The sequence below is a fragment of the Abramis brama genome (assembly GCF_963993115.1).
Source record: "Abramis brama genome assembly, chromosome: 22".
NCBI lineage: Eukaryota > Metazoa > Chordata > Actinopteri > Cypriniformes > Leuciscidae > Abramis > Abramis brama.
Window position 1 is genome coordinate 16,632,568 of NC_139984.1, and position 50,969 is coordinate 16,683,536.

Here is a 50,969-nt window from a genome sequence, read left to right on the forward strand (position 1 = left end):
GAACATATAATCTTCTAGCACTGATGTCATTTCTACCACTTTTTTTTGTGCCATTTTTACATGCACTTTAAAGTCTGAAATTGTATCATTCTGGGCTGCATTTCTGAAAAGCATTGTAAGTCTATAAACCATTGGCACCAACAGTCTCAACTTATCTCAGGATGCTTTTGAGAAACGCATCCCTGTTTTTTTCATGAGAATACAAGAAGCTACAAGGCTTGTGATTTATATTGTCATGCTACCAAAACCTAATGACACCTGTTTTTTAATGAGGTGTGGCAGAATGAGACAGACACGATGGGTGTGGCATCAGTGAGTATTCTTATTTACTGGGTCAGTCACCTGTATCACAGTGCTCACTGGTCACACTTCTTTCCAGTGGATGGCAAAAGTCAGGGATATCAACAGTCTTTATGTTTACTTGCTCTTGCAATATAATGCTCTGTCATTTCTTTGTGTGTGTACTTGATCAACTTGTGGGATCAGAGTGACTGCCCTTGTACAGTCAGTCAACCAAAAGGCTGTTTTCTGTGATGTGCAATGGGAAGAATAAAGATGCAGTACAAAGCACTGGAGCTCATGACACCCATTACACACTTCTAGAGCTTTTGACTCTGACTCATTCTGCTGTAATATCCTCTCAAACAGTAACAGATGGTACCGACTCTTTCACTGCCTTCAGACATGTTTAGGTGGGTGCTGGTAGTGTGTGTGTGTGTGTGTGGGTGCTGGTAGTGTGTGTGTGTGTGAGTGTGAGTGTGAGTGTGAGTGTGACTGTGTGAGTGTGTGTGTGCGTGTGAGTGTGTGTCTTTAAATACATCAGTGTTGTACGTAATGACTTTTCCTAAGCACACTTATTAACCCCAGTTTGATGTAGATGTGTTTTTCTCTTGACTTTAGTGATATAAAGCTAATGAAGAATAACTACACAATGTCATCCAGTGATGCTGAAAACCTTGAGATGGAGGCATCCTCTAAACTTGTGAAGAAGACACAACATAAGATTAAACAGTAACATAACATTAAAAAAAATTAAGTAAAAGTAAATGAATATTGAATATAAATAAAATTAATATTAAGAAATGAATGTATAGAGATAAGTTCTTAAAGTTCACTCATTTCATTCTAAACAGATTTTGTCCTTACAATGAAGGTCAGTGGGCATGTGTATGTGCAACAATGTATGGTCATTTAAAAAAAAAAAAGTTTTTCTTTTGTGATAAGCAAATAGTCATACAGGTTTGGAATGACATGAGGGGAGTAAAAACCCATTCACACCAAGGATGATAACTATAACTTCTATGAGAACAGTTGCTAACAACACAAAGGAACAATATCATTAGAATCACTTTCATATTGATTTTCTCTAGCTGATGAAGAATAAAAATATTGGCAACCAATTAGAATCCACCCTTTAAAGAGCGTGAGCATTTAAAGAGGTAGACGATATAACTGCAGTGCACTCTTTAAATAAACAGAATGTTATGATGTGTTGGTGTGGACGCTAATATAGTTATTTTTATAGTAATCCTTGATAAATGGCCTTAAATAATGACAGAATTGTCAGTTTTTTGGTGGTCTATTCCAGCAAGCAATTTTGCATTTAAAAGACGTCTGATAGCCGTCCAAACACAGCCCTGATGTCTAGGCTAAAACAAGGCAAAATTTGGGCTGTCAATGAAAATTTAATAGACATCGAACCATAACCCAAGAATAGATGCACAGGCTACGCATAGAACATGTCAAAGAAAATTAAACCAAACACCTTGTAATCACTGTTGATTTTGCTTACATGATGGAATAGGGTACAGTTGTAATCAAAATTAATTAACCTCCAAAATCAGGTTTATTGGCAAAATTTACAGACTTTCAGCTGTTTGCAATGAACAAATCAAACAAAAGTAATTGAAATAGTGCAACACAACAAATATTTCAAGTGGTTTCCCAACTGAAAATGCAACTTTTATTGACTTCTGCAGTCTCAAAATTATTCAACCTCTTCATGGCAAGCATCTTTAGTACTAAGTAGAACACCCTTTTGCTGTTATGACCTGCTGCAAACGAGATGTATTACCAGACACCAGCTTCTGGCAGCATTTCTGAGGAATCTTTGCCCATTCCTCATGACCAATGGCCTCCAGTTCAGTAATATTCTTGGGTTTGCGTGCTATAGCCACCTTCTTCAAATGCCACCAGAGATTTTCAATGGGGTTCAAGTCAAGTGACTATGATGGCCACTGTAGAATCTTCCAGGACTACTTCTTCAGCAACCAAGCCTTGGTGGAATTTGAGGTATGCTTGGGATCATTGTCCTGTTGGAAAGTCCAATGACGCCCAATCTTCAGCTTCCTCACTGTCTGACGCATGAAGTTTTCTCCTATATATTTCCTGATACTTCAATGAATCCATCTTGTCTTCCACACGCTGCAGGTTTCCAGTGCCAGAGGATGCAAAGCAGCCGCAGAGCATCACCGAGCCCCACCATGCTTAACTGTAGGCAGAGTGTTCTTTTCAGCATATGATTTATTCTTCTTCAGACATACCGCTGATCCATAGGGCTGAAAAGTTCCAGTTTCATCGTGCCACAGAACAGAATCCCCAAACTTCTGTGGCTTATTTAAATGATTTTGAGCAAATTGGAGCCAACTTTTCTTGTGCTTTTTGGTCAGTGGTCAGAGGGGGACAGTAACAAAGTACATTTACTTGAGTACTGTACTTAAGTACACTTTTTGAGTATCTGTACTTTACTTGAGTATTATCTTTTCTGGAAACTTTTTACTTTAACTTCACTACATTTGAAAGACAAATATCATACTTTTTACTCCACTACATTTCTGTCAAGGTCCTTGAGTAGAAAGTAGTAACGTCAGTCAGGGGATGATTTTGGTTTGGAAATGAAAGTCGGGTTGACACCAGAACCCGACGTCAGATTTACGCCAGAACCCGACGTCGGACAGACGTTGGATTTTGGTTGGAAATGAAGGTCGGGTTGACGTCAAAGCCAAAAAACTAAGCCAAGGGCACTATTTGAGGGAACAGCCATTTGGGTGTCCGAAACCATTGTAGACGTTATTGAGTGCACTTATTCAATCTCATATTCAATCCCACCACTGGAACTGTGTTCTAGAAATAAATGTGATATTGAGGGTAGGCAGGCATAGATTCAGAGGCATAAGGTACTGTAAGTATTACATTAAACAATGCAACAATAATAAAACAATGCATTGACATTTACTTTTTACTTTTGATACTTAAGTACTTTTAAAAACGAGTACTTCTGTACTTTTACTAAGTAAGAATTGGTCTTTACAACTTTTACTTGTAACGGAGTAATATTTGACCAGTAGTATCTGTACTTTCACTCAAGTAAGGAAGTTGTGTACTTTGTCCACCTCTGGTAGTGGTGCACGTCTTGGAGTTCTGGCATGGAAACCGCAAGTGTTAAGTACACGCCTTACTGTGCAAGCTGAAACCTCAGTGCTTGTTGCCACCAAGTCTTGATGCAAGTCTTTTGTGGTCCCTCAAGGGTTTTTCTGAACCTACCTTCTCAGAAATTGACTTTGAACTTGCGAACTATGCTTCCAACAGTGTCTCTATAGGAACATTTAGTGCATTCACTATCTTTTTGTATCCTCTTCCTTGTTTGTGAAGGGCGATGATATCTTGTCTTAACTTTTTGGACATTTATTTTGACTTATTTCTAACATGCAGTCAAATGTGACACTCAATAAACCTAGCGAGTTCAGATATTTCATGTGTTCTAGCTCAAGCACACCTGGTGCAACTCATGAAGCCCTAGATTAGTTGCATCAGGTGTGCTTGGGACAACACCTGTTTTGCAGATTTGTGCTGTTGTGAGGGATTCTATTCAGGGGGTTGAATTTTTTTGAGAATGTAGAAGTCATTAAAAGTTGTACTTTCAGTTGAATTTGCAGAAACCACTTGAAACATTTGTTGTGTTGAGCTTTTCAATTACTTTTGTTTGATTTGTCCATTGCAAACAGCTGAAAGTCTGTGAATTTTGCCAATAAACCTGATTTGCGATAGGGGTTGAATAATTTCGATTACAACTGTACATCTCGCAAGTTATTTTGGCAAAAACGACATGTAACCAAATTTAAGGTTATTTGGCTAGAAGTGGGTTACTCATAGCCGGACTATATCAGGTCTATAGTTCACTGAGACGGTGAAATGACGGCTATTGCTTGCTGGGATCCCTTAAAGAACTCAAATTAGATCCTTCATTTTCCCTCTTATGACAACATTTCCATTGATTAAAAATTGTGAAATCGTATACAACTTCCACAATCAGTATCACAAACATGGCTTGCCCTTTAAATGGATGGATCTTCAGTGCCATGGTGAATGTGATTTCACCAAGTGCAACATGTTCCTGGATCAACATCTTTGTTGATACTGAAACAACATTCTATTCAACCAATCAGATTTGAGAGACACTTTATGTCAAGTTTAGGCTTACAACCAGGGTTAGGTGCTTATACATCAGAGTTATTCACCATAATTTCCCTCTGATTTTGGGGATAAGTTATGGATAGGCTTCGGGTTTAGAGGTAGGGATAGGGTTAAGACAACATTTTCAGACTAAAATGTTGATACAAAACAAACATTTTTTACAAACATTTTGTATTGATACATAGAAAATATGTAGATTCAGGTACTTGTCATACTTGGCGAAGTCACTGTGGCCCAGTGTCATACAGTACCAACATCAGTTAGGAAAGTGTGCAACCTTAATAGACTGTCAACTTATAAGAAATGTGTCTGACAAGTAAATTAACACTCTCATTGTAGACAAGAGTAAGATGATAAACACTTCTGAAATGGCAACACGTTTTTAGATGATTTCAGAATTATCCAAACCATGTGTCACATGAAGAGAAAAGACCATGATCATCAATGAACTACCTGTTCGTGCAGACCTTAAGCTGTTGACTAAATCAAATAGGGGATGACAATGGTGATTTACCTACAAGCAAGAGTGAGTGTACAGTGTAATCGTGCATAGTGAATCAAATCTGATCGGCAAATTAATGGCTTGCAATGCTTGTTACTCAGAATGTCTCAGTTAATGAAATGCAAAAGTCTTGATATTTTTTCTTTAGTTATTCTGTCTGTCGGCGGCTGACGATACAGAGTGTCCTCTGTATGGTACGGCTTGAACCTCTCAGCACAGTCCTTGAAGACCATCAAAATCAACCTATATGAAAACACAAAGACAAATAAGAGGAAAACAAAGAGAGTCTATTTTTGAAAAACACATTTGTTTTGTCTGGACGTCTGACTTCATGTACTGATTCGGATGGATCTCTGTAGTTTTTACAGGATTTGCTGAATGTATGAGATGTAATTCTAACATTATGAAAAAAATGCAGTTAATATGGACAGGATTACAGTCACAAAGCAAGTTTGTGAAACACAAATTTACTTGATCTCCTCAGGGAAAACTAGTCTCATTCTAAAAAGATTATTGGCTCATGTTTGTTTTGGCCTTTATTTTGCTTCTGCCTGTGTCAGAATGGTGGTGAATCACGGCTCAGCTATCATCCTTGTTTTTCAGCTAATACGATTAACAACAGGACTCTCTTCCCTCCACAGATTGTACCCATTTTTCCACAGAGCCACACGTTCCTGTGGAAAACATGCCCTATCTGTCACTACAGCTTCCTGTGTTAACGAATTACACCCAGAAACGGATGGGTCACAACAGGCCCATCTCTCTCAATCTTTCTGCCTCTCTTTTTCTCTCTCAGTAGTGTTTGATACCTTTGATCAAAGAACAAATAATTACTTTTTTAGCTTGGCTCATTCTTGATAAACATTATTGCCTTGTTAAACCCGCTGCTATTACATTGCTGTACTTCATAAAACAGTTAAACTGTTCAAAATGTTGCTCTGGCTTCTATCTAACAAGCAAAAGTGATGTCTTAGGGACTTTGGGATGTCTTAGGTTGCAAGTCTCGCTATATGAATAAAAAACCTGATTGCAAAATTTTTTCATGTCTTGTACCCATTATTAAACCAATAAAACAAAAAAGGAATGTAGACAGAATTCTTGGGATTACAATGGGAAAATGTAAGCGCTTCATATAATTGTCTCTCCCTACATGTAATTTCTCTTTTATTCCTTTTTCTTTGCTCCTCCTACTGCTATTGCTATTACTGTACTAATTCTGTATTTACTATCCATAAAACTGAGCATAATATTTTATTAGCCCATATTTAGACTCCATTTATAGCAATGACAGCATTTTTCCTGGTCTTCACAGTCTGTCAAACAAGATCACTACCACCTCGTGTGCATTGTGAACATATTTTGTAGTGCATTTGTGATATTTATATATTTGTGTGATTTGTTATATCTAATTGAATACAGATTTAGGAGAAACAATGCAAATAATATCTTCAAACTTTACAATGAAATCCTGCACAGTTCCTCCATTTCTCTGTGCCCATGTCCTCTCTAAGAAAGCACCAACATTGTGTGTACATTAGCAAATGAAACGTACAGAAACAGTCTTCACACATATCTTATGCCAGTTTTATCTGGGACGTTTTGTTAGGCTTAAGCACATATATACAAAATTTTGGACTGTTCCCTCTTAGATTCCTGGCCTTGTTGACACCTTGTCTTTTGCATATATAGCTATTTTAATTTACTCTCCACGGCACGGATATCATTCTTTCTGCTTTTCTTTCAAGAGCCAGATTGCTGCCAGAAGGTCTTTATCTTTATTAAGTCTTTATTGACTTGATCAAACTTTAGGAAATGTGGGCAAGAAAAAAACAGACAAAAGAGACCCAGCCCTAATAAGTAATGCCAGTGTCAAATCCCATATGGCGCAAATGATACCTGGTTTCAGACTGCTGGATATAGTTAAAGTTGTATTGGGGGCAATATGATGTCATCCCGCCCCAAGGTTCTCTGAGAAATTAGGCGGTTACAGCTGGTCCCCTCTCTTTCCCTCTAAGGAATGAAGTACTGGGATTGTTTGCAGTCAAAGACAGTTACCCAAGGGAGACAAGCTGTCTACACCAGGTTTTATTGGTACCAAGAGGATAATAGAGTCTCATAGACAAGCCCATACTGGGCCATTATAAGATCCAGCTGAAATAAATGTAATGTATTAAACAGCAAACTCTGTCTCTTTAATTATTACAAAGTGAAACACTTACACTGTAGTCTCGACTCACTGTATGAGCAATTGGTGACGTATGTGAAATAATATGAATACATTTTGAAATTAATCTTCTAGTCTCACACACAGTTGGTTTCATTAGTAAGCACATCTCATAGTTAGTCTAACCTGACTCCCAAACCTAAAATTACTATTTAAAAGAAAATAGGCTGATTTATAAGTCTCAAATAATGAGGACCACTTCAAATGTCCTCACAAGTTGGTTTTCGACATGCTCTTGGAGAGCTCATGGCTCTCCAAAGTGCGCGCACACACACACACACACACAAACAGTAGAGGATGAATGATCTCACCAGGAAACAGACCCTCATGACACATTTATGCTGTGCAGTATGAAGGTTGGATGTAATCCAGTGTGACTTGAGAAAAAAAAATGTTTTGTGTCTTTATGTCAGAGAGTGTTCTAGTCAGTAAGATCATTTTGTTCACTAGACAATGAATGGATTTTACCTCTGGACTTGCAACAACTGTTGGTGTTAAACAGCCAGCCGAAGCTCTTTGTTGAGCAGCAGCAACAGTGTTCAGGCAGATGGAGCAGATACAGGCGCTCTGAGTCTGAACAGGGTGACATCATACCTTTACAATCTGAAGGCGCGGCCGCCGGTATCACGTCAGCTCGAGACGCGCTCGCGCGAACACAAGAGAACCCCCCCTCTTTGATACTTTACCAATTAAGGTTCTCGCATTAACAGCAGAGAGGACAGAAGGAGACAGAAAAGACTAAAGGGTGTCACTAGTGTTTTTTCTCGAGTTCAGCGAACAAGCTTTTCCTCCAGGGACACTCGTCCGGTCCGGGAGGGTCGTACAGTGAGTTTTCTGCACTGTGCTAGTGAAGTTCACCCTCTGCTGCCTGTGCCACACGCAAAATCTGAAGGGATAGCATACAGCAACAAGAATTACTGCAAGACAACCAGCAAAACGTAAGTTAGAAAACCTCTAGGCATGTTTTGTGCTGTTGAACCTAATGTTATGGGAAGCTCACTTTTATTCTAGTTTTGCGTCAAAACTAAATTCGCTCAGGGTTAAATTCGTAGAAAAACAATGACGCAGACTTTTTACCACAAAAAAAGTCTTGTGTTTTGCATACATGTTTCGTGTAGCGGGATGGGTGCGTGCAACGTAGTGTCCGTAATGGTAGGCTACTGAATGACTGAATATCATATTGCCTACTTATTAGTGCCCTGCATGCTTAACGAGGTGTGAGGGTTTATCTATATGATATTGCTAAGGAGACAGAATAAAACGAAAAAAAGCTTTAACGAATATTAAATACATTATTTAACCTACGTAAAAGGCTTTGTCTGTACATGCAAATCCAAACATTAATATTTAATTCATATTAATACTTATTATGATGTCCTCATTTACGAAAAGTGTATAAACCCGATGCTCTGCAGAGGTTTTGGCGCATCACTCGTAATCTAATTAAGGCCTCCTCACCAAATAAGGGAAAATATGGAAAGATCCGCGCGCCCTTCATCCTTTGATGTGAGTTGCGCGCGCCCCCCCATGCTCGAGGAGAATCTTGCACGAAACATCCCGACCTCACCTGGATGACAATCGTGAGACAGTAAGATTCAACATTAGGTTTTTCAGTAAAACACAGATTTTTCTTTCTATATAGGGGAGAACGTTGTCACAAGATCTATGTATCAGTAGGCTAACTATATTTTTTTAGTCAAAAGTCCAGTTACACAAATGTGTTTTCTCTAGTAGTCGTTTTATGTTGGTTTCAAACACATTGTTCAAGAGTCGTTGTCAAGAACAATGACATAAAATTACATTATTTTCCCCCTAAAGCTGTTGGTTAAACAAGTGACCACACTGGCATACACTCAGACAAGTCATAATGAAAATAGATTTTAATTGAAAAGTTGAAGTGTTTGTCATGACAGGGGTGTTTTTATATATATCTGATGCAGATAGTTATTTTAATTTACAAATTTATCATTGTGACAGCTTGCCTCAGTTTGGTCAACCTGTGTTTAAAGTTGAGAAGTTGTGATATTCTTTCTTCCCTATTGTGACAGCTTCTTGAATGTTGATTTTGTCTATCAGGAATTGATTGGATGGTTGTGGTTTGCTATTGCTGTGATGTCATGTGAGTGACAGGTTGTCCCGCCCTCACGCCAGTGAACACATCATCAGAGAAGAGTAGATATATCACTGCAAGAGGGAGGGGAAGTTATTTTGATTAAATATTACGAGGGCACATTAATTAAAATAAATAAATAATTGTATGCATGGATAAATCATTTATAATAAACACGGCTATATTCCATGAAAAAATATGAATTGTCAATTTCGATTTCTTGGTGACGAATTTCTTGGAATGAACTGAATCTTTTTTCTTTTTTTTTTTAGTACAAAGTGTGACAACTAGCCCCAGTCTCTTGCAATGTTATAATTATTTGGATTTAAGAATGATATAAAACGCAGATTAGCTGCTCATGTTTGTATGAGCACAACAGCAAGAGCAAAGCCACATCCTGTTGACACAATAATTAAACACCTTAACAAAAATACCCGAATGCCATCGTTCCCCTCGATGTGTAATCTGTGTTTTTCACTCATGCAAATGTAGATGCACATCAGCCTTTGTGGTTGACAGCAACACATGGGTTAACCACACTTTTCAGGATGGCTGAATAATGGCATCACGTGCCCTCCTCTCTCTGACAAGCATCTGTCCTCAAATGAACCTGATATGCTCTGAGATAACTAAGATTACACTAAAGTCAGATGATTACATTTATTTTGGTTACTACGTTGAGATCATGTTTTGGTGATATGATTGTTGAAATTACTCAACAATGATTATCATTAGGTTTTCCTTCAGACAAGTTCACTTAAAGGTATAAAGGGATAGTTCATCCAAACATGAAAATTATGTCATAATTTATTCGCCCTTAAGTTGTTCCAGTTGTTCTGTATCTATTTCTTCAGTTGAATACAAAGGAAGATATTTTGAAGAATGTCAGAAGCCAAACAGTTGATGGGCACCATTGACTTCCATAGATTTTTTTTCCTACTGGTGCACATCAACTGTTTGGTGTCCATATTATTCAAAATATCGTATTTTGTGTTCAGCAGAAGAAAGAAATTCATAGGTTTGGAACCATTTGAGGGTAAGTAAATTATGACAGAATTTTTATTTTTGGGTGAACTTTAATGTTTGAATGGCCTTTAGTCATAAGGGAGTGTAGCTCAGTGTTCTTTTCAACTGTGTCTCAAACCTTGACAATATTCCCATATTTGTCTGCTACATGTTAGAGTACTTAAGGACTATACAGTCCCATTTGTGTTCCAGTAAAAGTACATTGGAAACATTTATAACCCATTCTGCGTGGTCATGATATATCTATTATTGTTTATTTAAAACATAAAACATCAAAAAACATCCATGTTTGGAAATCTAATTATAAACTGAACAAGTGTTTTTTGTCATTTTGTTTATTTTTTACCATAAAAGTGCTGTGTGGAAAATCATAAACCCAGCCTGTCATACTACATATATCCTGCAGGTGGCGCCAAACTACTGGGCTCAGCAGTACTGGTGTGTTCTGAATGCCTGACTTGTTTGTTCTTCTTTTGTTTCTGAGCAACTGGCCTATTTACAGTTTGACTGTATTGTGGACATTATAATATCACATGGGATTTGAGAACAATACAAAACATTGGTGATTTTGTTGACTTATAAAATTAGATGTATGGTTATACATTACAAGGAGTATAATAAATAGTTATGAATGCAGTTCATGATCTTGAGTCTGACACAATGTAACTTTATTGATTTTAGGTTATGTTGTGAGACTATAATGAAAAACCTGAAGGCTAGCCTTCTCCTTATCATATGTTCTGTTAACGATATCAGGCTTTCCCTGAGGATAAATCTGACGGAGACAGAGAACAAGAACAAGATTATAACATATGTGTGGTTATGTAGATGTTTTATGATGGGGGCGGGGAATTGGAGAGGGGGTCAGGGGGGCATCGGTGGCTCATTACATGAAGGGCATTCCACAGATTCTCCTGGAGAGACAAATGCTGAAAAAAGCTCTAAGGGAAAACATTCTTTTTGGACTGCGTCCTCACCCACTGTTTTGGCCCATTTGCCTTATTTAGTCAAATGCTGGATTAATGCAGCTCTAAATTGTTCTATTTTGTGACTTTCCCCCACAAAACGGGTACAAGGAGGTTGGAAATCCTGCCAATATTTTTATATGCACACCTTGGTATTCAAACACCTCTTTAGACATATTTTCAACTTTCTTACTCATCTGTTGTGAATTTTCACTTAAGTTATTCAGACATCTTGTCCAACAGCAGTTCATAATTTGATAATTAGTGGTAGCTTATACGTCAACACATGGCATAGTAGAACATTTGCTTAGATTTAATCTGTAGCCTAGATATATGTGTGTTGATAAATGCATAAAGTGAAATGAATGTCCATATTAAGTTTAACATATAAACATACTATATTAACATTGGCTTTTAAATGTTCAGTGTGTTTTTTTTGTTGTTTTTTTTATGAAATTGCTTTCACATGTCTGAGGACTGGATTTAACCATAGCAAATGTGTGTTGCTTTTCTTTGACGATTTGACTTTTAAAAAATATATATATTTCCAATACTGATTTCGGCCAATGTTGTAATTTTTCGTTGTCAGTTCGTGAAGAGCAAACTCAACATTAGGGTGGTGTACACAATCACATTCTAGATATAGGCTACTCTCATTGTGTAATATCCTGTGAATGCTGCATGAAAGTGTGCTGTTTTCAGACCGGTTAACTTATACTAGACTAAATGCATGACACAATGACACATATTCATTCAGCAACTTCTTAAAAACGGAAGTTTTATAGAAAGAATCCACGTACCGGTACTTAAAAGCCATGCATTGATGAGAATGAAAAATGCCATTAAATGCCCATATCACATGTGTAGGCTATTTTAGTCTAATTTTATACAAATATTTTGTTTTTCTTATAGTCACATAACTTTGGAAAGAAGAGCATACAAATTGTACAATTTCTCAAGACTCCACCCAAAAAGCGAGACAGCGAATTAGTGCAGGAGACCCGAGTCGATAAAAATGAGTCAACACACACGCCCCCACCAGTCGAGCGCCGCCGCTCCCCAATCCAACGCTTCTCTCTCCCCGGACAAGGACGCAGACATGCCCGCTACAGAGAAAGATCTCGCCGAGGACGCGCCATGGAAGAAGATCCAGCAAAATACATTCACGCGTTGGTGCAACGAGCATCTGAAATGTGTCAATAAGCGCATAGCGAACCTGCAGACGGACCTGAGCGATGGGCTCCGGCTGATCGCGCTTCTGGAGGTGCTCAGCCAGAAGAAGATGTTCCGCAAGTACAACCAGCGCCCCACGTTCAGACAGATGCAGCTGGAGAACGTTTCCGTGGCTCTGGAGTTCCTGGACCGGGAAAACATCAAGCTGGTGTCCATAGGTATGTTTGCTTTTCATTTTTTTTTGGTCGCTTTTGAACGTTACTCTTTTTCTTAAATATAGTTGCACAATTATAATACCATGTGTTTTTTGGGTTTGTTCCTATGTTTGTTGCATCCAACTATGATCCGACTTCTGCATGGCAAACAAACAGGGCATGAAATTTTAGGCAGGCCACAAAAATAACGGGAAAGAATGATGGCAATGAAGGCCTTTGTGCAAAGTTGTATCATTGCTTCACAAGTTGCACGTGTTTTGTGGACTTTTTGTAACTTGTCGCTCACGCGGACGGTTGTGAAAATAAGATATTGCTTTAGTCGCGTTTGCAATTTAGAGTCTGAGAAAGAAGTGAGGATTCTGAGGAACCACAGTCGCTCCATTCAACTGTTGCAAGTCCAGCCCAGAATGTCGTAAAGCAGCAGTAGATGGCGGATAGTTTTAGGGGAGTTTAACTGTAGTTTGAGTTCTGAATGAGTCAAAGCTCAACTAGTGCACCCACCCAGACTTTTATTTTCTGTTAAATGTTGATGCAGTAGGGCGAGGAGGTGGAGAACTGAACCGTTCCTCTCAATTGGAATGTTCACTTCCTCTCAATGTAGTTTTGATATTTTTGACATTTTATTTGTCGGGCTCTATTGTTATTATACTTCTCACGTGGCTATCAGTGAACACGCCATTCATCAGTTCATTCATCAGGCCAGTCGCATAAAATATCCTATCGATCCGCGAGGACACGCCTTCCTCTCATAAGGAGCAAATTTGTTTTTATCAGAGTTTAAGATGGTTCTTTTGGGTGTCAACGTTTTATCGGATGGATTAGAACATCGAGTTACACAACACTGCCTGTGTAGAAATGTCCAGACACGGTTCCCTCATTCAATGCCGGTTGTGATTGATGACTAACACAGTGACACGCCCTCCAGTTTATGGCTCATTTTAGACACTAGCGGCGATTCGTGATATATTCGTTTTTGGAGTGAAATTACTCAAAAATATTTAAGCCCATTTTTAAGATTTTAATTTCAATTGTATAGGCCTAGTAAAATTCCGCCAAAAAAAAAAAAAAAATACAACTAGATCTTAATATTGTTGTATAGCCTATATCTTAATGGAACAAGGGAATGGACGATTTCAGTTTATATTATTAATATTCTAACCCTAATCCTAATACCCTAACCCTAACCCTAACCCTAATTGCATAAAGTAAACTGAAATGGTCCATTCCATTGTTCCATTAAGATTTATACAAAATGTTAGTTTTTTTCTAAAATAAATTCTTTATTCATAATATGAATATGTAAGGATTATTCTATTCAATTTGATGGAATTTTACTATGCAATTGAAATTCTTAAGTCTTCAAGGGCTTACATTTTTTTTTTTAAGTGTAGCATAATTTGAGTGTCTTATATAATTGCTCCCTTTTTGCTTTATCAGGTTTTCATCAGGTTTTGCACAAACGTATGTAGTTCTGCATGATTCGAGATATCCAAAGAGCATCTTAAGCTTTAATGAAAGCAAACACTACCTCTGACCATCTGTACAAAGAATCCCATGATCGTCACAAATTTATATCTTTGATTAATGTCCTAGATATAGTTCAGTATCTTTCGTTTTCATTCGTTTACATCATAACATTCTTTAATTGTTTTAAGTTATTCAAAATCCTAAACATTTTTGCCTTTTATCTCCAAGTTAAGCTGGCTTTTGAATTCCAAGATTTTCTGTCCAGATAGAATTTCCTGTCTTAAGTGTTTTAATGAAGTTTGTTCTTGTCAGGAAGCTCATTTCATCATCAGTGCCACAGCCCAATGGCTGTAGGGTTTTCCTTTTAATGGGATAGTTTACCAACGGCGCCCAGAGGGTATGAATAAACATCCTCTCAGATGTTGCAATCAAGCATTATTCAGCAATTGCTCAATATTTGTATTTAGAAACACCTTCATTCCTTACTGTTAATATGAGCAAACAAATTTTTGCTGGACTCTAAATTGCGTCTACACAGATGATGGTGTGATTGTCTGTACATTTACGATGACATCTCACAGCCAGTGAATGAAGCATTTTTTGCCATGCATTTTTAGTTATTTGCATCCTTGGTAGGACAATTTGTTTTTCTAATCATTGCTATGAGTTTTTAGTTACTGGAACTGTTTATATTACTAATGTAATGTTCTTGCTTTTCAATAAGAATATTAAAATGTGTGAACATGCAAAGTATGCTTGTGCTTGAATGTAAAAGTGGTATGTGTGTTCCCGTTATGACAGGCCCATTTTTTTTTACTTGTCTATACGAATATAGCGTTGCCTTCCAAGGTGGGGAGGAGCATGAGAGCCCTGTATCTCTGTCTTCATCTGGGTGGAGCTCATAAGAGCTTTCAAGTGTGGTGCCTAGAGACGCTCAAATCGGTTTCTTCATCTGACGTGTTAGCACTTAAGCGTGACATAACAGAGCTTGATCTTGATCAACACAGCTTCCTTAATCATTTATGAAACTTCAGAATATTTGATGCTATTCAGCAAATAAGTTCATCAATATCTTGCCTTAGTTGATGTGCTTTTTCATGCATTAATTCTGTATGGAGTCAGAATAGTGAATTTGGTCCGAATAATTGTCTTCGTTATGGTTGTCAAAGTGAGTGGCATGTTAAGACTTGATTCTGTTATAGGCACTAGGCAGTAAGTGTATGCCTATAGGTGCAGGATAGAATAAATTCATTAAACTTTAATGGCCAGTTGTGTAACAATTCAGAGCCTCCAGAATGCAGTGTGCCTAAATTCCGGTGGAGCACAAGATTCCAGTGTATTGGTTTTGCTCTGACCATTTGAACTTCTCTTGAGTTGATACTGTTAGTTTACTTCCCAGTTTCTCTTTATCGCATTTAAATGTTACATGTTTTTACTATAAAATGCATGTTGGATACATTTAGATTTTTAATGTTTTTATTTGTACATAAGTTTTAAGCTTTTTCTTACAGTACTTTATTCTAAAAAGTAGGGCTGCACGATATTGAAGAAAAATGCGATATGCGATACGATAATGCTTAAAGGAGAACTCGGTAACTCTAGCGAACTCTAGTCACTTCTTCGCTGATTTTCCCTTTTGTTGTCGCATGTTTTCCCCACGAGCTCCCCCTACAGCTGTGGGGGGGCGTATATTTCACAACACAGTCGTAAAAAACTCACTTGCGGCGGCCTCCTCCCCCACTCTACCGCTGCTCATGTGCGTTTGTTTTGATCGGAGCAAGCCAACTGTATCGTGTGGAGCAATGTCTACCGAGGTGGGTAATCTGGTAATACATCATACATGCGTGGGTGTTTATGTCGAATTGCCCTAAAGCAATTTGTGTTTCGCGCTCGTTCTCGTTCTAGTTCTCGCTTCTCACGAGACTTCCAATTTCTATCTTGCCGGGACGGTAGTGCCCAAGTTGCAAGGTTGGTTTTCCGCCTGGGAACGCTGGGGGGAGCGGGGAAAGTCACCAATATCACCAGAACAGGTTGTTTAACCATACAAATGATTTCTAGACAGTTTTATTAAGTTAAAAAAGTGACCAAGTTCTCCTTTAAAGTGTGTAAAGTAAACTTAAATTATCCATTATCTAACCTACATGCGTGTTTCACATTATTTTTGTGACAAGAAAACATCCATACAACTTCTGAAAGTGAACAGCAGTGTTTTACTGTAGCAGAAGTGTTATTTTTACATGGTGTAAACCACGGGGTTTAGGGTTTCAGGTTATCCTACATTAGGTTTATTTAACAACAGAAACTGAATCAAATGTAGTAATAAAACGTGGCTTTGTTTTCACTCTCTGAATTAAATGTATATACTGATTCTTATTAAAGCTACAAAAGTTATTTAGCCAAGAGCAGTGAGTGATTTTCTGTCTTTTGTTCATGACCCCAGTTATTGCAAGCCGTTGCGATATGCATATCGCGATATATACATTTGCGATAATTTCGATATATTGTGCATCCCTACTAAAAAGAGTTGTAGAGTTAAATGGAGATGTAATTATCTAACAGGTCCATGGCTAGAGGTCCTCCTGATGTTCCTGTGCTTTATTGGTAATGCCAGGATTTCCTGTTCATTTGAGAGTCAGTACTGTGGCATGGAGCACAGCAGTGGGACACTTTTACAACTGCCTTGATTGCAGAAGTATTTTACCTATTTTATCCATGGGGATTAAAAAAAGAAAATAAAGCTCCAAGACATGAACTGAACCAACCGGTTTTGAGATGAATCACAACATTGATTTGAAAAATCTGAAAATGAAGAAAAGGACAATGGTAAAAGACAGCTCTTAATGTCTTTTATAGTTAATTCTTTATGCAACTAAAAAAACAACTAAATCTTATCAAGCTATTAAGTATTAAAATATAATATATTTGAAGTTTAATGTAAAATATACAAATATACACAAGTATCTAGTAGGAAGTCTGACCCAGTTACGTCATGTGCAATGCTTCATGGGAATGTGAGTTTGCTGCTGAGCTCTTTTGGCATGGTTTCCATAGTTATGTCTGCTTTGGTGGTTCAACGGTTTCTGTCAGGATTATGGGTAGTCCTTCACTAGGCATTGAACTTGAAATCATACTATGGAAGCATACATTTGTTAATCTTTATTTCTAGAGCCTAAACTGCTATGCTCTAGTGGTCCTGAACAGGACTTCCATGTGACTGCAGTTGCTTTAAATATCTGTAAAGTTGGCATAAACTAAAATAAATGGGGTGTTCTTATGTATACCAATGAATAAGTGGCATGTGTACAAGTGTGTGTGATTGTGTACCCTCACACTCTTCACCACACTGGAAAGCACCCTATGGCAAGTCTTGCAATCCGACCTCAATGTGGTTTTGCCGTTATGTTTTTGCTCTTCTGTGCTCTTTTAATTGGTCAAATTTGAATCTCCAAATTTCTGCATAAACAAAGAAATAAGGTGATTTTGCACTAGAATGACTCTGTGACTCAGATGTTGAAGTTCCACTTTACTGTAAAATCCTTTAAAGGTTTTTTAAGGGCATTGTCACCCTGCTAGACAAAGCAGCTGCATGGAAAACCACATGAAGACATCTGCCACGCGCATACTCTGAAAAGCCTCTTGACAACAAACCAAGACAGACAAATAGGTAGGTAGACCAAATAGGGACTCAACCAGGAAGACGGTGAATCAAGATGAGTAGAATAGACTGTGGCTAGGAAACTGATGAAAGGTGGATAACCTCTTCCTCCATTGAGCTGTGATTTCTGCAATCCACTCCTTTTGGAGATAAAAAATTGAATTTGGCTGGAGTTGTTAAGCTAATGCAGAGAAATGGGAAGCTTTTTGCAATATTTTTAGATGGAGGATATGATGTATTCAGTTTGGGAGAAGAAGTGAGGTGTGTCAAAGGGGAATGGACCGCAAATAAGAGAAGTCCAAGTGGTATCAAGGAAGGGTGGAGTAGTGTTGGTTGGGGGTTTCCTAATAGGTATAATTGCATGGCATTTCCTTGATCTGGCAACCCATAGAAGAATTCATCACCAACATTTTGTTGCTTGCTGATGTAAAACTCCTTGTAAGGATTTTCTAATAGAGATGGTAGGGGGTGATTCATCTTTAGGAAAAATAATCCCGCACAAGTGGCACTTATCAGATTGTCCCAAGGCATTTGTCTCCACCCTTATTTAAAGGCAGAGATTTATGTGCACAGTCACACTGGCAGAACTACTGATGAACGGAAATATAACTGAACGTGGCCAGATCTTTTGCGATCTTGTTAAAATGTAGACTTGCCTTGTGTGCCTGTGTGATATATGGATTGTGGCACTAAACACTCTCCATGGGCTTTGATGTAATGCAAATCGTATGTTTAATATGGACACATACTCTCCTGGGCTCTTGTTTGAGGTGAAGTTGATGGAACTGGGTTCCATCCAGACACTAAACATCCAAGCCAAATGACAATCCCGCTCTGTCAATATGGGGTTTTACAAAAGTACTACCGCAGCAGTTTTCTGTTCTAGTCTGTTTTCCCTCCCTCCCTCTTTCTCTTTCTTTCCCTGCCTCCTCCTACTCCCTCCCTTTCCCTGCTGTAATCAGAAACCCCTGTGCAAGGGAATGGGTGGCCTGCCAGGATCAAGTTTGCTTCTGCCCTTTTAAGGCTAAAAAACCAAGGGGAACATTTCCAGAGAGAGAGAGAGAGAGTGAGAAGGAGGGAGGGACATTTGGAAGTCATAGAAAGTAGAAGAAAAGGAAGTTTTCTCGCAGAGTTCTTGCTCCTAAAATCATGTAGTGGATGTGCTCTATTTTGAAAACCAAAGCTGGGACGATCTGAATTCGCCATTTCTGTGCTACATGGTTCTTATCAATCAGACACAACAGTTGATTTCATGCTTTTTTAGGTTCTTCAAACTGCAGATATTAGATAAAGAAACATGCTGACTATAGGTAGTGTCATTGCGGGCGTACCATGTGGAGAAATTTTGTACTGGCATTAAAGTGAAAAACGTTGAATCACATAGAATGTTATATTTTAGGGCCCCACGGCGCAAAATATTTTGCAACTTGATCTTCTGGTGAAACATCAGACTTATCTCTGCTGACGTATACTTTTCTTCTCCAGTCATTTATTGCATTTAAACCCTGTCCTTTTCTTACGATCGACTGCAAGCTCTTATTCAGATCTGCTTCAATCCAATTAACCAATGGATAGTTTTTTCTTTGTTTGTTTCACTCGGACATATCACTATCTTGAGAATTTTTTTTTTTTTTTGCCACTTCCATTACATTGTGACTTTAACTTCCATTAAAGAGAGGGTTCGTTCAAAAAACAATTATTCAATCATGTCGTTCCAAACTTGTTTGACTCATTTCTTCTGTGGAACGTTGAAGTCCAAACAACACTGGACCCCAATGGGGGGGTGGTCATTTGTTGAATTTTCTGTCTCTGATTGCGTTTGTGTATAGACGTCCTGACCATGATAAGACCTTTTTGGAATGTGTGCAATTTCCTCAATCCTCCTCTACAGCTGTGTGCAAACATGAAACCCCCACTGCTGGAGAATGACCTCAACTTTGTGAATGAAAGGCTAATTATCAAACTGAAATGTTACATTTTCCTATGAAATACAGTATATCTCGGTATGAATGAACGCTCCTCCCGTCTTCAGACATCTGCAGTATGTATGTTGTCCTATGATGTTGGGTCAAGGATGAGGGCTGATGTCAGAGCGGCTGAGGTTATTTGGCAGGTCCAGACAGAGGGTGAGTCATGGGAATGAGTTTCTGCTCTGATGTCTGATGATTCAGCATTCCAACATGGATCAAACAGGAAGGCCACAACTCACCAGCCCTGTCCCAGTCCCTTTCTGACTAAGTTTGTGGTTGTGTCCGAAGGCTTGGCAGGCAGTATATGAAAATAGGAAGGTAACAAAGCACATCCGAATATAGTGTTTGTTACATCCTTTCTACCAACACCCCTTCATCTAATCGGCAGCGTACCGTTGCCTTTATCCCACAATCCTTTGACTCAGTGGAATTTTTATTTAGCGGTTTAAATACATTTGGTAACACTTTATAATAAGGTTCCATTTGCTTACATTCAATACTTGCATTTGTTAACTTGAACTAAGAATGAATAGTTAAAATAGTTTTTTTTAAAGATCAATAAAGACTATAACACAAATATTGCTCATTGTTAGTTAATGTTAATTCATTACTAAAGGGACCCGGTTGTAAAAACTTACCTTAATTAATTTAAAAATGTATTATGACTCGTCTTGTCTCCTGAGAAATAAGCTTTATGGACACTTTGCCGATTTGCTTTGTCCAAATTTCACTTGGATTTGTTTTAGGTCATCAGACATGACGTCATAATGCCTTCATGCAGAAAACAGCTTGTTTAGTCATCGAGTGATTGGACAGGAATGCAGCTTCCTTGGGTTTTGGGCACAGGCTATCTCTGTCCTTTGTATATTTTGTCTTTGACCGTCCCTCTCTTCTTTCCATCATCTATCTCTTTCTCAGTCTCCTCTGATTTATCCTCTCTTACTCACTGCCAGCATTCTCTTTCAGACATGAGATTCATGTTTTGGGAATTTGATGGAGAGCTGTGAGCACAAATGTCCTTAAAAGGAATGAGTGTGATCATGGTGTGTATGTTTCCTGCAGTGTGTGGTGGGAATGCTGCAGCAACACAGATTCCTGTCATGTTTCATATGTTTGCCAATGTGTGCAGTGCGTCACCAGGCCTGTATCCCCCTCCAACCCCCTCCCACCTCCCACATCTAGTTCAGGATGGTCAATTGGTCATGCATAAATCAACTAGTCTATTAGTGTGGTTAACTAGTTTACAGAAAAAAGAAAAAAGTTTTTTCTAAATTAATCACCACTACAGCCCACAAGCATTTTCTAATGCGTTAACCCCCTTTTGACAATTTTTTTGAAAATTCAAGTCCGACTCCATCTATAATCCATAGGTTTTTTTGTATATGTAGATTAATAGTTTTGTGCACTCAGTCTATTTATTTTGGATAAGCCTTTGGTTCAGTCCGCGCTTAATAATAATACATAACATTTTTTATTTATTTTTTTTATTTTTATTTTTTGTAGAAATGTTGCTTTAATTTCCATCTATGCACTTTATTCAGCTATTTATAAACGCAAGAACGCATCCAATGTGACCGAACCCTAAGAAATGCTTCTGATCATCTTTTGGTGGTCATGACTCTAAATCAGCCTAATTATACAGGACTAAGACAGACTAGCAGACATATTCAAACAATCCTACCCCCATTCCAAATGCACCCCAAAAAGACCTCCTGAAACATTTAACATTTGCATATTTTCGTGGGAACCACAAAGCCCTGCATGCTGTTCTGTCAGTGAGGGAGGGTCGCTGGGGGGGGTGATGAATAAGATGGCACAATAGCCTATTCTACTGAGTCTCAAGGTCTTTACTCTGACTTTGACCATGATAAAACGAACCGCCAAAGGATTTTGAGATGTCAGAAGTAGATCATCTCCCAAGGCCCTAAAGGCCAAAAAATATGCTGCGTGAAAGAAAATAACTGTGGATCATTTTAATTGTATTGTCTGTGATTGATTTTTGGCCTTCAGGATGTCTTTGTAAGCCCTGCCCTGGCTTGCGTTGATTGTTAGGTCCGCCTCTAATACCTTAAACAAGCACCAACAAGTTCCCATGTAATAAGACATTCATTCTGTCTTTTTGTTATTTCTCTGTCTTCATTTCACTGGCATTACAGTGAATCAGACTGCAACAGTAACTCATCATAGTCTACCCTATTATATTATCCTGACTACGGGTTTGCTTCTAATATTTCACTCATAATTTGTTTTCTCCTTCAGTGCTCTTGTAGTAATAAGATTCTTCAGAGTCACAAAGTTTGCATGATCTACAGGATGTTCCATTTGAGCTGACTCTGGAAGAATTTGGTGATGTTTAAACTTCCCCTTCCAGCATTAACCATAATGGCACTTTTTTTTATGGGTTCATAAATTTTCGTATTATTGCCCTGTTGCTGAATCGCATGCCCAGTGTGTTTGGTCTGAGAATAAAGGGATCAGAGAAGGTTCAACAGCACCTTCACCAGAAGCCAAGATGAATTCCATCAGACTCTGGGGGCTCATGGTTTGTGAACCACACCGGGAGACCAGAACTAGAGAAAAATGTGACCATTTTACATGGCCAAACAAGCACTGTTGGATAACTGGAATGGGTCAGGAGGGGGATAAAATGTTATGTGAGATCTCACAATATACAATGCATTCATTTTGAGTCTATTTCTGAACAGATAAAGTGCTTTCTTTCCTGTTTGTGACAGTTTTGTTGAGCTAGCTTTGTTAGAATTTAAAATGATTGTTTACTCAAATTAAAATGATCTTTTACTCTCCCTCATGTCATGTGAATGTCCATTCCCTTAACTTTCAAAAAGTTGATTTGTAAAAGCAATCCTTATGAATCGAACACTCTAAGTGTTTACCATATCTGAGCACTGTGCATTGAGGTCTATCTCTCTATCTCTCTATCTCTCTATCTCTCTATCTCTCTATCTCTCTATCTCTCTATCGATATTTTTATTAATTTATTATTATTTTATTTTTTTATACCATTTTAGGTTTTGATAGAAAATTTCAATGAAGGTGCAGCTCTCAATTTCATAAAGATACCTGTAACACTTTAAATTAAAGCCCCATTAATGCATTAATTAACAATAGCAATGATCAAAAATATGTTTGCTACAGTATTTATGAATCTTTTGATTTGATTTTGATTTGACATTTTTTATTTTAATGTGTTTATTAAATGTTGAAATTATTAACTTATTTTAACAACTAGAATCTTTTTGTTGCATTACCAAAAGTTGTTTCAAATATGAATTAAAGTCCTATGTGTTTGGAACTAAATGAGGATAAGCATTTTAATGACAATGTTTTTGGGTGAACTAACCTTTTAAAATCTAATCTGGAACAAGGCATACTCAACTTGTAGGCATACTCATCGCCAAATCAAAGTTTTCCAGTTCAAATCACGTCACCTCCTTTTTGCTCACTGCTGGTAGCAGCACACATTGATTTCTGTGTTACATTGAAATAGTCTCACCTCCCTTTTGTCCCCTGCAAAGGTTAAGTGCATCCTCAGTGGAGCATGATTCAGTTATAACAGGAAGTTGCACTGCACTGCCCTGCCCTGCCCTAGTCCACCCCCAAGAGCATGCAAGTGCTATCAGTGAATGATTATCTACATTATCTTCAAATATCTCTTGATTTTCTCAATGTCCCAGCTTGGATTTGACCTCACTTATATACTAAATGCAGTGTAGGATAGAGTGTGAGTGTTCTGTCTGTGCTTTGAATAGTTTCAACTGTCTTTTGTGACTCGGGACACACGTGCAAGCCTATAACCACATTCTGGATGGGCGTTGGCTCTTGTGAAGAGAAATGGCAAGGGAAGTGTGAAAGTGTTGTATGAGGGTGTAGATCATAGTGTTCAGATCTTGATGTCAACTCCCGGTGAAGTGACTAGAGGAGATGGGTTTACATTTTTTTCCCTCTCTTTTTATAGCAGAACTTATAATAAAAGGCTATAAGGCTTCATCTGGCTCTTTCAAATTGAAATTTTGTCCTGAAAAGACCCTCAGATTGGACCGTGCCAACCATCTAGACAGTTTAATCCACAAATGTCTCCTGTAATTATTATCTACACTCTGAATCTGAAGTCGTGCCAGCTTTAAGTCTGAATGTTTCAAATATGCAGTGCAGATACAAACACTTCATTGTTTGGTGACCATTTCTAGGATGGTCAGTAACATATTGCACTGAATGGTAAAAAGATTTGTTCCAGCTTTATGGGTTAAAGATCAGTTTACCTCAATGTGTTTTGGCAGTCTCTGTGTAACCCGTCTCTCCATCTCTGTGTTACAGACAGTAAGGCCATAGTGGATGGGAACCTGAAGCTGATCCTGGGTCTGATATGGACTCTTATCCTGCATTATTCCATCTCCATGCCCATGTGGGACGAGGAGGAGGAGACCGAAGAAAGCAAGCAGAAGACGCCCAAGCAGAGGCTGCTCGGATGGATACAGAACAAGCTGCCCGAGCTGCCCATCACCAACTTCAGCCGCGACTGGCAGTCTGGGAAAGCCCTTGGCGCGCTGGTGGACAGTTGTGCTCCAGGTGAACAGGGGATCTGGGAATCATGAAAGATCTCAAGATAATTTCATACCACTTGAGGGCTGAATCCCTTAGTATTAAATTCTTCTGCCTATGTGAATAATGGGCCTGGGATATCTAGCCAAGAATTAGAATAGTTTTAGAACGTTGTTTTCTATTGATGATTTTCTATTACATAATTATAAGTAAGAATGAACAAGGAACACTGGGAAAATTGTATGTGTGGGTGTACATGGTCATAAATGGCAGCTTTTACTTTAAATTTACCAAATGTAATATATAATTCCATGCAGGTACCTTTCTGAAGATTTTGTGTAATTAAATCAGTTTTAAACTGTTACATAGAAACGACTCAAACTTAAATAGTTAATCAAACTCTAACACCTTGTAATGAGCATCTTTTTTATTCAAGACAAGGATATATATATATATATATATATATATATATATATATATATATATATATATAAATATAAATATAAATATAAATATAAATATAAATATAAATATAAATATAAATATAAATATAAATAAAAACTAGTCTAATGACAGTCCTTAAACTTTGATGGCCAAATACAATGTTTATTTTTTTTTCTTTTTGTTTGCAGGTCTTTGTCCAGACTGGGATTCCTGGGATCAGACCAAGCCTGTGGACAATGCCAGGGAGGCCATGCAGCAGGCTGATGACTGGCTTGGTGTTCCTCAGGTACTTTATTTTAGTTCAGTCATCTCTTTCCTTTTCATTAACTACTGAATAATCAGAGAACAATGTTCTAGAGCCCCCTACCTGGTGTGTTTAATTTAGTGCAACATCCATAGCTTTTGTGGTTTCATCATGACCTAAATTGGAATGGAAGCAAATGAAAAATCATTCGGCTCTTACACCCCACGTGCCGTTTTCACCTTGGTCATAATGGTACAGTTTCAGTATGTAATCTCATCTAGTATTACCGTAGTGCTTATGGTTTTATTCAATTTTTTTTTTTTTTTTTAAAGACATAAGGAATGCATAAGGAACTGAGTCAACTCACTTTTTCTCTACTGATGTCCTGAAACTACACAGTGAGGTTTTTGTTGCTACGATGCGTGCCAAGCCTGGTGTATTGCGTGCCGTCGGTTATGTATGTGGTTAGATACGTTTCCGTCCTCTGGGTAGAAGTTACTATGATACAGACTTCTTGTGTGTGTTTTGCCAATCGACATAAATTTCCTGCTGCCATGTGGGCTTGGCTTCAAGACACCATATTGCACAATGAACACTTACTAAACACTTTACTAATAATTACCTTGTTTTACAAAGTTTTTACTAATTGCATGCGTTTGGGCTAAATCACATGCCTTGTTTCTTCACCAGGTGATCACTCCAGAAGAAATTGTTGATCCCAATGTGGATGAGCACTCCGTTATGACATATCTGTCCCAGTTCCCCAAAGCCAAACTCAAGCCTGGTGCTCCCCTGCGGCCCAAACTCAACCCCAAAAAGGCCCGTGCATATGGACCAGGTATATCATGATCAATTACTTATAGCAGTTTTGTTTGCTGTGGTTTTTAGTTTAGTGATGTCTGCTGTTGATATCGTTTTAATGTTTGAGAGTCAGTTCTTGGTTAAGAGATGATATTGTTCTGTGCCATGTAGGTATTGAGCCCACAGGTAATGTTGTGATGAAGAAGGCTGTGTTCACTGTTGAGACTATCAGCGCTGGTATGGGCGAGGTACTGGTTTACGTGGAAGACCCAGCCGGTCACCGCGAGGAGGCTAAAGTCACTGCCAACAATGACAAGAACCGCACTTACTCCGTGTTCTATGTACCAAAAGTCACTGGACAACACAAGGTACCTAAAAGTTTAAAGACACCTAAAAAAAGATGAAAATAAAAATAGAAAACCTAGAATGGGACAAAATGCATCATGTGATATTCAAAATAAGGGCAGTGCCTTAAAGTCTTTCCTGGCTTTTAATAGACTGACCTGTGTCTGTTGTCCTAGGTGACCGTGCTGTTTGCAGGACAACACATCTCCAAGAGTCCATTTGAGGTGGATGTGGGAATGGCTCAGGGAGACTCCAGCAAGGTCACTGCCCAGGGCCCAGGACTTGAGCCTGCAGGCAACATTGCCAACAAGACCACATACTTTGATGTCTACACAGCTGGTACTCGCCCACAGTATATCATACATAGTGTGACAGTCTAGATGAAAATACAATTATTTTGGTTAATGATGATATCACAGTACATTTTTCATAAATGCAAAATAAAGAAATAAATAAGCACTTTATTTTATGTGAAATTAAAATAAAATAGAATTTAAAATAAAACAAAATATATTTTCCTGTGTTTTCTAAATAAAACTAAATATTATTTTAAAATAAATGGCAAAAATAAGCATTTTAAGAGACAAATAAAATGCTTCTTCCCATGTTATTTCTTTATTTCGATAAAAAAAATATTTCTTTTTAGTTATCTAAATAAATAAAATAGTAATTTTATTTAATCAAAATAACAAAAATAAATTAATAAAATGATAATTTTGTCTGAATAATATTTAATCTATATAATATAATATAATATTTTCATTGTTTAATTTATATTTATAAATAATGAAAAATAAAACAAGACAAATAAGCGTTTCCTTTTTTTGTTTTAAGTTTCATTAAATTAAATGAGCAAAATAAGTATTTTCCTTTTTTCTTTTTCTTTTTTTTTATGTAAATGACGTACAGTCAAAATAGGCTTTTTTACATAACAGATTTCTCTCTCAGGTGCTGGAGTAGGAGAGGTTGAGGTGGTCATTATGGACCCCAGTGGAAAGAAGGACACTATTGAGTGCAGTGTTGAGGATAAGGGCAATAGCAGCTACCGATGTACCTACAAGCCCACTCTGGAGGGCCAGCACATCATCTATATCACCTTTGCTGGGGGCCAGATCTCCAAGAGTCCTTACACAGTCCATGTGGGAGAGGGTAAGTGCCAGGGAAGAGCTAAGCATGAATGTATTCAGTTTGAGAGGCAGGAAAGGGAAGTAGGTCAAGAGGATATACACACAGGATTCAGTTAAACGAGACACGGAAAGGCCATTACCACTGAATATTCTGTATAAAACAAAGATAGTTTAGGTTTGTTATCTGTCCTTGCTGCATGTTCTTTTGTCTGCATTGCTTTCTTGCTGTCTTTTTCCTCTGTTTTTCTTCACTGGAAATTGTCTCTCCTTTTGAAGGACGGGTGCGGTCTACATCCACTGGTATCTTTCCTTCTCTCTTTGGATCGGCCTCCTTTTGGCTTTTGATGTCATTTCCTGTTTCCTTGGATATGTCTTGGGTACTTGACATGCTGTTTTTGTCAATGTCCTTTTGTTTTCTTTTTCAGTTGCCCCTCACTTTAGGCAACAAACCGTTTACATTTATATAGTGCCAGTGAAATTACAATAACACCATTTTAGACCACTGATTTTACTGACCTGAAAATGCTTAACTGTCCGTATAAGTGCTAATAGATGTTCGTTTCTCAGGAGATGTGTAGACACTCCTGTAGCATTGGAAGAAAAGCTAAATTCCTGTTACTCAGTAGTGTGTGGCGCAGTAGTCAAATGGAACATTAAAAATAGCATTTTATTATCAGACAGTTTTCCACCAGTATCATTCAACACTGTAAAGTCATTCTTACCACGAACACTTCCTCTTGTAAGGCTATTTGGATCAAGACAGAAAAAGATAAGAATTTATACCATGAGCAGAGCCTAATATCTGTCCTCTAACATGCTCTGTGTCTTCCTTCCTTTTTAAAGAATAGTTTCAATAGAAGTTTTGCTACAACAATAAAATAATTAACTAGTCAACTAGTCTGTATTGTAAGGCATTAAATTGGAATAATGTTAAACAAATACAGTTTCAAGAGAATATTCCTGACATTATACATGCTAACATGAGACTACTTGCCCAACTTTGCACAGACAGTTTGTATGTTTCAACCCTGTCATGACCGTGTAGAGGCTGTAAAGCCTTAAATTACATATCAGAAATGGACTATTCTTCATAATTATGACACCGTATTTCACAGTTGCAACTTTATATCAGACAGTGTAACGTTTTGTTTTAAACTCTTGTAATTACTGGTTTTATTTTCTTTAGCTCCATAAGAAAGTGACTGTTTACCCCCCAATAGGAATGATGTAGCAATATAGAGCAAAATAGATTTTTATTTATTTGTATTTTTTCTTTTTTTGTGTGTTTTGTATTGATTAGTAATTGAGTGCCCTGGCAAATGATGGACCTTAACATGTATTAAACAAATTAATTTCCCTTTTGTAAATGGAAGGGTACACATTTAACTACAATTTATACTAACTTGATTGTCTTTTTTTAACCAGCTTGTAATCCAAGCCTGTGTAAAGCCAAGGGTCGTGGTCTGCAGCCTAAAGGCTTGAGGATTAAGGAGACTGCCGAGTTTAAGGTTTACACCAAAGGCGCTGGAACTGGAGAACTGAAAGTCACCATCAAAGGACCCAGTGAGTGGACACCACACTCCAGTTGCCATATTCCCACTGCCAGAGCCCTCTTGTATTAACTCCATGCTATTAGTACTAGATGTTTTATAATCTAGTTACTCAACTGTAGTATTTATTATACAGAGGGTCTTGAGGAGCCCTGTAAGAAGAAGGATCTGGGAGATGGCGAGTACAGCTATGAGTATTACCCCACCACACCTGGGAATTACATCATCACAATCACATGGGGCGGACAGCACATCCCACGCAGGTAAAACATTTATATTTATACATTGGTATAAATATTATCCCATGCGACATGCATCACATATCAGTCCATGTTCTTAAACCCATAATCTTGGTGTTGCTAGTGCCATGATCTACTGTTTAAACTAGAGACGATTAGACTAAATGTCTCTTATCTCTCATCCAGCCCATTTGAGGTGAAGATTGGGTCTGAAGCAGGACCACAGCCTGTGAGGGCATGGGGTCCAGGACTAGAGAGTGGTGTTGTAGGCAAATCCGCTGACTTTGTTGTGGAAGCTGTTGGGGATGATGTGGGCACTTTGGGTATGTTCCACTAGCTTGGTCTACTTTTATCTGCCTGTTTGAACAGAAATAACATTTTGTTTAAAGTTTTTATTTTAATTTTATTTTTTAATAAGTTTTGAATTGTAAATCCAGAACAGCAGTCTCAATTTTGGGAATTCTCCGTTCAGGTTTCTCAGTGGAGGGCCCATCCCCGGCTAAGATCGAATGTGACGATAAGGGAGATGGCTCCTGTGACGTGAGGTACTGGCCCACAGAACCGGGCGAATATGCCGTTCATGTGCTTTGTAAGAACGAGGACATCCAGCTCAGCCCTTTCATGGCTGAAATCGAGCCTGCTCCAGGAAAAGACTTTTATCCTGACAAGGTAATGAATCTGGCTTCCTTCTAGAGGTTCGACGTGAAAATGATTCCTAATATGAGCAGTTGGTAGCCCATATTGTACAGATTTAAAATAGGCTGTTGGTGTTTCATTTGTAATTCAGGTGAAGGCTTATGGTCCAGGTCTGCAGAGCTCTGGCCTGTCAGTCGGCAAACCAGCTGAGTTCACTGTAGATGCCAAACTAGGTGGCAAAGCTCCTCTGAAGATTCAAGCTCAGGTGTTAATCTTGCTTTATTGCTCATGACTGGCCTACATCTCTCTAAATCAAAGCACTAACAAGCTCGTTCCCTCTCAGGACCGTGATGGAAACCCAGTGGATGTGCAGGTGAAGGACAATGGCAATGGAACATACAGCTGCAGCTACACCCCTCGCAAACCTCTCAAACACACTGTGATGGTGTCATGGGGCGGAGTCAACATCCCAGAGAGCCCATTCAGGGTGGGTAGCAATTCAAATATGGTTAAGATCCTTAGAATTACTGTGCTAGCACTTAACACAAGTCTTTATGTATTATAAACGTATTCATAATGTACACTTGTCGCATTACGTATTTTCATAATATTATATGCATTTTAATATTTGCAGATTCCTTAGTTGTGTCTTATGTTTTAATGCATTATATTTCTCTAGGTGTTTTACTTATTATTTATGAAATCATACAGTGCGTTATATGGTGCATTACAAGGCATAATTAATGCATTAAAATACTTTCATAATGCATATACTGTATAAGCTTCAAATGTTACAATTGCTGTTTGTTACTTAGTGTATTACTTTGTGTTTTCACTGTATTTGTTGTGTAGATGAATATTGGGGCAGGGTGCCATCCCAATAAGGTTAAAGTATCAGGACCTGGAGTGGCCAAGACGGGCCTGAAGGCATTTGAACCCACATACTTCACTGTGGATTGCGCTGAGGCTGGACAGGGTAAGAGCTTTAACTCTAAAAGAATGATGTGAATTAATATGTCTCTTATGGGCATGTAAGCTTAATAGTTTTTTTTTGTCTCTTTGTCTAGGTGACATCAGCATAGGCATCAAATGTGCTCCAGGTGTGGTGGGACCTGCTGAGGCTGACATTGATTTTGACATCATTAGAAATGACAATGATACATTCACTGTCAAATACACTCCCCCTGGAGCAGGCAGCTACACAATCATGGTGCTGTTTGCTAATCAGGTAAGAGGAAATGCATGTGTATGTGGAGAAGTGGTCTAGTGGGGGTTCTTTTCTTTTATTATATTTTTGTTTTCTAGACCATTCCCATGACTCCCATCAGAATCAAGGTTGATCCCTCTCATGATGCCAGCAAAGTTAAAGCAGAGGGGCCTGGACTCAGCCGCACTGGTGAGATTAATGGCAAAGACTAACATTGGCATCTCTGGAAGCCATCATGTTTGTTTTTTCAAACATCAAGTGTTTTTTTTTATTTTTGTTTTTTTTAGTTTGACTTAACACATTGTCACAGAAGAAATAAAGCCCAAAATAAACCAAAATATGTTTTGTTTTCACCCCTCAGTTTGTTTTTAGTTTAAAGGTGAATCTCTGTAATAGTGAACATAAAATAGCTCTTATTTCTCTCAAGGTGTGGAGCTGAACAAACCCACTCATTTCACTGTAAACACAAAGGCCGCAGGCAAAGCTAAACTTGATGCTCAGTTCACTGGACCCAGCAAGGGAGAGGCAGTCCGTGACTTTGACATCCTCAACAATCATGATGGCACCCACACTGTTAAATACACCCCTGTCCAACAGGTGAGTACATGTTTGATATTTCAACTTTCCATGACTGATGAGCTGTTTACTAAATATCATTTATCCTTTGACTTCCTGTGGAATCTAAGTGCTAATTTTCTTCTTTAGGGCAATATGGGTTTGAATGTCACCTATGGTGGTGATCCCATTCCCAAGAGCCCATTTGCTGTAGCAGTTGCCCCATCTCTGGACCTCAGTAAAGTTAAAGTGGCTGGTCTTGGCAATAGTAAGTTATCAATTTCCTTGTCTAGTTTGTGACCAATTAACCTGAGTTATGAACACCCATTTAAAAGTCAAATTATCTGCTGTTTTTTTTTTTTTTTTTTTTTCAAGCAATGGCTGTTGGAAAGGATCAGGACATTACGGTCAAGTCTAAAGGAGCAGGTGGTCAGGGCAAGGTTGGCGCAAAGGTTACAGGTCCATCTGGCAAATCAGTGCCCTGTAAAGTTGAACCAGGCCTGAGCCCAGAAACCAGCCAGGTTCGTTTTATCCCCAGAGATAAGGGACCCTATGAGGTTGAACTGACATATGATGGTGCCCCCATCCCTGGCAGTCCATTCCCTGTGGAAGCAGTTGCACCCACTGACCCATCTAAGGTGAGGCAGTTAGAAAATGTTGCTCAACCTAGGATTTAAATATTATTGCTGGTTTTACAAGATGACAAAAAGGCATCAGGAAAAGCCCTTATGGGTTGTTTATTCTGCAAAATGTAATTTGCTTAATGTTGCACAACTTCTCAGTGAGTGGTTTTTGGCATCGGATCCCCTCATTGGCTTTAGTTGTAGAACAAATGCACTCTTTTATTCATATCCCAACGTCTCTTCTAATGTGTAGGTGCGATGTTCTGGGCCAGGCCTGGAGCGAGCTAAGGTTGGCGAGCCAGGAAAGTTTGTGGTCGATTGCACTAATGCTGGTCCTGCTGAGCTGACCATAGAGATAATCTCAGACAATGGCACTGAGGCTGAAGTCCATATTCAAGACAATGGGGATGGAACTTACACCATCACTTATATCCCTCTCTACCCCGGAGCTTATACCCTCACCATTCGCTACGGTGATCAGGATGTGCCAAACTTCCCAGCCAGACTTAATGTGGAGCCTGCTGTGGAAACCAGTGGAGTAAAAGTGTTCGGACCTGGAGTGGAGGGCAAAGGTAGTGTGGTCTTCTCAGGTTTATAAGACAGGAATTACTTATCTTTGCTCATTTGGTCACTTTGAATGTTCAACTGTAGGTGTTTTCCGGGAGGCCACTACTGATTTCACTGTGGATGCTCGTGCTCTCACCAAAACGGGTGGCAATCATATCAAGACATGTATCAATAACCCATCAGGCAACCGCACTGAAGCTCTGATCAGAGACCTGGGAGATGGCACTTACCAAGTGGAGTACACGCCTTATGAGGAGGGTGAGTTTCCATTTTCATTTCTTCTATTTTTAAATCATCAATTTCATCTCATGCTTAACTAACATTAATCTTTAATCTTTAAAATGTATTTAATTGCATTTCATTTGTACTTTGAATTATAATGTGATGCTTTGAATTTATTTGTGGCTTTTAAAATCATTCATTTTAGTTGTTAGTTTTATTTAATTTTTATTTAATTTAATTCTAATATATTGTATCATATCCTTCTTAGCATCATTTGTTGTAAGTTTTACAAGGATATGCACCACTTTTAAAAATCTGTAAAAATGAAGTATATTACTGTAGTAATATAGATTGCATTTACTCTAATCTCCTGTGGCATATGTTAAGGCACACACAGCGTTGAGGTCGCTTACGATAGCAGCCCGGTTCCCAAGAGCCCGTTCCGTGTGCCGGTGAACGAGGGTTGTGACCCTGCACGTGTGCGTGTACATGGCCCAGGACTTCAGTCTGGAATCACCAACAAACACAACAAGTTTACAGTGGAGACCCGGTGGGTAGATTCAGCACTCTGCTTTTTGGTTCATTTTGAGCTGCTGTTTTCTTGATCAAATCAGTCACTGCATCAGTCGGTCTGGTTGTAAGGTTCTCTGCCTCACTTCTCGTCTGTATCTTGTGCAGTGGTGCTGGTACAGGTGGATTGGGGCTGGCTATGGAGGGACCTTCTGAGGCCAAAATGTCTTGCACTGATAACAAAGATGGCAGCTGTTGTGTTGAATACATCCCATATGAGCCAGGCACATACAACCTCAATGTTACCTATGGAGGCCAACCAATCACTGGTTAGTATTTTTGCATCATGTGTTAGTGTTTTAGTTATTTATTAGTGATGCAATGGATCACAAAACTCCCGGTTAGGGTCATATTATGGTTTTTGAGTTGCGGATCAGATAGGCAAAATGTAACTTTGCTTCACATTTATTACTTAAAGCACACTTTAAGTACTTTGATACCACAGCAACAACTACTAGCCTAACTAAAGTCCGTTCAGGCGCTAGGTGACGCAAAAGAGGAATAAATTGTGGTTTTGAGCTATTGAAAAGCAGCTGTGTGCTATAACAGAGTTGAGTTCTCTTTTGCCTCTTCTTGCACTTGAATGTGTAAATTGGCAAGACAAAACGCATGCAAATGACAAACTTTTCACTCTATGACGGTTCAACTTAGCAGTTAATCCGCGAATCACATGCGAGCCGAAGCATGGGGCCTGGTCCGTACGGATCAACTACGATCTGTTACACCCTTATTTATTGATTTGATTTTTATATTCCCCCCCCCCCCCTTACAGGAAGCCCTTTCTCTGTACCTGTCCACGATACTGTCGACGCAACTAAAGTGAAATGCCAGGGTCAGGGGCTTGGAAACAACGTGCGTGCCAATATCCCACAGGTCTTTTCTGTGGATGCAAGCAAGGCTGGAGTGGCTCCTTTGCAGGTCAGAGTGCAGGGACCCAAAGGTGAGAGCATGACTCAAGAGTCTTTTGTTTGGATGTTTTTTCCCCTCCATTGAATCAGAGGATTGTGACAATTACTGTTTGTCATGAAGGAGTCGTGGAGCCTGTTGAGGTGGTGGATAATGGTGACCGTACTCACACGGTCAGCTACGTACCAACCAGGGAGGGTCCGTATTCAATTAACGTCCTGTATGCTGATGAGGAGATCCCACAAAGGTAAATTGTAACCTCACGTCACCACCACCCTTTTACATGTCTCTAACCCTTTCAAGAGTGTCCTAAACAAAAACCGAATGAACCACACGACTGAGCATAATGTGACCTAAAGTTTAATGTCAGTCTTGAATAAAAATTAGTTTTTAAAATGAATCTTAATCATCTTTTATATCGGTTTTATTCTTTTATCCATTATTTGTATTGCATAATCCAGGTTGAAAGATACTCATTGAAAGAAACTGACATGGCTTTACAAAAAAAAAGTTTAGTGTTTTGTTTTTTAGTTCTGTCAAATGTACCAGTACCAAAGAAAAGAAAGTCTATGCTTAACTTGTTACATACTTGCTACAGCATTGATGGTGTGTACTGTCAATTAGAGAAATATTTTAAGGGTGTTTTTTTGTTTATATTAATATTTAACTGCATAAAGTAATGTATTCAATAGTAGATTTGTTTTTGCTGTAATGTTGAAATTGGCATTAGCATCAACTACTGGTATAATAGCAGCCCTGGTGCATTTTTAAATTCCCTTGATTCCTGTCCTTCCTTGCTCTTTATTTCCCCTCACACACTCTTTTCGGTCTCTTTATTCAGTCCTTATAAGGTCAAGGTTCTGCCCACTCACGATGCTAGTAAAGTCCGTGCCAGCGGTCCTGGTCTGAATACCACTGGTGTGCCTGCCAGTCTTCCCGTGGAGTTCACTATTGATGCCAAAGATGCAGGAGAGGGACTCTTGGCTGTCCAGATCACTGTGAGCTGATGCTTCTCTTTACAGCCATAAAGTAGCTGCTGACTCTTACAACCTTTTATGCATTGTTTGGTTCTTTAATGCTTATTTTAGGACCCTGAAGGGAAGCCAAAGAAGGCTAACATTCGTGATAATCAGGATGGGACATACCTTGTGTCCTATGTGCCTGACATGACTGGCCGTTACACTATTCTCATCAAGTATGGTGGTGATGAGATCCCATACTCCCCATATCGTATCAGAGCCCTGCCCACAGGAGATGCCAGCAAATGCACAGTCACAGGTATGTAATGATCAGGTCTTATCAGTCAACATAATGACTAGTCTGTACATTACTGATTACAACCATACATACCATGGAGACCCATTTCAATTTATTTCAGAATGAACTATTGAGCTATCAGAGCTCTAAATCTGAAAGTGTATAATATAGTAGGGCTGGACCATATATTGGAATAAAATCGATATTGCGGTATGGCTTAATGTGATCAAATCGTTATGGCTGCGGTTATAATTAAAATATAAAAAAAACGCTGAAACACTATCATGAGCTGCACACAGTGCCATGCTTCACTCTGGCAGTTTGCAAACAATGTGTTGCCAGTTTCAAAGTACAACCCGAATTCCGGAAAAGTTGGGACGTTTTTTAAATTAATAAAAATGAAAACTAAAAGACTTTCAAATCACATGAGCCAATATTTTATTCACAATAGAACATAGATAACATAGCAAATGTTTAAACTGAGAAAGTTTACAATTTTATGCACAAAATGAGCTCATTTCAAATTTGATTTCTGCTACAGATCTCAAAATAGTTGGGACGGGGCATGTTTACCATGGCGTAGCATCTCCTTTTCTTTTCTAAACAGTTTGAAGACGTCTGGGCATTGAGGCTATGAGTTGCTGGAGTTTTGGTGTTGGAATTTGGTCCCATTCTTGCCTTATATAGATTTCCAGCTGCTGAAGAGTTCGTGGTCGTCTTTGACGTATTTTTCGTTTAATGATGCGCCAAATGTTCTCTATAGGTGAAAGATCTGGATCTTTTGATGTTATGCACTGTAGATGAGATTTGCAAAGCCTTTGCAATTTGACGTTGAGGAACATTGTTTTTAAAGTATTCCACAATCTTTTTACGCAGTCTTTCACAGATTGGAGAGCCTCTGCCCATCTTTACTTCTGAGAGACTCTGCTTCTCTAAGACATACCTTTTATAGCTAATCATGTTACAGACCTGATATCAATTAACTTAGTCACTAGATGTTCTCCCAGCTGAATCTTTTCAAAACTGCTTGCTTTTTTAGCCATTTGTTGCCGCCGTGCCAATTTTTTTGAGATCTGTAGCAGGCATTCAATTTTAAATGAGCTAATTAAGTGGATAAAAGTGTAAAATTTCTCAGTTTAAACATTTGCTATGTTATCTATGTTCTATTGTGAATAAAATATTGGCTCATGTGATTTGAAATTCCTTTAGTTTTCATTTTATTCAAATTTAAAAAACGTCCCAACTTTTCCGGAATTCGGGTTGTAAAAGCACAATGGTTTAACATTTAAAAATTAAGAAATTAAGATGGTAAATATTAGTATTGTAACTTTGCTTAAATGCTTAAAAGCATTTAATAAAAATGATTTTCAATTACAATTGTAATGTCACACTGCAATTGTATTATTGCAATGTATTTTGTGTATTTTAGTTTAATAATAATCACAATAAGAATCATATTTATAATTTTGTAGTCATATTGATTGGGTCACAAACAGTGGGAATTTGGCCTAAGCTCTGTTCGCTTTATGGATACTGAAAGAGGTATAATCCTCACAAGAACCAACTTAAACCTAAGTGTGAACATCCAAGATTGTAAAGTTTTTCCCAAATTGCTCAACCTTGAAAGCATGGTTCTTGCTCAAAAAGTTTCAGCTTTTTGACATTTTCGTTTTCTATGCAGACAAAATCACACTAATCACTCTTAAAGATTAATTCTTTCCAGTTACAGCTATATAAAATCTGGTGACAATTCCTTTTTTTCCTTTCTTTTTTTTATTATATTGCAATGTGTATCTTATGCAAAGTGAGCCAGACTGCTAGACAGAGAGGGCAAATGTGCCTCTTTATTTACCCAGTTCTGGTGTCTTAAGATAGTCTGCCAGTATACACACTTGATCAGAATAATCCTGTGGTTTGGGAGTCACTGGAAACTAAATGTTTTGATGACTCCACTGTGTTCTTTGAGTTTTTTTTGGTCTAATCTGAAACCTAATGTTCAGGCTGGTTTTCACAAGGGAAAGTGTTTTTTGTTCTTTTGTATAAAAGTGTGTAAAGTTTCTGTGTACTTCTCCCATCTTCATCCCCCACTGAGACACACACACACCTCCTGTGCAGCGCTGCTCACATTCCCATCACTGTTTTATCTCTTGCACACATTTTGTTGTATTTTGCCCTGATTGTTACTTTTTCACTTTTTCTTGCTCTGCTTCACGGTCTCAGTCTCAATTGGAGGTCACGGTTTGGGTAAGCGCTTTGAATAATGCTCTAGTCTTATAGTTTGGACCTGCATGCAAAATTGCATTGTATTTGATACTAAAGGGCTTATATTTTTTGCCGTCCTATCCACTACTTTAGCTAAGACATGTAGGTTATCTTGCATTTCCTGCCATTTCAAAATGACTTTAAGTACAATAGTGAATTAGTTGTCGACTGCAGGTAACTAATCACTAACTTGTATCAGGTCTTCAATATGCCTGTATGATGGAATGTACAAGTACTGATATATAATTTTTTTTTCTTCTCTCAGCTTTTCTCATTTTTGTATTACATTAGTACTCTGGAAATTGAGGCAACGGAAAACAGGATAGTGGATCCATCTTTTTATAGTCACAGAGGAGGAAAAGATGTCTAGATCAGGGATTCTCAACCTTTTTTACTCAAAAGCCTCCATTTGCCCAACACATTATTTGAAGACAAAGATATTTTCTGTATTTCTGCTGTAATTGACTGATTTTTTTCAAACTTTTTGATTAACAGAAACTGGAAATATTGATTATTTTAAATTATCCATGGTTAATTTTGTGATTCAAGAACTGTATATTAATCATTAAAAGCAATACTTAAAGGAAAATAAAATATTTTAGTTAACAACTTGATTGTTTTTTAGCATTTAAATTTTATATATTAAAATAATCAATCTATTAATTTAAAAACGTTTAGAATAAAGTAATCCTGTGGCCCCCTTGGAAGATTCCTGGGACCCCCTGGTTGAGAACCACTGGTGTTGATGGATCCTACTTTTCTTAAGACATCTGTTGCTTTGATGTTCTAGATATTTTGCATCCAGTGCATGGTGGAATGGAACTATGGAGGGATGGGTACTAAACTCCCTAATAACAAAACACCTGCCTGCGTATTCCTGTTACTAAACCTCTGTATTCTGTAGGAGCTGGTGTTGGTCCAACTATTCAGATCGGAGAGCAGACTGTCATCACTGTGGATGCAAAGGCCGCTGGGAAGGGCAAGGTGACATGCACAGTGTGCACTCCAGATGGAGGCGAGGTGGACGTGGACGTAGTTGAAAATGAAGATGGAACATTTGACATCTTCTACACAGCACCCCAGCCTGGGAAATACGTCATCTGCGTGCGCTTCGGTGGAGAGCACATCCCCAACAGCCCCTTCCAAGTCACGGTACATATATGCCATATAGATCCTGTATTCATGTGGATCACAGTATATTCATTCAAACGGTGGACAAACTCTTACAGGCAGCCTTTCCAGTGGGATTGTGCATTAAATATACACTGTGAACCTTTAGTGCAAAACCATCATTACAGTGTGAAGGAATTCGTAGCTTATTGTTGCAATTACACTGTGGTAAGCATCAACATGCAATTTAAGGGATTAGTTCACCCCAAAATTAAAATTTTCATCCACATGTTGTTCCAAAACCATATTATTTCTTTCTTCCATGAAACAAAAGTAGACCCTTAGATTAATGTTATAGGTGCTCTGTTGTGGGGATTGTCAAGTTTTAAAAAAAGGACATAGCAGGATCAAAAACACCTAAACTACCATAAAAATATAATTAGTAACTCTGTGTGATGAATAGAAGGAAACCGCACATAAGCTCTCACATGACTGCAGATGGAAATTTAAGTGTCGTTGTTTGATCATTTCCTCCTCTAGTTAGTTGTTAACTGTTGTGACTAGATTATTAGTCTCCTCAGTGAACTAAAGAACTGAACAAGTTTGAATCATAAACAAATGTTTGACCAGTTATGTAGCAGCCATATCACCCTGTAGCCCAAGACTGGTTGCCCACTGAAGCTAAGCAGGGCTGAGCCTGGTTAGTACCTGGATGGGAGACCTCCTGAGAAAAACCAGGTTGCTGCTGGAAGAGGTGTTAGTGAGGCCAGCAGGGGGTGCTCACACTGTGGTCTGTGTGGGTCCTAATGCCCCAGTATAGTGACGGGGACACTATACTGCCAAAAGAGCACCGTCCTTCGGATGAGACGTTAAACTGAGGTCCTGACTCTCTGTGGTCATTAAAAATCCCTGGATGTCCTTCGAAAAGAGTAGGGGTGTAACCCCGGCATCCTGGCCAAATTTGCCCCTTGGCCCCTGTCCATCATGGCCTCCTAATCATCCCCATATACTGATTGGCTTCATCACTGTCTCCTCTCCACCAGTAAGCTGGTGTGTGGTGGGCGTTCTGGCGCAATATGGCTGCCGTCGCATCATCCAAGTGGATGCTGCACATTGGTGGTGGTTGAGGAGATTCCCCCATCTATGTAAAGCGCTTTGAGGTCTCAGAAAAAGCGCTATATAAATGTAACGAATTATTATGTGAACTCCAATTGGTTTATTGAAGAAAAAGAACCTGTTTCAAAAGAACAATGTTATGAATCAGATTCTGGTAGTTTCCCCATGTTTCTAGGGCAGTGGTTCTCAACTTTTTGACTTTTTAAAAACTTTTTTATATTAAGTTATTAAATGTTGCTTTCATGTAATGCGTTCATAGCATATTTTAACACGTATAGCGTGTTTTAGCAAAATGCTAGCATTTTTAGCATGTAGCATATTTTAGGATGTTAGTAGGTGGTGTTAACGTGTTTTAGTGTGTTGCTAGGCTTATGTATGTATGGATATTTGAGTTTGAATGTTTAAATTCGATTTTTTTTTTTTACATTTGGAGTTTGTAGTCTCTGCTCATTTAAATATTCCTTCAATGTTAGTCTGGGATTTTGTGGAGTTTTGATCGTCAATTTAAGAAACCGTAAGTCTGATTAGTTAGAAAACGTATTGGTGGTTGAGTTTGGTGGTCATATCTTGAAAGAATTAGGCTGTATTAATGTTAGAAATTTTGGTCTCAGAAGAAGGCCATGTTCACACAGCAGCAGAATACAGTTGTCAGTCCTGGATTTGAGTCCTTAACACTGCTACCTACGTTCACACACATTTTGAATATTAATGGGAGTGACAACCTCCATTCCATAACCAAAATCACACCCATAAATTGAGGATTTGTAACTGCTGTGAACACAACCATACTGGTTAACTAGTTGTCTATCAGGTCGTATAGTGCGAAAGAGCCGCTCTGCTCCTATATCTGCGGCTCTGTAAGCTCTGCTCATTCATCGCAGTGTCATCTGAAGGTTTTAGATGCAGTCCACCTGAGCTGCTCCCAACAGATTTGTGGTATGTGCACGACTTACGATAAAAGCTGTTCTCATATGATTTCGATCTGACAGAAGAACTTGTGCCTCAACTGGGTTTTTATCGTTTCAAATGTGTAATGTTTAAGAAATGAGTAATATCAAAGAAGTTGACATAATTAAAAGGACTTCTGTTGTACATTCATATGTGGTACTCAAGCTATGTGAACAGGACCTGTAAGTAATGAGCTTAAATAGTAGATCAGTATGTTCTACTAAGTGACTGAGGGGAAAAATAATGTTACATCTTTGTGTTGTTTTAGCCTTTTAATTAAGTTTTATTTAAGTTATCCTGGGAGTTTGATGTTGTGATCCACTGTGTTAGAGCAAATACTAAGACTCTTACATTTTGGCCAGTTCCTCAGACAAGGGTTTTGGAAAAATATGAGGGTGAAGAAATTACACCATTTTGGGATGAACTATGGTTTTGAAATGTCAAGAATCTTAATCTAAATTTCTTTAAGTGGCTTCCTGGTTGAGCAGCTTTGAACCAGAGATGGTGGTTGTAATTGGAGGGATTTCATCTTTGATTCTGTTGCCCTGTCTCAGGCTTTGGAAGGTGACTCCCCTGACCAACTAATGCAGCAGACCCAGAACCCGCAGTACGCCTACGCGCCCAACATGGGCCAGCCATGGGTACTGACACGCCCCTCTTTCCTCCCCGTCTCAATTTCCTGCTCTGCTACTGACGAGTCACCAATCAGTCCTACGTCCTTCCCCCTTTTCACCCTCCTGTTTTTCTCTTCCTCTAGGTTTAGGGTTTATTTCATCTTATTTCCCATGATTCTTCCTTCATGTGGACTCAGTACATTTTTATTGTTTTATAGAATGACAGCCATTTTGGAGAGCAATAAATGTGGGCAATCTACATTTGAACAAAATGGCTGGTTGTTGCAGAGCTTACGCTTTTTGTTTGACACCTTCATTGTCTTTTGTGTTGGCATTTAGATGTTGTTTTTGTATGTGGTACATCATTGTTGGTCACATTGCCACTTGTCTGCTTGGCTTTTTCTCCACCCCCTTCTCCAGATTGGTCAATCACTGACTGATCCTGCCATTCATTTCTCATTAGAATGTCATTCTCTCTCACAGTGTTGGTGGCTGCATCATCATCCACGTCATCATCTCCATTGTTTTTTTGTTTTTTTTAAATCTTATTTTGATTTTTAGGGTTCTGTTGTCATGTCTGCTGTTTGTGCTCTTCATTTCCATTCATGATATATGTACAAAATGTGTTTTCTTGACACCAAAATCAATATACACTACAGGTTGGGGTCAGTAAGATTACTTTTATTTTTTGAAAAGAAATTAATACTCTTATTCAGAAAGGGAATTTACAACTTTAAATTGTTCAAGCGCCAATATGCATTTATAATGTTCCCAAAGGTTTCTATTTCAAATAAATGTTATCCATGCACTTTTTTTTAAAACTATTTTCACAAAAATATTAAGTAGCACAACGGTTATCAACATTGATAGTAAGGAATGTTTTTTTTAAGCACCAAATCTGCATATTAAAATTCAGCTTTGCCACCACAGGAATAAATTACATTATAAAATACTTTAAAATATAAAAGCATTCATTAAATAATATTACAATATTACTGCTTTTACTTTTTTTGATAGAATAAAAGCACTTCTTTCAAAAACATAAAACCTTAATGACCCCAAACTTTTTCAGCCGTAATTTGATTCTTAGGATGACAGTTGAATATTGTTTGTCTGCTGAACTATTTTTTTTTTTTTTTTATCTCGAGTACTCATTACAAAGTCAAATGCATTAAAAATACAGTGGAATAAAAATGTATATTGAACAAACTAAGCAATTAGTAAATTCAGATTACAGAAACCTCAGAAACGAACACTTTAGCTCTAGGTCTTCAGGTTCTGATTGGCATCTGAGTTCAGTGTCCACCTTATGGTTGGTTTTAATCTGTCTGATTTTCCTCTCCTTCCTCCCAGGCTACAGACAGACAACTGGGTATGAATGGACTGGACGTAGCTGGGCTGAGACCCTTCGACTTGGTCATTCCTTTCACTATCCAGAAGGGAGAAATTACAGGTACTGTACACTGCAAATCCGTCAAACAGAAATGTCCTGATTTGAATAAGAAGATTCTCATGTACCCAATACCTCACAGGTGATGTAAGAATGCCTTCTGGAAAAGTGGCCAAGCCTGATATAACTGACAACAAGGATGGCACAGTCACAGTGAAATACTCCCCAACTGAGGCTGGCCTGCATGAGATGGACATCAAATATGATGGAATACATATCCCAGGTAAAAAAAAGGTACAGGTACTTGTTCACTTGTTTCATTCTCTAGCCGTTCAAACAAGTTGACGAGAATGAAACAAATGACCATGAAACAAATGAGGACATTCTTTAAAAAAGCTTTTGCCTTAATGGTTAATGAATATAGATGTTCTTAATTATGAATTCTTTGGCCCTCTTCTGCCCTCTTAGGAAGTCCACTGCAGTTTTATGTGGATTATGTCAACAGCGGTCACGTGACTGCCTTTGGTCCTGGTCTAATTCATGGCATGGTCAATAAGCCTGCAGTCTTCACTGTCAACACCAAGGATGCTGGAGAGGGTATAGATGCTCATTATCTTGATTGGATCGCATATTGCATGACTACTTTAGCTTTTAAATAATAATAATAATAACAACAATAATGTGTTTATCCTGATTTATTTTCCATATTTATTTTAAATATCCTAAATTAATGGCTTAAGCACTAGATGCATATAGTGAGTAATGCCTCTGGTTTTAACAGACAACTTCAAATGCTATCATTTGAACGGTCCACAATGAAAAGCTGATTTATGATTTTTTGTTGTGTATTCATTAGGCGGTCTGTCTCTGGCCATTGAAGGGCCGTCAAAGGCAGACATCAGCTGCACTGATAATCAAGATGGTACCTGCTCGGTGTCTTACCTCCCTGTTCTTCCTGGAGACTACAACATCATTGTCAAGTACAACGACAAGCACATTCCCGGCAGCCCTTTCATGGCCAAGATCACAGGTGCTTTAAACGCTGCTTTGATATTTAGAGGGGGTAAAAAGTCCATTCATGTCCATTGTTTGTAATGGTGTCATCAACTCTGTGTCTGTCCACAGGCGATGACTCGATGCGCATGTCTCATCTGAAGGTGGGTTCAGCTGCTGACATCCCTCTAGACATTGGTGAGCTGGATCTCAGTCAGCTGACTGCATCTCTCACCACCCCCTCTGGACGGGAAGAGCCGTGCCTGCTCAAAATGCTCAGGAATGGGCATGTGGGTAAGTGTTACAAAGTGACTATGTAGAATGAGAGGTCATGTTCACAAGTGTGAAGTCAGCAGTTGTGCTAATCTCAGCCCTCCTGTTTCAAAGGTATCTCATTTGTGCCGAAGGAAATTGGCGAGCATCTTGTTAACATTAAGAAAAATGGACGTCATATTCCTAGTAGCCCCATTTCAGTCATGATCAGCCAATCAGAGATCGGTGATGCCAGCCGTGTGCGTGTAACTGGTCAAGGCCTAAGTGAAGCCCGTACCTTTGAGCCTGCAGAATTTGTCATTGACACCAGAGATGCAGGTGAATTAAATGTTTAAAAGCAAAAATTAGTGAATCATTTTAATTCTTTTTATTTTGTATCGGTTTATATTTTTCGTATTTGTTTATTATACTTTTTTATTTTTATTTTTATCTTTAGGTTATGGAGGACTCAGTTTGTCTATCGAGGGACCCAGTAAGGTGGATATCAACACTGAAGATCAGGAAGATGGCACCTGCAAAATCACATATTGCCCCACAGAACCAGGAAATTACATAATTAACATCAAATTTGCAGACCAACATGTTCCAGGTACTAGCAGTGCTATATTTTCAGAATGCTAGATTTATTCGGTCATTTATTGTTGTGTGATTAGACACGCTGTTTAACTTTACCCATTATGTTTCTCCTACAGGAAGCGCTTTTACCGTGAAAGTGACAGGAGAGGGTCGGATGAAGGAGAGCATCACCCGCAGAAGACGAGCAGCATCTGTGGCCAATGTTGGCAGCCAGTGCGACCTCAGTTTGAAGATCCCTGGTACGACTTGTGGGAAAAATAACATTAACGTAATCATTATTAAAAATCCCCTCCTCTAATGCACCTACATTTGTTGCCCTCTGTACTTTTTGCCCACAGAGATCAGCATCGCAGACATGACTGCTCAGGTGACCAGTCCATCTGGCAAAGTACACAAGGCCGAGATCATGGAGGGAGAAAACAACACATACTGCATTCGCTTCGTGCCCACGGAGATGGGTGTGCACACCGTCAGTGTGAAGTATCAAGGTCAACATGTCCCCGGATCGCCCTTCCAGTTCACCGTGGGTCCTCTTGGAGAGGGAGGCGCCCATAAGGTCCGTGCTGGAGGGCCAGGATTAGAGAGAGCAGAAGCGGGTGTACCAGGTATGATTTGACCAGTACGTCCAATTAGTTTTAGTGCCTAAAGATGTGGACAAAATGGTCAATAGTGTAGCGATAAAGTAGTAAAGCATAGCTCACACAGCATAGCTCACACAGAAGTAACTTTTGAACAAAGCAGTTTTCTGTTGGTCAGCGTGGTGAATTCGTTGACACGTTGATGAATATGCATCTGGAAATATTTTGCCTTTATGCAAAAATCCAGATCATTTGGCAACCTGTTGAAAATAATGGATTTTGCACATGAAAATTCACCAAACCACAGTAAATGTGACTGCAGTTTAATCCCTCATATTTTCCTCATGTACAGCGGAATTCAGCATTTGGACCCGCGAAGCAGGAGCTGGTGGTCTGTCCATCGCAGTGGAGGGACCCAGTAAGGCAGAGATTGCTTTTGAAGACCGCAAGGATGGATCCAGCGGTGTCTCCTACATTGTCCAGGAGCCTGGTGAGGCTTTTGTTCTGGACTCGCCCTATATACAACTCATTTATACTTTAGGAAGTTTATCCTCATGGTAAGTTGTAAGTGTCGAAGCTGACTGGTCTCCATCTGTTTCAGGTGACTACGAAGTGTCCATCAGGTTCAATGATGAGCACATCCCTGACAGTCCATTTGTGGTGCCCGTGGCCTCTCCATCTGACGATGCCCGCCGTCTCACTGTTGCCAGTCTTCAGGTGAGGCTTCGAGAAAGACAGACATTTGTCCACCCAAAACAACTCCAAGTCAACCCTTGGCACAGCAGCTGCAATGAAATTGAAAACAGTAACCATGACATGATACCTCGCATTACAACAAATCAAACTTTGTTTCAAGTACAAACAGAAAAGGAGAGGTAATTGTCATACTATACCACATGCTCTCACATACATGAACACATTTTGGTAGCTGAGTATGTTAAATGGGTAGATCTTTTACTGCGTCTGGAAAACGTTTAAATTGATCATATTAAAACTAGGTATGCACCGAAATGTCAGCCGCTGAAAATTATCGGCTGAAAAAGGGCATTTTCGTTTTTTGGTCAAAAGCGAAAAAAAGCCGAAAAATATATGCTCACTCTCGAGCAGCATATTTTGTAACTTTGTGAGCAGCTCCGCTTCTGAAGATGCACAACTTCGAAGCGACTCTGGCTGAGCAGGTAAGTCTGCATCCAGAATTTTCGGTTTTGGCCCAGAATTTATTTCAGTGCATCCCTATTTGAAACTCAAAAGGTTGCATGCACCAATCACACCAAACCATTGCTGCTGTGTTCAAGGGGTGTGCTGGGGTTTCTGGGATACTGAAGGACTGTTTGCATTTCTCGTGCCTTGTCCTAAAGGCTCCCAACAGCCCTACCTTCAACATGGATGGAATTTTTAGGCTAAAGGGTTAAAGAGGGCAAAAGAGGCTTGTTTGTCTTTGTTCTTTGACATTGAACTACTTAATTGTGTGTATTGCTGGGGTGGAGGGCTTTCATTTCTTGGTGTCTCAAAGCCTCTCTCTTTAACCCTGTTAGCTTGAAGGTAAGAGATGTAGAGTCCTATTGGGTGAAGAGCTGTTGCATATTTGAACGTGTTGTGCTGAACACCAGACTTTTGCGCAGTTTTTGATCCTGTGTTGAGTGTGGCAGTGTCATGTTAATGCAGGAGTCCGGGTTAAAGGTGAACCAGCCAGCCTCTTTTGCTGTGAGCCTAAACGGGGCGAAGGGAGCCATTGATGCCAAAGTTCACAGTCCATCCGGAGCGCTTGAAGAGTGCTGTGTCACAGAGATCGATGAAGGTAACAATGGGTTGAAAGCTGTCTTGCACTGTAAAATGGTCCAAGAAAATCAATGAGGTATTTCCTTCTTTTGGGGAAATGAAGCACCCAGGAGCAAGATTAAGATGTAGACCATTTAAACAATATTAGTTTGATTGGCAAGAAGTTTTAGCAAAACTAGTTGTGATTTGACTAATCTTCAATTGGTTTCCTCTTATCATCTTTCTCACAGATAAGTATGCTGTGAGATTCATCCCCAGGGAGAATGGCTTGTACCTAATAGATGTGAAATTCAATGGTTCTCACATCCCTGGAAGCCCCTTCAAGATCCGTGTTGGTGAGACGGGCCAGGCTGGAGACCCAGGAATGGTGTCTGCTTATGGAGCTGGTCTGGAAGGAGGCAGCACTGGTATAAAGAACTTAATATATCATGTACAGTGTGATTCTATAGTTGTCACTAAACCAAACTAAACTGACCCCACACCATCACCTCTTCAGGATCGCCATGTGAATTCGTTGTGAACACAAGTTCAGCTGGCCCAGGTGCTTTGGCAGTGACTATTGATGGGCCCTCCAAGGTGAAGATGGACTGTCAGGAATGTCCAGAGGGCTACAAGGTCACCTACACCCCTATGGCCCCTGGAAACTACCTAATTTCTATCAAATATGGTGGACCATACCATATTGTTGGCAGCCCATTCAAAGCTAAAATTACAGGTAAGAAGAAATGCAATCAGGTTTGATTGCAGTGGAGCTATGTTTGTGTAGCTGTAATAAAAAATATATATATTTTAATAAATATATTTTATATCTAATTGATTTTTATAACATTTATTTAAACTTGTATGGTCTAGTTCTGGTCAACTAAAAAAAAAAATACATTTAATGTCAGTGTTTATTTAATAAATATTTTTTTATATCATTTTGTTATGGTTGTCATGGACATTGTGAGTAATCGTTCATGGTATCTTATTGTTATTAATCTTTATTTAATAAAATTGTATAACTTATTTAAATTTGTGTTGTCTAGTTTATCAACTAAAAAATTAACAATTGGTTGATTGTACCATTAGTACCATGATAAAATGTTATTTTATTATTAACTTATGAGAACTCATGTTGCATAGTTCTTGTCAACATCAATGTTTTATCATGATATCAAATTGGTGATGGTCAGAAACTTTGGTCGTGTGTCATTTTGAATGTGTCTTTTGCAGGCTCTCGATTGGTCAATAGCCACAGCATGCACGAGACTTCATCAGTTCTGGTTGACCCCGTGACCCGCAGTGTGACAACCAGCCAGCAGGCAGCGCCAGGATGGGCCAGCTCCGACGCCAGCCGTGTAGTTGCCAAGGGTCTGGGACTCAACAAGGGCTTCATAGGACAGAAGAACACTTTCAGTGTGGACTGTAGTAAAGCAGGTATGGGCCAGAAATATCATCTTTTTTTTTTTTTTTTTGCTTTTGGGGGGATTTGCATCAAACATGCAGTCGGTTCCTATTAATTGCCAACATTTGATCATATATTTCCTTATGTCCCCACAGGGAGGAACATGCTCCTGGTTGGAGTGGACGGACCCAAAGTGCCCTGTGAGGAGATCTTGGTGAAACACTTGGGTAACCGTCTCTATAATGTGTCCTACCAGCTGAAGGAGAAAGGAGAGTACATCCTGGTGGTTAAATGGGGCGATGAGCACATCCCTGGGAGCCCGTATCACATCACTGTCTAATGGCCCTCCACAAAACATCCAACACGAGTCCTGCCAGCATCGAATACATGAACACTGAAAACTCTTTTGTCCTTTTTTCCTTTATATGATCCTCTCATCCAGTATTTTCCTGCATCACTATTCAGTTTCAAACAAATGAGGGATTTAAAAGAAGCACCTTGTCACTGTATGCCAGTCATTTTTGGATCCTGTTACCTTTGCTGCATTCAGTAATCAATTAAAGCAGAGGGTCCTGGTGGCTTTTGCTCAGTGTTTGGTTTCCACCAGTTTGTTACTGACCTTGTCCCTAACACAGAGTAGCTGCTACTATGTTTTTGACTGATTTAGAAGACTGCTGTTCCAGTTGTAACTGTACGGAGTAACCATTTCTAGTAGCAGGAGAAATCTAGATGTGATTCAGCCGCTTGTTTAACACAGATTTGTTTTCAGTAAACTTAATCTATGGTTAAGCATCACTTCACCCAATGGTGTCGCGTAGACTGAATAAACACTGTTGCCAAAGCTCTGTTTTACAGTATATTTTACAGTCTACAGAGCTGCACGTTTCCTCCATTTTACCATAGACATTTTTGAAAATGTCACTTAGATGCCCTTTAAAACACTGATTGGGTGCCAAGTGATTTAGTAACACCAAAGGGAAATAACATGGCAGAATAAAGGTGATGGAGACACCACCTTAACACCATCACACCATCGTTTGTAACGAAAGGGAGATTAATGATGCATACTGCTTGTCGAGTTATTGTTGGTAATGCAAAACGCACTTGGAAGTCTTAACATTTGTGTGGCTAAACGTCACTTATTCGCTCTCACTTTGTCAGCTCTTTAGTCTTTTGTGCTCCAATGTCAATGTATAATCAGTATTCCAGAATTTAAAAAAAAAAGTTTGACTTACAGTATTTTGATACACAATAAAGTTGTCTTAACTATTTTTCTGTCAATTAAGTTGTCAGTATCTTCCTTTTATGTCTGTGTGTGGTTTTAGAGTTGCATCTTGAATTGATTAATCTTTCATCAGTGCAAGTTTGGTGATTACATTTAGTATGAGTGATGCATTTAAGGAAATGTAAATTATAATTGGGGATAGACTTAATATGAGGAATGTACATGGTATTGATAAAAATGATTCATTTAATAGAACACCAAAAAAAGTCTAAAATATTAACAAAAAACTAACCCCCAATTAAAACGCATAATCAGTAGGCTACTGTCTCCTGAATCTATTGAGCAACTTTAAATCAGGTTGACGCCTGTCGCTGGCATGCAGCTGAGTCAAAATACACAAGCAGAGCTGCTACTCTGTCCATATATGGTATGACAGGCCCAGTTTGAGGCCCCTTGTTTATTACTTAAGGTCCCTGTTGAGTTTGGTTTGTGGGGCCCAGAAAACTTTTACCACCTAAAGAAGGACCTATACTTTGATTTAAATAAATATGGCGATAGGCTTGTTTACACTATTTGACTAATAATTTACACCGGTAGCTCTGCTCAAGCGGTTCTGGTTAAAGAAAAGAAAAGCTACCCGCCAGAGAAACCATGTAATAATATGTAACATCACGTTATCACGGTCTGTCCATGCCAACGCGAAAACAAATACAAAATGGTTTGGGTTTCCTGAAACCTTCAGAGACCTCTTTGAGTAGTTGCGATGACGTCGCCCAGCGGTAGAGAGCGGTACTGCAGGTCCGTGTCGTTTCTGAGCCAGAAATAATTTCTCTTTTGCTATGAAAAACACAGAGCAAATGTCCACTAATGTTTAGTTGTTTCCCCCCTCATGGAATTGCAATGATTATGGACTGGAGAGTTCAAGCTCCAAAAAGGATTTTCAAATCACCCTAAATTTATCAGAAGAGTGGCACAAATTATGCACTATATAAGTCATCTGAAGACAGTCATATGAAAACTAAACAGACTGCAATTTAGGTCGTTTTTCACAGAAAATCTTGACATCCTTCTAATTTCTGCTGACG

The 50,969-nt window shown here is 38.8% G+C and overlaps 1 protein-coding gene across 2 annotated transcripts; it reads left to right on the forward strand.

The window, feature by feature from the left end:
• Window positions 1–7,852: 7,852 nt before the first annotated feature.
• Window positions 7,853–49,940, forward strand: flna (filamin A, alpha (actin binding protein 280)). Of its 2 annotated transcripts, XM_084098018.1 has the most exons (46): window positions 7,853–8,137; window positions 12,213–12,691; window positions 24,116–24,367; window positions 24,973–25,070; window positions 25,719–25,866; window positions 26,001–26,197; window positions 26,351–26,513; window positions 27,123–27,323; window positions 28,727–28,864; window positions 28,988–29,114; window positions 29,277–29,413; window positions 29,563–29,759; window positions 29,878–29,991; window positions 30,070–30,213; window positions 30,579–30,702; window positions 30,794–30,954; window positions 31,032–31,122; window positions 31,361–31,530; window positions 31,639–31,756; window positions 31,864–32,126; window positions 32,365–32,683; window positions 32,763–32,936; window positions 33,288–33,450; window positions 33,579–33,739; window positions 34,243–34,410; window positions 34,500–34,623; window positions 35,218–35,374; window positions 35,465–35,654; window positions 38,800–39,047; window positions 41,624–41,710; window positions 43,037–43,136; window positions 43,216–43,356; window positions 43,542–43,670; window positions 43,930–44,103; window positions 44,199–44,360; window positions 44,454–44,657; window positions 44,776–44,928; window positions 45,032–45,154; window positions 45,254–45,520; window positions 45,846–45,983; window positions 46,095–46,210; window positions 47,159–47,291; window positions 47,503–47,679; window positions 47,769–47,987; window positions 48,488–48,691; window positions 48,815–49,940. In XM_084098018.1, the coding sequence occupies exons 2-46, from the start codon at window positions 12,316–12,318 to the stop codon at window positions 48,997–48,999; spliced, it is 7,635 nt and encodes a 2,544-aa protein (XP_083954144.1). In that variant the 5' UTR covers window positions 7,853–8,137; window positions 12,213–12,315; the 3' UTR covers window positions 49,000–49,940. The 2 variants fall into 2 exon arrangements, with proteins under 2 accessions (XP_083954144.1, XP_083954145.1); XM_084098019.1 differs by lacking the exon at window positions 41,624–41,710.
• Window positions 49,941–50,969: the final 1,029 nt, after the last annotated feature.

Excerpts from the sequence above, each read along its gene's own strand:
- flna (XM_084098018.1), top strand. The coding sequence starts at position 12,316 with ATGAGTCAACACACACGCCCCCACCAGTCGAGCGCCGCCGCTCCCCAA. Across the intron at positions 32,684-32,762 it reads ACCTGGAGTGGAGGGCAAAG|GTGTTTTCCGGGAGGCCACT; the intron begins GTAGTGTGGTCT and ends GTTCAACTGTAG. Across the intron at positions 48,692-48,814 it reads TGTGGACTGTAGTAAAGCAG|GGAGGAACATGCTCCTGGTT; the intron begins GTATGGGCCAGA and ends ATGTCCCCACAG.